Source organism: Miscanthus floridulus, chromosome 11 (genome assembly GCF_019320115.1).
Source record: "Miscanthus floridulus cultivar M001 chromosome 11, ASM1932011v1, whole genome shotgun sequence".
Classification (NCBI taxonomy): domain Eukaryota; kingdom Viridiplantae; phylum Streptophyta; class Magnoliopsida; order Poales; family Poaceae; genus Miscanthus; species Miscanthus floridulus.
The window spans coordinates 31,747,823-31,819,911 of NC_089590.1; the positions used below are offsets into that span (position 1 = coordinate 31,747,823).

General features: G+C 43.6%; 1 protein-coding gene across 1 annotated transcript; it reads left to right on the forward strand.

The window, feature by feature from the left end:
- Positions 1 to 6,333: 6,333 nt before the first annotated feature.
- Positions 6,334 to 7,486, forward strand: LOC136494565 (uncharacterized). Its single transcript, XM_066490716.1, has 2 exons — positions 6,334 to 6,628; positions 6,702 to 7,486. Exons 1-2 carry the CDS (start codon positions 6,467 to 6,469, stop codon positions 7,395 to 7,397), a joined length of 858 nt encoding a protein of 285 aa, XP_066346813.1. The 5' UTR covers positions 6,334 to 6,466; the 3' UTR covers positions 7,398 to 7,486.
- Positions 7,487 to 72,089: the final 64,603 nt, after the last annotated feature.

The following is a 72,089-nucleotide window of genomic DNA, read 5'->3' on the forward strand; positions in this document are numbered from 1 at the left end:
TGGTCCAAGTTTAAGTGGTGGCTCATTTTCATATGTTTGACCTAACATCTCCATCACCACTTAACATGACATGGTTGAGTTTAAACCTATTGCTTAATTGGTGATAATCACCTAGGGTGTTATAGCTTTCCCCCCTTAAAGGAATCACGTCCCGAGATTCAAGACAAAAGACTTTTATGGAAGGGAGACATGTTACCAGTTTCCAATATCAGCGATAGCTTTAGGATACATAGCTTCAAGCATAAGAGAGGCTAATTTGATCAAGACAATTTTAGGCTAATTTGATCAAGACAATTTTCTGATACTCACTCTTCACAGTGGCTCTTGTCCGAAGAATTTCCTTCGTTAACTCCCATAAAGCATTTGTTACGTTGGGAGGAGTCCAAGATAGCACTGTCCTGCATACTTCATCCTCGATGTACGAAGAGTGATACAAGCGTAGACTAAATACTTGTAACATCTACTTCCCAACTGGATATAGCACAGACCATATGGACTTTGCAATAGACCATAGCCTATTGACGGATATTCCTTACAACGGTGCTATATTTGTTCACAAGGTTTGAAAAGCAGTTCTCTACTAAAGTGGCTCGAGCACAACTTTTCGTAAAGGATGTGATCATAGATGGGGTAAACATTCTTTGAGGGTATGAGAAGCTAGTTAACCAATATCCAAACTGGTTGTAGCGGTGCAATCACTCAGATGTCAACTGATGGAAAGCTACATAATGTTCCATGTGTGCAGCGCTCTTTCTCTGATAACAATATTGTATGGTCTGAGTCTGCTGAGTGAGTGGTAAACGTAATAGCTGACTCTGTTGGCTCAACGTTCTCGATGATCATTCCTTAGGGAGCCTTTGGATCCAAGTTGCAATAGTGATCTGGGTTGAATCTGATGCAACCTCTTGGGTAAAAATACATATAAGGTACCAAAGGCATGTTAGCATTGGAGAACCATTGACGTAGAAGGATGTTAGCGAGGCTTGGAGGACAACACAAGTTGCAAGTAATCACAAAACTAGGGACTAGTTCACTACCAAGCAGGTTGAGTACAATTTGCCTTCGTGGTGCAGTTGCACAGCAAGTTGGGTTGACTTGCATCGTAGCAAAACCAGCCTTCTTAAACTATATTTGATGTCGAGGCTTCCATTCTGAGGCCAATCAATATCTCAAAAACCATAATCCAAAAATCTATGGTTTGACACCTTTCCAATTACTTTCGAATTGCAAGGGCACAATTTGGCTTCTAGAACACCTTGACTGCTCACGCATTGCTGATCTAAGAGGGCAAAAGCAAGGCACATAGGGGTGCAATTAGTCTTCTCAAGGGTATGGAGGGTTGTCTAACAGCAATACACCTACAAGTTGTAATTTCTTGGCATGAATGACAAACACAACCGTCTAATGCAAATGATGATCGCAGTCACAGTGAAATTGCAGATTCTGTACCCTTTTATTTTCTATTCATATCTCACAAACTAGTGCTCCAATATGCACAAATTTTGGTGGGCATGTAGATCCATGGGTCTTCTAACTACTCACCAAAATTCAACTCAACCGGACACCGTTTGACAATCCAAACAATTCATCTATCAAAACTGCTCTGTTCTGAAATGACAGCAAACCGAGCCAACAAGATATCTCTCAAATCCGATGTTTTACTCAACCAATACTCAAACCAACTTAGGACATTGAAGGGTCCTAAGCAAAGAATGAGATCACCAAGTTTGGGGTCAATCCAACTTTGTTTGAGTCACTAATCGCCGGCTTGAAGATAACCGGTTTAGTGCCACAAAATCTGGATAGATTTCATGTTCTCCCTTTTCTTTGCTTCACACGTTGAGGTGTGTGTTTTGCACTCTCTAACCTTCCTCATAGCAGCAGCAGCCTTTCCCTAGCTGAGGATGGAGGCTAGAGTTTTCCTCACATGCTTCTCTGGTAACACTTCAACCATCGTTCTGGACACCAACTTGACTATGCACAAGCATTGGACTTGTGGGCTGTTTTCACAGGGCACAAAGCATTATTCCACCTGTAGGGCATTCCTACATAGAGAAGGAACTATTTCTGAATATTCTCTGGCACTTGGTCCAATAGAACCTTGAACAAATCCATTTGTGGTACCTAGAGGCACAATGATGCTGATCGAAACTAGGCACATGCTTTCTCTAGTTCTTCACTTAGCTGATACAACATCTTGCATTGCTGAATGTCCTTGCTGTTTCTTTGCTTAGCATTGTTCTGTGAGATCTGGCCTTCATAGTTACCAAAGAGTCATTACCTGACTGGAGACTAACTTTCCTACTGGTAACTAATTAGTTGTCTCTCAACACTAAAAAGGTTCCAAATCTTCACTCTTGACAATAAGAATTGTGGTCGAAGTATAAACAAATGGTCGCCAGTGAAGTCAGTAGAAAGGGGTCACACCGAAGAAGGTCGATTGATATTATTGCACCTAAAGATCAAGGCTAAGATAGAAAGCCCATAAGCACCAGGTGATCGATTATAGGACATAATATCTTGGTTCGTTTATCATCCGACTGATAACTTGTCCAACTTAAGTGTTGTGTGCATTTCTGATCCAACAGAAATGACATAAGTTGCTCATTAGATGACCAATGTCATTACAGGGACCGTCAAGTAGAGTCACTTGTATACTACCTCTTGCAGTCTGTTAGGTTCATGTCAGTGACCTGTTCTTCAAAGTTTATCCTTTGGATGACTTCAGAAGGGAGTCCTATTGCATCTGGTTCAACATACTGTTGATGCAAAAGTGATCTGCAAACACAAAGGGCTAATACCCGAATCGATATCCAAAGCGTGCCAGTCGATTTGACCTGCTAATCGACAAGGATGAAGACACGAACACTTTGGTCCTGATAACAGCGATACGCCCGGAAGTCACGGCCAAGAGGTGCTCACACGGAACTCGAGAATCGCCGAAGGTCGCACTGAAGCGATGCAGCTCGCCGAATCAATGAGAACTCGTAAAAAGGAAAAATATGCAAATTGACGAAGTCGCCGAAAAGTAAGTAGATGCAAATAGGAGTAAAAAGTTGGTTTTGATATTGATTGATATTGTCTATTACATTGCCCCTTACTCCATATTTATACCCTGATCTAAAGAGACACAACCAAACACAACTAGGACACCAATCCCATATCTAAGGAAACACGTGACTCTTACACGAATCATAACCTAACAAATATAGAAAAGGAAATCAACTCCTATCTATTTCCCTGTCCGCCTCAATTACGATGGAAATCTCACTGTCCTCCTTCCCATCGGCATATTCCCTGCTTCATCAGCAGTAGTCTTCAAGTCTTCCTTCATCGGCATACTCCCTGTTTCATCGGCAGTAGTCTTTAAGTCTTCCTTCATCGGCATACTCCCTGTTTCATCGGCAGTAGTCGTCAAGTCTTCCTTCATCGGCATACTCCCTGTCTCATCGGCAGTAGTCTTCAAGCCTCCTTTCATCGGCATCGACAACAACTCCTCCAACCTCATCGGCAACGCCCGAGTCCAAATCAACCTTTCCATCGATCATCACCAACTATCGGCAACCATTTTTACAAACTGGCTTTCATTGGCTATCAAAGTATTCAATAACTTTCCCCTTGCCGATTGGTCCACTCCGATTATTTTGACACGTGCAAAAAATGGTGTCAACACATGCCCCCCAATTTCGGAGTATAAAACCATTAATGCTCCGAAATTTACTCCAGATAACGCTTGCCTTTGCCCAATTCCCGTAACTCATTCCCCAAGCCAAAACTTGATTTGTTATCAAATCCAATCAAATCTAATCTTGATCCACGCACTTCAGTAAATATCGCACAATCGCCAACCATTCTTGCCTTGATTGAGATACCAAAACAACAACCCATCGGCAAGATCTTAACATGATAATGCTGCCATTTTAAGAATTAAAATATCATGTATCAATATCCCTTCCAAGTCATGATTACTTGTTATCAACTCATCTGTACAATCCCCTGATTATCGCGCGAATAGTTACCATATCCCCCTGCACCGCCTTGACCTATATGCGCGCGTCATAGAGATAAGTCCAAAATACCCTTATTCTGGCCGGCTTATAAATAGATTTCTCCGGAACCCTCATTCTCTATCTTCAGCCTCCAATCCTTGGCATTCTCTCTCTCCGGCGGCGACTCCGACGAACAACCGCGCGACCTCAACCAACAAGAACCCTTCTCCGGCGCTAACTTCAAGTTCTCGGCTCGTATCTCCACCTTCCTCAAGACAATGGCCATCAACTTCGACGTCCCCGCGGTTCGCTCCACTTCCACTACCTTTTACTTTGATCTTTTTGCAAATTTATTCAGTTGGTGATTTTTCCTTTCTTCTGTCTTCTGGATTCCATAACCTTAGGAACTGCGCAACAAATTAATTATCCCAACCGATCAGCCACACGTCCAATGCCTTGGACCAATGGGCAACCCAGATCCAACCGATCTGATCAACGCAGAGGTTAACAGAATCCCCTTTAGAGCCCAAAATTTCTCTCTGAACTTGTGGAAAGACACATTCCGATCTTGGCCCAAAACCACCAAAGGGTGGAAAGATTGGTATTTGAGGGTTAATAGATCGATGCAAGTATACTGGGCAGAACGAAAGTTAGACCAATGTATCAGGCTCTCTATTGCCGATATGCAGAAAAATGAATCAATGATAATTGCAGCTGCTTATTTCTGGTCAGATACGACCAATACTTTTATGTTTGGACATGGCCCAGCTACCCCTACCCTTGCCGATGTCCACATGCTTACTGGCTTGGACATCTCAACTGCCGATGAAGGCTCCATCTATGGTAGAAAGCCTGAATATAGAGTGAATACCCGTAACATCGGCGGTTGGACAGGATATATTCAAGAATACCAGAAAACCGGGACACCTAGCCAGAGGGAACATGCCACATTCCTGAATATGTGGTTAGAAAAATTTATCTTCTGTGGTCGATCAGTAGGACCAACCAACGCCTTCCTCCCTGCAGCTGAACTTCTGGCTAATGGCGTAAGGTTTCCTCTTGGCCGATACCTTCTGAGCTCCACTTATCATCTTCTTCACCAAGTGTCTCAGAAACTTCTGCTTGGCGAACCCATCGGCAACCTGGGAGGCCCGTGGTGGTTCATCAACATGTGGCTGAATGCCCATATGCACAAACGTTTGCAATGGGACTTTTTTGCTCAACAATTCCCATGAGAAATTGCCGAAGATTATGTGCTCGGGGATGATGAATCGGCAACACGCTCACCCCTCAATTTTGGTGAAGCCATAATTGTCCTTCCTGGAACAGAAGCCAACGAAGACCAAATCGGCAGATTCTTTCAAAGCTTCTATAATGGTCTTTCTCGTGATCATAGGGCCTGGGTGCCTTATATCGACGAAGAAAACAGATTCCCCCTTCTTTTCAACTTTGCCGATGACACTCTGAATCAAGATAATGAGCTCATGATGGCTATCATCACTCCCAGGGCAATTCCAGTAAACACATTCGGCAGCGGGGAAAACACCAACATTACATATGAATTTTACAACCCATCGGCAGTATCCCGCCAATTGGCTTTTGGGCAACTGCCAATCAAACTCTGCTTTGCCGATGTGATCAAACCTAGGGAAACAATCACCTGCGGAACAGACTGGAACAAGGTAGTACAACTTTCTCCTGATGCCGATACCACAGATGTTGATATATCCACCTGGACACCAATATCTTTCATCACCGAGTCATACAAGCAATGGTGGCGCGAGTGGAAAGAGCAACTGTTCGCGACTTCTGCTCACACATATCGGCACATGATCGATTCTGAATATGCCATCCCTGACGACGCGGTAAGTTTCTTTGAACTCCCTTCTGCTTTTCCTTTCATTTATCAATAACTGACTCCCTTGTAACAGGTTAACCACCCAGCACCATCGGTGAGCAAAAGTGGGAAACCCTTCAACCTCCGGCCTATTTCCCCAACATCGCCGATCGGCTACAACGCTCCCACCTTAGCCGCTTTGACCCACCAGAAGATTCGTACCAAGACCATCACTTCTAAGTCCAAATTGGCTATATCCAGGGCTACTCCATCGGCCACTGCTACAACCTTGGTCAAAGCCTTTAAGGTAACAACCTTGTTTATTTTCACTTATGCCAATCACAAACTATATTAACCTTAATCATCAGGGGGTAAGAGCTGCTACTGGATCATCATTGGCAATTCCGCCAATATCAAGCACCACTCCTTCAGAGGTAGCTTCTTGACTTTACATTTTATCTGTTAAATATCATATCTCACACTTGTTTTACAGCAACAATTGGGTACATCGGCAAACGTACCAGATGCCCAAGCTTCACAACCAACAAGTGTCGATGCCCCCCAGCCGATCGTTGCCGATGTCCAAGCAAAGCGCAAAGCTTCAACAGATACTGAAGCACAGCCAAAACGACAAAGGTCTATGCCGATCCCTACATCTGCCCCAATGTCATCGGTCATCATACCTCAAGAGCCTACCACCGATGAAGTCACAGAGGATATCCCATCGGCAAGCTCAGCCGATCCACACGACATACTCCAGGTTGCTTCCTCCAGTCAAGCACAGGAAATTGCCTTGAAACAGGTAAACCGATCAACCTATCTGATTTTACAATACTCATACTTACCCCTGATTGATCTCCTTGTCTTTCTTTCAGGAACAAGATTCCCCGAACAGCCTATTTTCCTTTGCCATTGACATTTCTGACGACGATGGAGAGGAAACAAGTTCTTCCCTTGCACTGGGAACAATATCGGCAGAAACTAAATCCAAGTTGGAAACCCTCCTGAACTTGCTACAGCAAAGTACCGCCCAACTGGTAGATGACTCGGACCCCGCAAAGGCAATCTTCAAAACAATTCGTGGCCAGGTCCCTGCCGATGTTGAAGAAATACTCTTCCCAGCAGCTCACTTAGAAAGCCGTCAACTGCAATATCAACGGGCTGCTCAGCGCATTGCCGATAGAGCAGCTCAAGCTCAACTTAAAGGAGAGATGCTACAACTGAAACAAATCGCTGATGAGAAGCACAAGGGCATCGTCAACTTGCAGACTTCGGGTGCTGCACTTAAGCAGAAAATCTTGGATCTATCGGCAAGGAAGGCAGCTCTATTGGCTGAATTGAAAGAAATTGATGCAGCCTTAACTCATGCTCAACAAGAAGAAAGCCAGCTACCCAATGCCGTCAAAGCCCTTCAGCAAGAAAGAGATATCCAAGCTCGCAAAGCTTTAGCCATGAAGAAGAAACTCAAGCCTGTGGAGGGTGCTGCCGATGACGATATCAAAGAAATGGAAGAAGCCGACCAGATTCGCCTGCGTGCGATATTAGCTATCCAATCCTTGCTGAACGTGTAATCTTATTTATTGTATCGGCACTTTATGAGACATTGATACCCTTGCATAATTCTTAGCCGATAGTACTGTTATCGGCACTTATACTTTTATGCATCTGTCCAGATACTAGGGTAATATTTCTTTAAATATTTTCCATTTAACGCTCTGGGAAACACAACCCCTTCGAGGGTTTCTAAAATATATGCATTACCAGGAATAGACTGATTTATCCGATATGGACCTTCCCAATTAGGAGACCACTTTCCAAACTTTGAACTTTTAGTCCCAATCGGTAAAATCAATTTCCAGACCAGATCTCCATCGGCAAACTCTTTTACTTTCACCTTCTTGTCATACCATCTAGCTACTCTTTTCTTATTTTCTTCAATACTAACTAAAGCCCTTAACCGATGACCCGCCACATCTTCCAACTCATCTTTCATAAGAGTATTATACTCATCGGCTGTCAGCTGATTTTGAGAACGTATTCGTCTAGAGCCAACCTTAATTTCCCAAGGCAACACTGCATCGTGTCCATATACTAACTGATAAGGCGTTACTTTGGTTGCACCATGGCATGACATCCGATATGACCACAAGGCTTCATTTAATACTGTATGCCACCTCCTAGGATTTTCTTCAATTTTGCGCTTAATGAGTTTGATGATCCCTTTGTTAGAAGCCTCAGCTTGACCATTAGCTTGAGCATAATATGGAGAAGAATTTAAAATTTTAATTCCCATACCTACAGCAAACTCATCAAATTCTCCTGATGTAAACATAGTACCCTGATCGGTAGTGATAGTCTGAGGAATACCAAATCGGTAAACAATATGCTCTTTCACAAAATCAATCATATTGACCGATGTCACCTTCTTTAAAGGAATTGCCTCAACCCACTTTGTGAAATAATCAGTAGCAACCAGAATAAATTTATGTCCTTTACTCGATGGCGGATAGATCTGACCAATGAGATCAATAGCCCATCCCCGGAATGGCCATGGTTTGATTATAGGATTCATAGCCGATGCAGGCGCTCTTTGAATATTACCAAACTTTTGACACCCCTGGCATCCCTTAAAATATTTAAAACAATCTTCAAGAATAGTCGGCCAATAGTACCCATTCCTTCTGATCATCCATTTCATCTTGAAAGCCGATTGATGTGCCCCACATACTCCTTCATGAATTTCACCCATCAAGCTTTTCGATTCATCATTGCTAACACATCTGAGTAAAACTCCATCTATAGTTCGATAATATAATTCATCATCGAGGAGCACATATTTGGTAGCTTGGAACCTTATACGTCTCTCGACCTTTCTACATGGATCCTTTAAATAATCGACAATCTCTTTCCTCCAGTCATCGGTATCAACTGCCGATGTTAGCACTTCCTGAATAGGCTGATACCCTGAAGCATGCTGAGCTAGTCGATTAGCTTCCTCATTATGCAATCGAGAGATATGTTCAAGACGAAAATCTCTAAATCCTTTCAACAATTGCAAACATCTTTCATAATACGGAATCAAAGCTTCACTTCGGCATTCATAAATTCCATCTAATTGATTTATAACTAGCACAGAATCGCCAAAGATTTCAACAACATCGGCACGTATCTCCTTCAACAATTCTAACCCCTTTATCAAGGCTTGGTATTCAGCTTGATTATTTGTCGCTGTAGCAACAATCGGCAATGAAAACTCATACTTCTTTCCTTGAGGTGAAATTAACACAATGCCGATACCTGCTCCTTCACCACATGTGGACCCATCGAAGAAAAGTGTCCAGGGAGCAATCCCCAAAGAATCCACCGTATTACAATGCTGAGTGACAAAATCAGCCATCACTTGCCCTTTAACTGCCTTAGTTGATTTGTAGCGTAGCTCAAATTCTGATAATGCTAAAATCCATTTGCCGATTCTACCACTTAATATCGGCATCGACAGCATATACTTGACCACATCGTCTTTGCATATGACCATACACTCGGCAGATAACAAATAATGCCTTAATTTGACACAAGAAAAGTATAAGCACAGACACAATTTCTCGATAGCCGAATACCTCGTCTCAGCATCCACTAATCTTCTGCTCAAATAATAAACAACACGCTCCTTCCCTTCAAATTCTTGAATAAGAGCTGAACCGATAACTGTATCATCAGCTGACAAATACAACCTGAAAGGCTTCCCATGTTGAGGTGGAACTAGCACTGGAGGATTTGATAAATATTTCTTAATTTCATCAAGGGCTAATTGCTGTTCAACTCCCCATACAAATTCCTGATCAGCTTTTAATTTAAGTAGTGGGCTGAAAGCCTTGATCTTACCCGACAGATTAGATATGAATCTTCTAATGAAATTAATCTTACCGATCAAAGATTGCAATTCAGTCTTATTGGCAGGAGCAATCACCTTGTTAATTGCATCAATAGACTTCCCACTGATTTCAATGCCCCGTTGATGCACCATAAAACCCAAGAATTGTCCTGCCGATACACCGAATGCACATTTATTAGGATTCATCTTCAATCCATGCCTCCTTGTGCACTCCAGTATCTTTCGCAGATCGGCTAAATGTGCTGTGATATCTCCAGACTTAATCACTACATCATCAATGTAGATCTCCACTAATGTGCCGATGTATTCATGAAAAATAAAGTTCATAGCCCTTTGATAAGTAGCACCGGCATTTTTCAAACCAAACGTCATGACTATCCACTCGAACAACCCCACATGTCCTGGACATCTGAAAGCAGTCTTGGGAATATCCTCCTCAGCCATGAATATTTGATTGTAACCTGCATTACCATCCATGAAGCTAATAATTTGATGTCCAGCCGCAGCATCAATCAATAAATCAGCAATCGGCATTGGATAGCCATCCATCGGTGTGGCTTTGTTGAGATTCCTAAAATCAATACAAACACGAAGTTTTCCATTTTTCTTATAAACAGGAACCACATTAGAGATCCACTCTGCGTATCGACATTGCCGAATAAACTTTGCTTCAATTAATTTAGTTATTTCGGCCTTAATGTCAGGAAGTACATTAGGGTTACATCGGCGCGCTGGCTGCTGATGTGGCTGAAATCCAGATTTGATAGGTAACCGATGTTCAACTATCGATCGGTCTAATCCAGGCATCTCAGTATAATCCCAAGCAAAACAATCTTTATATTCTTTTAACAAATCTGTTATTCGCTGCTTACACTTGGAATCTAACTTAGCACTAATAAAAGTAGGTCTTGACCTATTACCATCACCGATATCTACTTCTACTAAATCATCTGCCGATGTGAACCCTTGACCTAATTTTCCATCATCGGCAAACCTATCCATTAAAACCCCTCTTCAGAACCGACTGCTTGGATCGGTGGAATTTCATAATCAGCAACTCTAAGGAACTCTTTTTCCCAAGCTTCTCCTGATATGCATTTAGTTCGCTCGTAAGTGTCTGATTCTGCCGATGCAATGATATAAGAAGAATCACCAGGGACAACCTCAATCTTATCCCCAATCCACTGTACGAGGCATTGATGCATTGTAGAAGGAACACAACAATTAGCATGAATCCAATCCCTCCCTAGAAGTAGATTATATGCACCCCTGCCATTGATAACAAAGAACGTCGTTGGCAAGGTTTTGCTGCCGATGGTCAATTCAACGCACACCGCCCCTTTAGCCGGTGACACATTGCCTTCAAAATCTTTCAACATCATATCGGTTTTGGTCAAGTCTTGATCTCCCCTTACCAAGTTTCCGATACATCACGTAAGGCATAATATTAATCGCAGCCCCTCCATCAATAAGTACCTTAGACACAGGCTGCCCATCAACTCTGCCCTTTACAAATAAAGCCTTAAGATGCTGTCTCTCGTCATCGGTAGGTTTCTCAAAAACAGCCATCATTGGATCTAGTGTTAGCTGAGCTACTTGATCAGAGAGAACAACTTCTTCCTCATCATCAGATAGTGCCAGAAACTCCATCGGCAAGCATGAATACCATATTAACATCTGCCGATGGACCCTTATTTTTGTGTTTCACCTGCCACTGCTGATGACCAGGCCTTTTATTGGAGGAATTTTCCTCCTGGTATAAATCCTCCTGACGCTCACGTTGCATCCTCCTTCTCTGCGTCTTTGTCAAACCCTCTGGGCACCATCGAGGAAACTTGGTTCTCCAAACCGGCTGATAACAAGTCCTAGTTGGTTCTACACGACGTATATTAGGGTCCCTGTAGAATATTTCCTCATCGGGAACTCTTGCGTTTGCCATCTCCTCAAGTTCCTCTTGATTCCTTGGAAAATATCCAGTGCGTTTACCAAGCCTCTCATGTACACTAAGTCTGCCCCCCAGCCGATCAGGCACTGATGCTCTGCCTCTGATCGGCTCGTTGATAGACAAACCCTGATTACCATGTTGAAACCTCCTTTCTGAACGATTGACTCCGTAATAACCATTACACTCAGGGCAATTTTCAACAGTTGGCAATTTAATACCTTCTTCCCAGCAATGGATGAAGAACGGACATCTCCAATGATCTTTATGTCGATTCCACTCTTCCTGACGTCTCATTTCTTGCTGTTGCCGATATCGGTCATTACGTTGATGCCAACCCTCCTGCTGCCTTCGATGAGTAATCACAATGCCAGGTCGAGGAGGTTTTTTGGAACTACTGCTTTCTCCTAGCAAACCCTTACTTTTTGCATCATCGGTAGTTATCCGATGTTGGGGGTCTACTGACGCGTTTTTCTCAGCAGCCTCTGACGTCAATACCTTGGTCTTTCCTTTGGCATCCAACATATTTGCTGGAAAAGGGTGTTGATCAATTTTCATCGGCTTCTGGGTCTTGGAAGTACCAAACTTAATTCTCCCAGATTCAATAGCCGATTGTAACTGTTGCCTGAATACCTTGCACTCATTTGTACTGTGTGAAGTTGCATTGTGCCATTTGCAGTACAAAATCTTCTTCAACTCTTCTGCCGATGGGATCACGTGATTAGGTGACAGCTTAATTTGGCCCTCTTGAAGCAGAAGATCAAATATTTTATCGGCCTTGGTGATATCAAAGGTAAACTTTTCTGGCTCTTTTTGACCAAAGGGACATGATATCGGCTTTTTATTCTTAACCCACTCAGCTAAGCCGATAACTGGTTCTTCATCAGAGTCAGAATCTCCTACTTCTTCAACAAATGATACCTTTTTACTCCAGTTCTTTTTAGGTTCAAAAACCCTAGTATCTTGATCAGAGATCCTTTGCACAAGATGACTGAGGCTTTCAAATTCCTGAGAAGCATATCTGTCCTTAAGATGTGGCAATAACCCCTGGAAAGCTAAATCGGCAAGCTGCCGATCATCCAGCACCAGGCTGTAGCACTTATTTTTTACATCTCGTAGCCTTTGTACAAAGTTCTCTACCGATTCGTCATTACGCTGTCTCAATTTTACTAAATCGGTAAGCTTCTTTTCATGGATTCCAGCAAAGAAATACTTATGGAATTGTTTTTCTAGATCAACCCAAGTAATAATAGAATTTGGTGGTAATGAAATGAACCATGTAAATGCTGATCCAGACAAAGATGATGAAAATAATCGAACTCTTAATTCATCTCTGTTAGCTGCCTCTCCACATTGAATAATGAAGCGATTGACATGTTCCATTGTTGATGTATCATCTTGCCCAGAGAATTTAGTGAAATCTGGTACCTTGTACCGATTTGGGAGAGGAATTAAATCGTATGCAGGAGGGTATGGAGTCCGATAAGAATAAGTATTGACCTTGGGCTTTATCCCAAACTGATCCTTCATAATCTCTGCTATCTTATCAGCCCAAAAAGCATCAGCCTCCTGCTGACGAACTGGTTGAATTTCTACAGGAGGTGCCTGCTGACATCCCTCCACATATCTTTGTGGCCCACGATCTCCAGCAATCGGCATATTTGCCGTTACTTGTGGTCCATTGACCTGTTGGAAAGGATTCATCGGCTGGGCTGCCGATGCTTGATTCTGGAAACCAGCTTGTATATGACCTTGTTGAATCCCTGCAACCTGCTGATTTCGCTGAACTGTATGTTGAACAGGTAACTGTCCTGACCAATCATTATTAGAACTCATCGGTACAAAACCTACCGATGGCTGGTAATTTGCTGATATTGTTGGATAATTATAACTGGTTTGAGGCATGAACTGAACCCCAGTTTGACTCAAAGCAGGGGCTTTCTGCTGCATCGGCAGTACGCTCGCCGATGGACTTGAATTGAATGTTTGAATCATAGGCATCTGGAAACCTCCTGGAGTTGGTTGTACAGAAGTAGTCGCGGCATATTGAGGCACTTGAGCCATCGGCGAAACGGCCGATGATATAGGCGCTCTTCCTGCTGCATCAAATACTTGAGGTAATCTAGGATTGAAAGCAGATGACTCTGGAGGCATGCCATATCCCCACCAATTAGTAGGAATCTGGTTATTCTGAGACACAGGGCCTGACATGGCTGATGCCGATAGATCTGTATTAAGCTGAATTCGCCCTCCTGGTAGTACCTGATCTGATTGTATCGGTGTAGATTGAATATTAGGTGAACCTGCCAATACTGGAGGGGAAGTAGCTTCTGTACCCACAACGGCCGAAGGAGCCGATGGAGTTTTGACAGATGCCGGCTCTGGTTGATGATAGGCAGGCCCAACGTAATGTGGTGCCGCTTGTCCTTCTTTGAGAGTTCGAACCACAGCATTATGAACAGTATTGGACAGCACATTGGAATGATTAATCAAAGCATGATTTACTGCAGAATTAACCATCTCTTGAAGTTTACCAGGATTGGAGTCAAAGGTAACCTGCCGAGGCAACGGCAAATCTTGCTTCTGGATGACTTGTCCACTCTTGTTCAAGCTAAACGATCTCAGACAAAGCTGCTTGTATTCTTCTACAGCCTTTTCCATAGCCTGCCTCTGTTCTTCCTTGAGATCTTCTTCTGATACTGCGATAATGTTCCCTGGATCGATCTCGGAGTTGAACATATTGATTGATTTGTCCCACCGGGCGTGCCAAAAGATGTGTTGATGCAAAAGTGATCTGCAAACACAAAGGGCTAATACCCGAATCGATATCCAAAGCGTGCCAGTCGATTTGACCTGCTAATCGACAAGGATGAAGACACGAACACTTTGGTCCTGACAACAGCGATACGCCCGGAAGTCACGGCCAAGAGGTGCTCACACGGAACTCGAGAATCGCCGAAGGTCGCACTGAAGCGATGCAGCTCGCCGAATCAATGAGAACTCGTAAAAAGGAAAAATATGCAAATTGACGAAGTCGCCGAAAAGTAAGTAGATGCAAATAGGAGTAAAAAGTTGGTTTTGATATTGATTGATATTGTCTATTACATTGCCCCTTACTCCATATTTATACCCTGATCTAAAGAGACACAACCAAACACAACTAGGACACCAATCCCATATCTAAGGAAACACGTGACTCTTACACGAATCATAACCTAACAAATATAGAAAAGGAAATCAACTCCTATCTATTTCCCTGTCCGCCTCAATTACGATGGAAATCTCACTGTCCTCCTTCCCATCGGCATATTCCCTGCTTCATCGGCAGTAGTCTTCAAGTCTTCCTTCATCGGCATACTCCCTGTTTCATCGGCAGTAGTCTTTAAGTCTTCCTTCATCGGCATACTCCCTGTTTCATCGGCAGTAGTCGTCAAGTCTTCCTTCATCGGCATACTCCCTGTCTCATCGGCAGTAGTCTTCAAGCCTCCTTTCATCGGCATCGACAACAACTCCTCCAACCTCATCGGCAACGCCCGAGTCCAAATCAACCTTTCCATCGATCATCACCAACTATCGGCAACCATTTTTACAAACTGGCTTTCATTGGCTATCAAAGTATTCAATAACTTTCCCCTTGCCGATTGGTCCACTCCGATTATTTTGACACGTGCAAAAAACGGTGTCAACACATACCGATCTTCTGACACGATAAGGAGAGGTAACCAAGGAGGAGCTCATGTGAAAATAACACATTGGTGCAGTTCTGCAATGGATCATGACTAGAAACCTCGATACCAGCGCGTGCCGAGTAGCACAACCTTGTGTGTGCACCCACAGGAGGCTCTCAGTTTCGTTGCGGCACCGTAGATCACTAATCGTGGCACCATTACTGAACATACAACCCATAAGAAATCTCAAATGGCATAAATTGGGTCGCATAGGAGCAAGCACTATGTGAAGGAGGGACAGCAAACAAAGGTAGTCACAAGGTTAGGAGTCAACAAGGAGGCGATCTCAAGATCAAAACACAGCGCAAGAGAACATAGCCTAATTGCCGAAGACAACTGAGCAGGGGCATCTTGCCTAATTTCCATATACACCTTGTGTTCACCAAAGTGATTACTAGGTAAAGATTAACATGAGATTTGGTCTTCCCTAGCAGCAACATGAGATCAAGACTGATAAACATCCAGAGACTTGAAAGGGTTGGAGACAAAACAAACAAGATTCAAGGGACAGAGCCAAGGCACTGACTAAGGATTCAGTTGATAAAACAATGACATGATCTATGAGGAAAAGGTTCCAAAGCTAGGGTAGATAGCGATTATCGTTGCACCAGCTCATCAGTAGAGGAAAGAGCAATAAGGCTCGACAAAGATTTTTGAGTAGAGTACACCCCCATAGGAGTGAGACAACCATGACACATGCAATATTCAAGGGAACTAAGCTTGGGCTAAAGGTCAAGCAAAAGGCATGGATAAAGGTCCTCGTAGCGCAATATTCAAGGGCTAGCAACCATGTGAATAGGCTCAGGCTCCTAAGAGAGAACTTAATTGGAGACGACAACCATGAGATTACCAAAACTTGGACGTTGTTCTAGGATAGCGCTCTTCAACACTCATATGATTTCCGAGGACAAAAGGAGTGACAGCTATGGCACTACCTAGATTACGAGCATCCACACCTACATCATGGTCTTAAGCAAGGCTTTCAAAATACTCAATCTAATTAGCTTAAGCAACTATTACTAAGCACAAAGCTCACACCTAACAAGTAGTCACCTACAACAACATTGCTACACATATCATGCAAAACATGGTGGTAAAGTATTGTTATCATTTATTTCCTTTGGAAGCAAACATATAAGGCGAAGCTAATCACACACTATCTTCAAGCACAGCTATTTAAGCGGCATGGAACAAGGCATTTAATCTAGCTTCACACAGGGAAGATAGTAACCACACATGGACCACAAGTTACTTAGTATTAGAGCAAAGTGAGGGAAGCATATTTATGCACAAGCACAATCATGATGCATGCTCGTCCTATTTGTCCTCACAAAATTGCCAGCCTAAGGTGGCAATCATGTTCTATGTCAGTGGCATAACACGTACTCTCTCGACATATAGCTAGTCGTCAGCTACATTCAATCTACACATTCGTGGTTAGTATACCTGCAGGCAAATTCATTGCAGCCCATCCCCACAAGAGATAAATAAGCACACAATGAAAGTGGTAAACTAAGATACTCTCCATATATACATCCCCAGATATATATACTTCGGTATCCATAGCTACCTAACAGATATACCCACAATTAAGTACCTTCATATATACATGTGTGTAACATGTAAAAATTCCAGTAACCATAGCTAACTCTCCCCTAGACCGATAGTTGGATGGTCATGCTCTCACAACTCACACTTACCTGGGCGTAGAGGCAATTGATCCATACATTACCATTCAAGTGAACGGCATCCATACAATAGCACGCCGTATGGACGACGAAAGTAAAAATTGCAAGAAGTAAACCCCCACAGTTAGTACTTAGATAGCGACCTAATAGTCCTTAACTGGGCATAAAGGCGGATGTTGCTAGCATAGTTTTGCAAATAAGTTTTGACAAATTTGCCTATAGCTGAAGTTTTAGTTAAAATAGACTTTTTAAAACCAAAACTTGGCTTTTAAAACTATGTACCTAACAGTATTATGCTTAATCTTGCTCTGATACCAGCTATAACAGAACCACCCAATTTATACAAGATCAAGTACGGTTGTCCCTGCTAACACGTTGACACACGCATACTTTCACTTATATACACCCAGTAGTCCACCGAGTGTCACGCAGGACCTCGGTAAATCAACATCACAACCAAGATTGTGTGATTAAGCAAATACACATTGCATACGTAGAGTTGCAGCGAAGAATAATATTACAAATAGGTTTATAAATAATAGTATAAGTTTAGGTTTCAAAATCGATTAGTGAAAACAACATAGCTTTCAAATGATTACATTAATATAAGTTTCAAATACATTACTAGCATAAGTGACGTCCTTAGGTAAAAACATATAGATGAGATATAACATAGAGTCACCGAGCCCACTGGCAGTTAGCCATCATCTTCAGCAGGCCAAGAACTTCACCTACAACATGGTGGGATAAACCCTGAGTACTTGAATGTACTCAGCTAGACTTACCCGTCATAAACCAGAAATAAAATTTGACTCCAAGGAGTATGCAAGGCTTTATAAGTGGAGGTAGCTTGACAACATTTTGCATAAAAAGTGATTAACTCAATTATACAATTATAATTCTGTCATCAAGTTAATTATAACTATCCATCTCTAGATTAGCAACTATCCTATGCCAAACATGTGGTATATCATTTTAGAGCATACAATAGTAACTATAGTAGGTATTGTAATTCCATATTCATTCAAACCATCATGTTCTATAACACAGTTACTATGATGTTGGGACTAGCCAAGTTTCTCACTATCCAGGAGAGATGGTGATTTGAATCGATTTCAACCAGCTGAGAATTTATTCCTAACACAAACCCAAGCAGACCCGATCAATGGTCACCTTAGGTCACCTTTGGTACAACTCAGGTCCACATTTCGCGGGTTTGTACCATGCCGCACAATCGGGGACACCAAATGCTAGGACGTTCAGGCCTAGCCTGCCCTTGGGCTCAGTCTGATCGCCCCCGCAAGGAGCGCACAATAGAACAGGGCCCAACCTGAGTTGAGCTACTCGGCTTCGCAGTCAGAATGAGTTATCCAGCTAGCTAAGTGATAGGCATGCGTTCAATCTTGTTAGAAGCACCAACAATGGTACGGTCCTTAATCGGCACAGATGGAATCACATGAGTCAACCCACACATAGACTCCGCCCGACCTTGATTTCCTTTTACCCCATGGTTATATTCCACGATAGCAAATATAGCCAACCATGCTTTGGTATCCACCTATATCTCATAGGTGACAGGAAATCACCCAACTTCTACCGGTCTAAGCATGGCTAAGCATATATTCGATCCGAGACCTACATAGGGATAAAGGTGTATATCTCTGGACAAGGAATTTATATGCATCAAGTGGTTCTATTCAACTCTTATAACATAATGCATCAATCATAAAAACTTAAGTAATATTTTGTAAAATACTGGGAGACTTAGAATGCTTCGGGGCTTGCCTAGGATCCAACACAAGTCAGTTCAGTTAGCTTGCATCGACTTGGTGACATCTCCGGTCCTAGCACTTGCTTAGTCCTTCCATCTTCAAGATAGATCCACCAAACCCAATCTTTGAGTTCAGCTCCACATCACATCCTTCACGTGGTTCATCTAGTGTACCTAAATGAGATGCAAGATGCATGTGTATGAATGTGATGAATGGTAACACAAGATGCATCACATAAGCATTCAAGACAAACACAAGATTATGCAAGACATAGACACCAATAGCTATTTAACTAACATCACACCACTAACTATAGAGAGCAAGCACATCAAGCATGACACAAGTTTAACAAGGTCACAAGTATCATAACTTGACCATCAACAAGGGCATAAGCCACACTTAGCAACACATGGAGTAAACAAACACAACTAGCATATGTCTATTTCTGGACTAGAAACAACAGCTTCATGTTTGGATCATAACTAGAGTTATACAAATCCAATAGCCATGCAACAAGACATTCTGAAAATCTTATGAAATTTTCTACAATTCATCTTTAATCATCTTAGCATGATTCTCAAGTTAACTAAGTCATATATACCCATTTATAGAAACTGGTCCACAATTGATAGAGAGCAGCCATTTCTGAAACCCAACTTTAAACAGGCATAACTCACAAAATATTTGGCCAAATGCCAGGAAAATTTAACACAAGATGTTTAAGTGAGTTATCTACAACTTTCTTATTATCATCTAGGTGTGATTCAAATCCTAACTAGATCAAACACTAGCATCTTTTAGATCTACTCTGAATACAATCAAAACCTGACAGAAGACTTAAAAGTCTGTAACTCCTAAACCATAAGGCCTACGGTCTTACAATTTGAACACAAGAAATATTATGAAATTTTATACAACTTTTGTATTCACTACAACCATAGCAAACATCATTTACACCACGAAAATAATTGCACAAGCAAAACTGTAAATGCAGCCCAACAGCAGTGGTACAGAAAACTGATAGGAACTTTAGAGAAGCATAACTGGAGTTCTAGACCTCCAACAAACATGAACCATAACTTTTTGAAAAGCTTAATAAAAGTACTACAACTCATGTATTATCATAAAGTCATGATTCATAACTTAACTAAGCCAATTAATTCAAACATGCAGGACTATTTAGAATAGGAGCAAAGCAACACAGGGAATTTGTTATTTTTATAACTCTTAACTATCAAGCCTAAACTCCTGAAATTTTTACCAGACATCAAACATCAACAGAGTAACACTCCATAAACATTTCACATTTATTTGAGCAACACAACTTTAGTTATGAAAAAGACAAGACATAACTAGTATTAAGAACCTAACTGCATAGATCTATTTTTACAACAAAATATTTAAACATGTAATATTATAGATCTACTACATAGACAATTTCACAAGGATTCCAAAAAGTCCCCATTTGTTATTTTAGGATTTTTCTACTAATTAATACAAATTTTCAAAGTTCATCATTCAAATCTGTAAAAATCAAAAGAAAAGGAATGTAAATTTGCATTGGGGTCCCTGCAGAAAACATTAATTAAACTACAGCGAAGAGGTCCTCAGGAGCACTATTCAAATGAGTCACATATTTCGCACTTAACCCCCTGCTATTGATCAAATTGTTGCTCTTGGTCCCTGCTCGCAGTTGAGAACAGAGGAGGCCGGGATTCGTGATTTTGGCCCGAGGGATGGCATCCTGGTGGTGAGGAAATGATGGGGAAATGGTGGGGGAGCACCATGGGGCTAGCGCTCACACGTAGGGCTGCTTCGCTCGGCCCGAGGTGGCCCATAGTGGCCTGGCCATGGAGACAAGCGACTGCTACGACTGTTGCTCCAGCGGCGGTGCTTTCCGGCGCCTTGCTGGGAAGGCGCTCGCGGCTTTCCCGCTGCTAGGCGCGGCTGTAGGAGGCTTTAGCCCGGCCAATGGTGTCCTGTGGTGCCTAGTCCACAAGCATCGGCGTCCAGACGGTAGTGACGGTGGACACGGTAGTGGCGGCAATGAGCGCAGAGCCGGGCATAGGGAGGCCGAGGGACAAGAGAAAACAGCGGAGGAGCTTTGCTTTGGCGGCTGGTAGGGCGGAGGAGGATTGGGAAGGGAGCGGCAGCGGGACAAGGCTCGTTGGCCATGGCGACCTGAGATAGGGATGGAGCGAGAGGGAGGAGTAGAAGGGAGAGCGCAGGGACAGGGCTCTCTGAAACGTCGAGCGTGGGTGAGGTGGCGGTCATGGGAGCAAGCGAGGGTGAGGTGGCGAGCGCGGGGCGAGCTAGAACGCCACGCGGCATCGCGCGCCTGTGGTCGGTCGGCCATTTAGCTGTTCAACTGATTCAAAATTCTAATACCACCGCAAAAATACAAGTTGAAATTCCATTTTCCTCCCATCATATCTCCTAAACCGATCGATTATTTGTTCCACCGATTACACCGTTGTGTAGAGCTATAAGAGTACTCTAACTTTCCTTAAAGGAGTTTTTCCCAAATTTGAAATGGTTTGCAAACTAAAATTCGCCAAATATGGGTACATTGAAACTGAAAACTAGAAGTTCATCATCTACACTTAGCCAAATTTCAGGGTTCCAAAAATAGTAGTTTGTTGATTCTTGTGAGCTCCATTTGACCTAGCTAGGCACTGAATTAGCTCTTGAGCATCAAACAAATTTGGTTCTATTCAACTTAAACTTTAACTTTTATTTAAGGTGTAACTCCATGCAAGCACTATAAGCAATTGGTCAACATAGGTCAAAGTAGCATCACGTTAAAGCTTAAATTTGAGTTTTAGACCGATTGATGAATTTTCTTGATCTCTGCACAACACGAACCCTTCACGACTTTTGTTGTAGAGTTCAATTAGAGTCATTTGGGCAAGGTATCAAGGTTTGGTTGATGACCTATAATTCCATTCACTTAATAAGGCAATTCTAGCAAGGACATAACTTGTCATTTCATGTGACTTCTTGATTCCAAACTTCATGAAACTTTTCCATTGATCAATATAGATGGATGTTGATGCGAGACACATGAAACAAGTACATCCAACATTACTCAAGCATACTTTTTAGAAAGGGCAGCATGTAAGCAATGGTGCATGGTCCAAGTTTAAGTGGTGGCTCATTTTCATATGTTTGACCTAACATCTCTATCACCACTTAACATGCCATGGTTGAGTTTAAACCTATTGCTTAATTGGTGACAATCACCCGGGGTGTTACACCCACGTCCTTCGAATCGATGTCCACGGGCTTCACACCACTAGATCCTCCTCTGGGCTCCATACCTCACATGGTGAAGAGTACATGAGGTAAACCTGCTCTAATACCTCTTGTGGGATCTCTAGTTAGCCTAGAGGGGGGTGAATTGGCCTGTTAAAACAAAACTTGTACAATTGTCAAATTCGACCCGCAGCACTGTTGCTCTAAGCCCGCGGTACTGCTAGGCTAGAATAGCGGCACTGCCGCACCTGCAGACAACTTCAAAGCATAGTTCAAAAACTATGTATGGAAACTTAGATCAAAGAAATTACTAAGCTTCTTGCCGGTATGAAGATCACAGATTGACAGCTAGAAGAGGTAGTAATGTCACACACAAGTAGATCAGACACAAACCCTAGAAAACACCTCAACACAATATGAAATGCAAGTGAAGTAAATCAAGCATAAAATGACATGATGATTTATTCCGTGGTTCAGCTCGCCACTAAGGCATGCCTAAGTCCATGTTGTTGAGGTTAGCCACCAAGGCTTAAGGCTTTGCAATCTTTTCTCATTCTCAAGTCAAGAGACTTAACTCTTGAGATGAGGGGTGAGTTTACTAGCTTTAAGAGATGGTTACAAACCTCCTAGGTTGCCACACAAGTTGGCAAGCTCCACAGGCAATGATCTAACTGGCTAGGAGCCAAGCTCTAAGAGTAACAAACACAACTACCAGCCAAAATGTGAACCAAGTGCTCTTTAGAGATGGGGAAATAGTGGATCTGCTCTATAATCGAGTTTGGGACCTTTTTCTCTCAAGGATTGATGGGGAAATCAAAGAGGAGAGCTTGGGAGTTCAAGGTCACCAATGGAGAAGAGAGAGAGAGTGGGCACAAGTCCATTCTTGTTGGTCTAAATGAGCTAGGCAAGGAAGAAGACCGTTGAGAGGGAAGAGAGAAGAGGTATAAATATCTCCCCTGGTCCCAACAAGTAGATAAGTCGTGGTAGTGTCACAGCCTATCTGTGGCATAGTCGCGCCTCTAGTGCGGCACTACCGCACCAAGCCAGACAACAAAGGTGCAAGGAGGTTATGAGCTGGCTGTCCTGGATGAGCTTTGAGGATGCTTTTGTGTAAGATTGAGCACTTGGTTGCACATATTGACTTAAGCATTATGTCCCCCTTTATAGTACGACTTTTCCTATACTCCAATTCAAAATATAAAATGAAATAAACCTCCTTTTGAGCTTGATGCCATTACCTTTTGTAATTGGGGACTTCTCCATTATGTACATCAACCTCTCTTATGATTCTCCTGCTTGTCATCTTGATAAATCTCATTAATTCTCTAATTGCGTGGTCATTATCACCAAAACCCACATTTAGGGCTTGATTGCATTTTCACCACATCATGGTAAGGTATGGCATGATGCTACTATGCTGGCTGTGGTGGCCCTATAGGAATGATCATGGTTCACTAGCCATCCTGTGCAACATGGTCTCCATTGTGGCCTTTGTCATTGACTCCTGTTCTCCTAGGGGCATCGTACCGGAGTTGGTAGCTGCCCCAGGTCATCGAGTGTCTGGTTAGTCTTGTGGAGTTGGTGGTCATGATCTCGGGCTCTAGGGTCATGGCTCCCATTGACTTGGATGGCCTCTAAGTCAAGGCCTCTGTCATGGATCCCATCCCATAGTGGGTAGGATCGTACGTATATCTTGTCGGACCGTATTTGGATGGCAGGTCATCGTACTGGCCATCACCATTGGGCGGTGTTATCTTGTCTATGCTGTGTAGCTTAGAGATAGCGTCTGACCAAACTGAGGTGACTACTATCCCCTCAGTCCTTGCAGGGTCAGTGCGGCGTGGCCACTCTTGTTAGAGCAGGCGCACTTGGCTAGGCTCGACCTCTCTCCATTCCTCCTAGGGATCAATACGGCAAAGAGGTCATGAACCCTTGTGTAGCATGTGGCTAAGGCAGAAGGGGAGGGGTCATGGTTGACCCATCCTTGGTGCCTAGCCTAGCCCGCTTGGCTTAGATGGGCCTTGGTTGTTCAGGCTTTTGCTAATTGGTGTATGGTGGGGCGCTCGGCCTGTAACTAATCGATGCCTTGAGACACCCAGGGATCAAAACCCCAACAGGAGCCCCCGAGCATTTTGGCAATAATGAAGTGATCGTGAAAGTGCTGAGATGAGTATATGTTGAGTGTAGGTTCATAGTCATGGTTTGTTCAAAATTCGTTGCTCAACCCCTTGTGGGCTAGTGCATTCAATGCGGTAGGTGGCTGTTATGTTCCCCCTTATCAGGACGCTCTTACGATGTGGTACGCGACTACTGAGCCTTGCCATGTCGGTGTGCTGCATGACACATGTGGGACCAAGTGGTCTCATTGATGCTATACTAGCCCTGCCTTTGGGAGGGTCTCGATTTCTTCAACCTTATGCGGGCATCTGACATTGGCTGTGACCTCCCGTGGTTCACCACATGGCGTAGGGGTTTTCTGGCTGCTCAATCTGCCCTTGGTCTTATAAATCGAGGACCTTCCTACCATTTGAACTTCTTGAAACCATGTCTATGAATTCACTTTTAGCCCTTTTACGAAGCCAAGTTTGAGAGAGGAAAGGAGAGAAGAGGGAATTTTGAAGGGAATAATGAGGCTCTAGTCGCTCGACCCACCGGGGATTGTTTGTGGTGTCTAGAATTTGATGCTACCCCTTCCAACAATTGGTGCTACGAGGATTCTTGCGAGTAGCAGAGGATGAGATGCCATGGAGGCTAGCTCCATGATCATGTAGCCTAGGTTTTACCCGTGCCTAAGTGACTCAGGTACCCGTGATGGCCATTGATCAAGGGAAGGTTCGGCCCTCTACCATGGGCCATCAGCGTGTGCAAGCAGCGAGTTGGTTCTCCAGAGAGAATGTTCATCGCTCCTTGACCACCAAATGATGGATCTAGGGCATCATTCATCACTGTGCCCAGGCATGGCATCATGATAACGTGGCGAAATGTTGCCATGCTAGGGGCCGTTTAGCGCTTCTCTCCTCCCTACGCGCTTCAGTTTTGGGGTCATGATGCTGCGAGGAGGTCTTTAAGGTGCTCTTTTCCACCTTGTCTAGCCATGCTCGTAGATCGTGCCCCTAATGGCATCATCCCTGAGGTGGCGTTGGGCTTTTCCCTTTCTTGCCTTGGTGGCTTGGCCACACATGTAATGCCTGTACCCATGGGATTTAATTTTTGAACATTGTATCCCTTCCTTAGGCTCATGTCAAGCCCCTAGTCCATGAGGTCTTATTGCGAGGCTTTATTACTGAGGTTAGGACTTTCGTGCGGGTTGTCGACCTTCCTTCCAATGAAATGGAGAGGTCATCCTCAGCTCAAAAGCCCTCACCTCGTTTGTGCTTTGACTTCATTGGGCTAAAGTCTCCCCGTTTACCAATAGGTTATGACCTCATTCTCGAGAATCAGCGTGATCGTGGGGTGTTTCCCTCTAGCCAAAAGTGGTCACTCAGGCTCGAGCGAGCCCAAACCATGTGCTTTTGGACCGTGGTTGCTTATTTTACATGGATATTGTCGTTGCCTTGTAAAGAAGGCATCGTCGCAACCTGAATAACCATCCATGAGGGGTCGCTAACCTTTGCTAGTCTGTTGGCTTTAGGTTGTGGATCTAGGATCCTAGTAGGAGCTCATCATAGGGACTTAGCTCCATTTCTTTCAGGATCCCTGGTGACCTTAGGAGGTCACGGCGGCCTATTTTTAGGCAATTTTGGTTTCGCCCCACGCAGGGAGAGGCATGTCCACCGTAACCACATGGTCAAAGTGGTGCGCCTCATCGGGGTCAATGGGTAATTTGAGCGGGACTCGATATCCTCCCCAATCAACATGGAGTTTGGCTATGAATCATCAAGAGACATCCCATAAATCATCGGCTATCAAACCCATCGGTCCCCAATTGCCTCCGCAACAGTCAGAGGGTAAGATGCCTCCCCCCAGAGGGAGTCTACCCAGGCGACTTCAAAGCAGACAACTTGAACACAGAGAGAAATGGTCATGTGGCTCCACACCACCGATTAGAGCCATAGGGGGCCATCTTCTCCCGGCCCTATCCCTTTATGGCATCGATCCCTTCTAAGGACTGACCAAAGAGAATGATTCCTAGATACGATGCGGGGTCATGGATGTGGTGGGTCACTCTATAGGCGGTCCTAAGGGCTTACGGTACCTTGGGTCATGGCATGACTTAATGGCAACTGCTCGCACACAAAGCAAGGACAAATTGCATATAGTAGGAAATTAAAGAGACGGACAAGAGGGGTGCAGGTCTTATGTGCGCTCTGCCCGTTGCTTCTTCGTTCCTTGTCCTTCGTCTCATTCCGCTCGGACTCTTCCTATCTATGATCTTTTTGTAAAAAGGTTAGTTTGCAAATTTGTGATGATAGGGGGTCTATGTATGTTTGGGAAGTGAGATTAAGGATAGAATCTTCCTATCTATATATGATGTCGAGGAAGAATTCTACCGCATCTTCGTATCTTACCCTTATTATAGGTTTAGCTTGGATCCACTTGGTCAACTTGTCGATTGTCACCATAAGGTGGGTGTAGCCCATGGGTGCCTTCCTGAAGGGTCTGAGCAGGTCAAGCCCCTAGGACTTGAAGGGCCACATTAGTGGGATGGTTTGCAACTCTTGTGTGGGTAAGTGTGTCTGCCGTGCGTAGAACTAGCATCCCTTGCAGCTTTGTACGATTTGTTGCGCATCCGTGTCCACTATGAGCTAGTAAAACCTTGTCAAAAGACCTTTCCAACCAGCATTCTGGGAGCCGCAGATCCCCGCTTGGGCCTCTCATAGGAGTCGCTACCCCTCCTCTTGTGAGATGCATCTCTAGAGAATTCCTGAGGTGCTATGCTTATAGAGGATGTTTCCAATGACCATATAAGATTTGTAGTGCCTTGCTAGGCACCATGCTTTTGTTGGGTCATCAGGTAAATTCCCCCACGCTAAGTATTCTATGAAGGGTGTGGTCTAGTCCGATATGGAATCTGCCACATCTCGATCGATTGCCATCAAGTTGGGAGGGCCTGCGGCCTCAGGGTCACGGTGGTGTTCGACTAGCAGGGCGGGCTCTGCCTTGCTAGCCACGCCTGTCGTTTGGTCGTGCGGTTGAAGAGCTCGCATTGACAGTTTGTGTGTGTCATTAATGAACACTCCTGGGGGGATAGGTCCCTGATTTGATGCGATCTTGGCCAAGGAGTCGGCGGCGAGGTTATCCCGTCTGAGGATGTGGTGGAGTTCTAGCCCATCGAATCTTTCTTCGAGCTTTTGGACCTCATCGCAATAAGCCACCATCTTGCCATCACAACATGAGGCTTCTTTCATGACCTAGCTGATGACCAGCTCTGAGTCTCCTCTGATGAAACACTTATCATGTTGATCAATTGTAACAATCTATACTCATGCGAGGGGTAAGGTCACTGTGAGTGTTGGATCTAAAGTGGTGTAGCTCATGGAGTACTTAAGGACCGTTCATGGGATAGTGAGTCTAATTTAACCACCCATATAGACCCACTACTACACTCGAACCTTTCATAGCCACATCATAACCCCATCACAGCCGCATTTTGGCCTCGGCGGTAAGCTATCGACAGTGATGGTCATAGCCTTCACCTTCGGCATCTGGGACTAACTACGGTGTACACTAACACCGCTGTATTGGCTTATGATACATTCATGATTAGGTCCTTACTTCCATCACATTAGAGCTTGACCCAGCTGTGGATGTACACTAACACCGCTGCATTAGCAAATGATCTGCCTGTGTCGATGCTATCAAAACCAATGTGTGGGCACATCAACCACCTGTGTAGTGGTCACTAGCACCATTGCCTTGTACTTCGACTCGACTGTCAGTGATGCGGGTTCACTATCGCTTCGATGGTTGAGATGCCTGTGTAGAGGTTAACACCACCATTGCTTCAATGTATGATCCGTCAATACAAAGGTCATGGTCACCGTCGCCTTGCACCATGATTCACCTTTAATGATCATTTAGTCGGTGTCGGGTTACTAAAGGATTCAATGGTGATATACTTTTGATCACTGACGCATCATACATCTAGCGACGGCGGTGATAACAAAACAATGAACAGCGCTTACATCCAACGGTGATAGAATTTCATCCGTTTTCACAATACCTACTAATTTAGCTAGGTCCTTAATATCTTCATGAACATAAAGCATATAGATATAATATCATTACATCCATAAATCATGTTCACAAACAAGAGTACTTTTTTACAATAACAATGGACGCTACCATAACATCTTTCTCAACTGATGTCCTAACACAAGTGGTACATAGAGCATAATAAAGGTACTGATCTATATAGACTTACATCACTAAACGATGTCATTGTGCTCCTTCTATGTGGCACTCCTGCTTGCAAGGCAAAATGAATATAATTAGTGCATCCTTTGGATTGGTAGCCAATGCACCATGGAACCCCTCTTATTCATCTCTTATCCATAACCTAAACAAAGCAGCAGAATTAATAATATTCAACATACCATTCCTTTAGTTAACAAGCCAAAATTGGCCTATACATCAATAGAATGAAAACAACTCCCTGCCTGAACAAAGACTGTCGTGACGACGAAATGCAGGAAATGCACTTTTATTGCTCTGCTAATGACTCCATGAACAAGGGAACATAAGGAAGATAGTAAGGCCTATTCATATGGAAACGCCCACTTGATCTACAAAGGTGGATGACATGGGCATGGATGACATGAACCGTTCTACGGTCCATGTCATATGCAATCAAATCAATGTTCTATCCTTCCCAATAAGGAAAATGAAATTCTATTCTAGGTGAACTATAATCACTCTGTACTCCTCATCACAAAGCTCAGAACTAACTTTAATATTCATGTGTCCAAATAGTTCCTCTATGTCCACAACATGCTTCAAACTCCAGTTATCGGTACCATAGTCTTCAAGTATCTACACTAAAAGTCAAGACCTATTGTGAAAATCAGCACAACACACACACAGATGACCCTGAGCTTGATGGATGGACATTTCATAACCACCTGGTTTATGAATTGTCCTCCATGTCTTTCCCTCCATATCCATAGTAACTATCGAAGAGCACTCAAGCATGTGCATAAAACCATTAAGAAAAACACCTTGATTTTGAACATAGAACAATACTATCATCGCCCCATTCAGATTGCTTAAAGATCCATGCTGTAGTTTTAGATGAGTAGATCTCCACACCTACGCATGCACCCTCCACCTCAATAAATTCAATCACATGGAAGTGCAAGGACGTTGGGTCAAAACCTAAACAAGCCTAACCAATAGAACAGATGCTATGCAGCAGTACATGCCATTTGTGGGTCGCCGGATTGCAGACAACATAGCGATGTAATCCATCGGGCCTAGCACACCAGCAATGGATGAGGCCGCTACAACAATTTGAGACTAGGACTTTTTGAAGGGGGAAGGGCAAGAAGGACAAGGAGGGTTGTTCACCAGTGATGCTGGTGAAGTGGTGATTGCCCTTCCACTAGCTATCATAGAAGAAGTCAACGATAGTCTATGAAAGCTTCTTACGTTGATAGGAGTCAGAGATGACGCGCTTCTAGGAGCAATAGACACACTTGTAGTAGCACAAGGATCGGGCGAGAGGTAGAGGAAGATGTTGGCAAGCACATCATCTGAGAGGTTGTCCACTGTGTTCCTCATGTTGGGGGCCTCCTTCATCTGGAAGGACACCACCAACCAAAGAGATGAGGCTGCCCTACCATGGAATTGCATCAATAAACATTAGTAAGGAATGAGTTTCGAGGAGAAGGGACGGCGATGCAAGTAAGGCCTTATTACACTTGCCTTTGGATCTAGCAGCGATGAGCACGAGTGGCAACGCCGGTGATAGTAGTAGCTCATTTACCAGTGGATCTATGTGGGCAATCCAGCGATGTGCACTGGCGTGGAGCAAGAGCTGAGTAGTGCTGATGAGCAGGAGTAGCGATGATGAACAACAGCAATGAGGAAAAGAAAACTATGTGTGTGGGGGGGGAGGGAGGGTGGTGGTGGGGTGGGGGTGCAAGGGGGGTTAGGGGGTGATGTTGGAGTAGGGGTTGCTTGCTCTCTGTGTAACTTTTATGGCATGCGGGAATCGAACTTTCATTAGTTCCGTGCAGGAGGGTTCAAATGCGGGATTGGAAATTTTGCAACTAAGCGACGGTGAATGCACAGTACCATCACCGGCGGCTCGATCCTATTACCACCCGAAGACCTCTGTATGATACGGTGATGAACACTAAGGCACATAATCTTAATGTTTGGCATTGAAACAAAGCGAAACTAGGCACTTAGAAAATTAAGAAAAGCACAATTCTAGTACTCAGATTGAAAGGAAGCCAACTTGAGTTCGATGGTGAATAATAAGGCACATAGATTTAAATTGAAAGAAAGCCAAAGCATGCACTTAGAAAACATAAGGAAAGCACAATGCCAGTACTCTCAGATTGAAAGGAATCCAACTTGAGTTCCATACATTCATACCGAATAAGTAGGTGGACACTACCAAGCTAACAAGCATGCCGAAAGCTAAAATGCAGATACTAATTAGGCTGACACTATGCGAAAGTTAAAAGGCCTTCATATGTACATCATTGGTTGCATAATTAATCATTCTTCATCTAGGTCCTAGTCGACCTCCATGCGATTGTTGTGAATCTCCATAAGATTCTGCAGATCATTGTCGACCTCCATGGGATTGTTGTCAATCTCCATGTCATCCTGAGCCTTGACCACTACAACCCTATCCACATCCATTGGTATACTTTCATTTAGCTCATCAACTTTGTTCACAAAGCACTTATTCGGTGAACCAATACTAAGGACAATAAGGCTCACAAGCTGCACTCCATGGATATACAAGGCCACAAGCTCCAAAATGAGAAGATGCATTTTCATCTGTAGATCCAACAAAATTACTATAGCTAGGTTGGAGGTGAAGGAGCAAAGAGCATGAGAGAGCAATACAAAGGAATATAGAATCTGTTGAAGGAGTGTTGGTATAAATTAACGCACATAGAATAATCCACAAGTGCATGGATATTATACCGATGTAGCACTTCACAGGGAGTATCCCAGTTTTATATCAAACTCAAGGAAATGTGTGTGAGAATAACCAAATCTAACTTGACCCAACTTCACAATCAAGGCTAGATAATAGGAGTATAAAGGAGATCACTAATGTCTTATAGTTCTAACTTCGGTAAGCTTTGTCTTCTATTATTCAATTTTGGGGATATTACTAAAGAAAACACATGTAGAGTATGTTCCCTATAGTAACAAGGTCCTGCTAGGCCTACAAATGGGAGGTGGACTACAAAGGATTCAATGAGGCTATAAGAGTCACCCTCGCGAGCTACCACCAATTTGGAAAGTAGGGTACATCCATGAGTAACCGAGTCTAAGCACCACGTTTACACTACGAATACTACTTTAACCCAGTAGCTACAAGGATTAAAGTACTCAAAAGAGAGTCACAAACCTAAAGAACAATATGAACAAGATGCTTACTTGAATTAGATGTTGATTACCAGAGAATCTCAAAAGCAAGCTCAAGAAGAACTTGATTCTGCTAGGGTACAAGCCCTAGAGAGAGCACCGACAGGCCAGCACTTCCTCCAAACTCTTCCCTCTCACTCTATCTCTCTATTTCTAATACAAGACTAGATCCTATTGAGAACTAATATTCTCATGATTGCTAGCTCTAATCCTGGTGGAAATATGAATTAGGGTTTCTGGCCTTTAGGCTCTTAGGATCATATGCCTCATACCCTAGAGGAGGGGGGTACAGGAAGGTATATATAGGGGCCTTCAAGCATCCTGGACCCTTGGATCAACCTGACTTAAAAGGACGATGTAGATGCAAACCCTAAGGTGGTGGAGAACCAACGTAGCAACGGGAGGCCGACATGAGGGGCCCATAGGCCGGCCGGCCCCACATGTTAGTGGCTCAAGGTCTACTTCAGTGATTCGCCTTCTAGAGTCTTCCCACGTAGATACCATTGCAGATAAACGTGATTTCCTTTGACAAATAGGTCCTCCTTAGTGGTTTTTCTAATTAAATCTTGCTAACAACATAGATTCACCAAAGCTTGTGGAAATTATTAGTTTAAACCCCTTCTATGTTGGTGATTCATTTTAGTTATTTATGCAAGGTATATAGATGGTTTGTGATGAAGGTTAACTACCATCAACAAACTCCCCCACACTTAGGCTTTTACTCGTCCTCGATAAAAGGATGGATTACTTAAGACAACCTTAGGACTAGACATCAACATAAAACTATTCCCCATCATACATGCCTTGCAGGATTCAAAGTGTCTACCATGAAACTTTGGGTAGTTGAAGAACATAATAGCTTGAAATAGATCACCATCTTCCTTTAGTCAAGTCAATTAGAGAAACATTTTAGGATTTTGAAAACAAAACATAGCTTACCTTCTCCTTTTGTGGTACTCTCAAATCACTCTTTATATGTAGTATTTTTGGATCCTCACCAAGGCATTGATGACTTTGCCTTCTTTTTGCCTACTTCTAAAAATTTATGTGGAGGTCAGGTAGGAATAAATATGAGAGCATTTTTGTATTGCATATATTGTAAAGTTGTTGGTGCTTCTTAGCGTAAGCAGAAAAGTCTACAAGCGCATGGAAGTACCGCTATAGCACTTCACCTGAATGTATTCAGGGTATCATATTTTCCCAAAGGAATGGTAGTGTAAGTAGTCTCTTGGCTAGTTTACCTAGGTGAACAAGATGAAGGATAACTTGGGTAGTGAGGTTCTTCTAAGGGTAGAAACCTTAAGTGAGGATAACTTTGCTACTATAGACTAACTTTGGGCACTAGATTGCAACTGGTCTACCAGTCGATGCCAGCCTATAGCTCTACGCCGTATCCAAACATGGGGGATTACAAAGGACAGACATGGCTGTCACCACTTGCCGCCTACCGCTCAACTATGGGATACGAGGCAAATGAAGGTAACGTGTATCTTAGACACCACATCTATGCTAACTGCTACTACTCTAGCATTGGCCAGGAACTTCCATCTTTATCAGGAGTCCTCTGCTAGAGCACCCATCATGAGGATGGACGACGAACCCACAAGTAAGTAGTAACAATGATAACTTTTACTTAAAGGATCAAAACTGAAAGATGAACACGAACTTCTTACTCCAAGTAATAACATGAACATAGAGGTACAAGTGTAGAGGGGGCCAACAAGTCCAGCACTCCATCCACCCAAGGTACAAGGCTCGCCGAGTACAAAAGGTAGAGGCCACCGCTACTCCGCTATTCCTCTAACTCCTTCCCTCTCTCACTCCCTAACTAGTCTAGCTAGAAGCTAATGGAATGAGTGTAGCCCTTCTTCTTCTTCTCCAAATGTGTATGATCTCCCTTGAATGTGAGGAGGGGGTCCTTTTTATAGCTTGGAGATGGTCGATTGCTCATGTATTTTAGGTAAGTACCACATGCAACCGCCTCCCCCAGCATTGAATGCACTGCTTGAGCAAGGTGGGGTCAAGCGGAGCTAGGGGCGATGCGCCTGCACCATGGGTGTGGCCGCACCCTGGGCTAGCCCACTCACCACTGCCTTGCTCTGGTGGGTTGCTGGCTAGGCCTGGAGGACTCCCACACTGGTATTCTGGCCTAGTTCTGAGGTTTGGTTGGGCATTGCTTCTGTTTTGCTTGAATGTGCCTTCTTGATTGCGCATTTCAGTGTATTTTCACATATTGTCCTGCAAAACACGTATATACCAAAACTCATGGAAAATGTGAGTTGTAAACCTTAGTTCTAAGTTTTGGCATTCATATTTGCTTTATTTTGTTTAAATGTTGGCAGTAGAAATGTGAGTTAAGCATCGCCAACAAGCTCCCCCACACTTAGTCCTTTGCTCGTCCTCGAGTAAAGTTCTATGGACTAAGTGGGTTCATCTTCTTGATTTGAAATCTACATACAGGTTATTCTGAGCTTCACCTGAACATGTGAACTTCCAAGTATCTACCAAAATATCTTGGGCAATTGAAAATAGAATAGCTTGGAATCAAATCTTCTTACTCTATCCCTATTTAGAAACTTGGGTTTTTGTATGATTTTGAAAACATAAAGATAGCTTTTGTTCCTTGAATGATTCTCTCAGGTCACTCAAAATTTGTAAGTGGTTCCTCACCAAGGCATATTTTGAAGTTTTGCCTTCTCTTTTGATCATCCTACTTCTAATAAGCTTATATGGAGCTTGGGTAGGGATGAAAATTGTGAGGCACACTTACCTTGCATATGTTGTAAAGTCAAATTCTGGACCGCACCAGAGGGAAGCATTATACTCTTAGATCAAAACAGTGCAAGTGTGTGGAATTTTTGGTGGAATTATACTCCTCTATTAGATATGATCTCTTTTTCTAGCTTTTTGTTTTGAGACATGGCTAGCTTCTTCTCATGAGCCTTCATGTGCTCATCATTTTTTTTCTTATTCTTTTGGATACTTTTGGGACCTTCATTGTGTCCTTTTTTCTATACTTTGGGACCTTCATGTATCCCATTCTTTTTGCATAGCCTTGCTGTCTCTTTCTAGAAATATGCTAGAGAGATCATATTTAGAGCATGGAGTAATTATTTTGGTGGTGATGGAAAATTTGTTTTAGCGTGTCCACAGTGTAGGAATAGCTCTTTATTGTGGTGTGTACGTGAGTTTTGATCTTGGGAGCATGAAACATCTCTCAACAGGGGTCACAAAAACTTGATCAAACTCAACACAAAGTAAGAGACATATATGGAAGGTTTTTGTCATGAATGATCATATATGGCCTTGGTAGGTATTTGAATGTCATTCAAGGAACATGTTATTTGAATTTTGATTTGTAAAATAAATCCCAAGTACTTTGCAAGAATGAGTAAGTGTCATGTCATCCTACTATATCACATTCGTCAATTACTTAGATAAAATAGGTTCCCTATTGATAAGTGTTCACAAGTCTTTAGGAATTTTAGCACGGAATAAAAAGAATGCAAACTTCTTAATCATAGGAAGACATGGAGATGGAACATATTCTTTTTACCATGTTTTTAAATTTTATTTTAGTTTTTAAGCTTCTATTCAAATAAGAAATGAGAAAGAGAGTTGCACAGACCGAATTTGAATTTGACCATCTTTTGTGCAACCAAGTCAGAGGTGAGTGTGGTTCCTCCCCCACACTTGTTTTCTTTCCTATTTTTATTATGATAACAAAAAGAAAACAAGTGCAAAAAAATATTTCTAATAATAAAGGCTTTATTCAATAATAAAAAGTAGGCACATTACATGATGGAATTCAAACATTATAGGAATGAAAAACTTAAAAGGAAATGATGCACCTAAATTATTGCTTGCAGGAGTGGCCTAGTAGGGTTCGTCTAAAGCATCTACTACCCCTGCAGCCTTAGCCACTTTTGCTAATTTCTGGTCGATCTTGAAACACAAGATGTTGATGTCATCGACCAGATCTCTGATTTTGAGGAGGTTATTGGTTAAGCTATCATTAAGGCTCCAAAAAAGATCTCGCAGGCTATCATTCTTGGTGCTAAGAGAGGCAATGGAAGGACCCTTGGAAGGTGTGTCCTTCTCATCACTACTCTCGTATTGCCCTGTGGGTCTTTTGATTGACGGTAGCTTCCCAAACCTTTTAATACTAAGGGGCGCACCCGAGGATTCTGACTCCTTCCCTAATGGGGTCGGCTTGCTTTCCGACTTTTTAGCCAGCTTGCGCATGAGAGCCTTGTTGTACCCTCCTTTGGGTTTGTGCACTCCTACCATGGTAAAGGAGAGACTAGGCCTACCAGTTTGAAAGGATGAACTAGCGTGAGAGACTGTATTGCCCAAAGCCATTACAATAGAGCACTTGCTAGGTTCGCTAACGTCGGGTGCCTTTCGCTTGAGGCCAATGGCGCCAGTGGTAGGTCATGTTGGTGTCGTATTCTTCTCCTTGGTGCCACCTTGGGACACCTTGGAACGCGCCGTGGTCTTGAGGCTTGAGCCACCGCTCATGGCATAGCCCGGTGGTGCCATGATAGCGAGGAGCGCTTCAGTGGTGAGCCGTGCTTCTTCCCTCACAAAGGAGCTCTTGGGCACTAAGTCAATGGACAACGGTACTCCTTCGAGGTTGTAGGTGGAGCAAGAGCCTTTGTACAAGGTGAGAGAGTGGCTAGCCATTGCTGAGCTTCTAGGAACTTGAGTGCTAGTGGATGGAGAGGAGAAAGTTTGTAGCTTGGTGTGAGGAGAGGAGAGACTATGGAGTGGTTCTTATAGGTGCTCGGGCCTCTACCATAATGGAAATGAATCAAGCACCGCCATGGCAGCGATGCACCGAGGATCAAGAAGATGCATGAGAAGATTAGGAGCCGGCAGAACCATGGGTGGTGCGGCCGCACAGAACCAGGGGCGGTGCGGCCGCACCATGGGTGCACCCGCACCCCTAGGTGCACATGCAAATGTGAGGATCCTAGTGATGCTGGTGTTAGATTATGATTCAACAGTATCATAACATGATAGAGCAAAGATGCACTAGATCAAGTTGAATCAAGAATATTCAAATTTAAAATTTTCACATGATCTTGTAATTAAGTGTGGAACATCATGTGATAAACATGTATCAAGCAAGATTGAGCAAGAATCATGGTTTGTCTAGTGAGGGCATAAAAGTCATTTTACCATGATGACTTGCTTAAGAAGATAAAGCAATTTTTTTTATTTTAAGTAAATGAAAGAATATGTTAGTATAATTAATTTTTAAATTTTCATAAGTTTTGAATAAATTTATCAAAAGCAACTAAATCTATTCTATTTATTTCTAAGTTAGTGTTATAAGAGGGCTCTAGGAAAACTTTTAGATGTTGACCATTAACTTTGAAAATGTTACCGTCATCGTCCAGGATGGAGATCGCGTCGTGTGGTGAAGTGTTGATAACGGTGTATGGTCCTTTCCATTTGCTTCTTAGTTTTCCTTCACCGAAGAGTTTGACTCGGGAGTTGAACAGAAGAACCTTATCTCCCTCCTTGAATTCTTTGTATTGGATTCGGTGATCATGCCATCTCTTAGTTCTTTCCTTTTAGAGCTTGGCACTATGGTACACCTTGTCTCTCTGAAAGGTCCTAATGGCTAGAGGGGGCTGAATAGCCTATTAAAAATTTCTACAACAACACTTAGCAAACCGGTTAGACAATTATGAGGCAAAGCAAGTGTTGCGCTAGTCTACTCAAATTGCAAGCCACCTACTACAATTCTAGTTTCTATAGTCTCTATCCACACAATGGCTATGTCACTACACTAAGTTAGTGTGCTCATAAAGGCTAACTAAAGAGCCACACTAACCAAACTAACAAGCTCTCACAACTAGCTACACTAAAGAGCTTGACAACTAGTTTGCGGTAATGTAAAGAGAGAGAGAGAGCAAGATGGTTATATCACCGAGTTGAGGAATCAACCAATCAATCACAAGAGTTAATACCAATGAAGGCCAATCACCTCAGAATCAAATGATGACACAATGATTTTTTACCGAGATTCACTTTCTTGCCAGCAAGCTACTCCTCGTTGTGGTGACTCACTCACTTGGAGGCTCATGCGCTAATTGGCATCACACGCCAAACCCTCAATAGGGTGTCACACAACCAACACAAGATGAGGATCACACAAGCCACGAGCAATTTACTAGAGTATCTTTTGGCTCTCTGCTGGGGAAAGGTCAAGAACCCCTCACAATCACCATGATCGGAGCCAGAGACAATCAACAATCTCCACTCGACGATCTTCACTGCTCCAAGCCATCTAGGTGGCGGCAACCACCAAGAGTAACAAACAAATACTACAGTGAAACACGAATACCAAGTGCCTCTAGATGTAAACACTCAAGCAATACACTTGGATTCTCTCCCAATTTCACAAAGATGATGAATCAATGATGGAGATGAGTGGGAGGGCTTTAGCTAAGCTCACAAGGTTGCTATGTCAATGCAAATAGCCAAGAGACTGAGCTAGAGCTAGCCAAATGATATTTATAGACACCCCCAAACAATGGAGCCGTTGGCTCAATTATTGGGCAAACTATGGGACGACCGGACACGCTAGTCGTGTGCACCGGACGTGTCCGGTTGCTGCGTCTGGTTGTAGCCTGACTGCCACAAGTCCCTTTCAAGTTGTTTACCCATTCACGTCCAATGGCTATCCGCTCAACAGCGACTGGATGCGTCTAGTCTGCTCGACCGGATGTAGGAGGGGCAGCGTTCGGTCAAGTGTAGAGAGCTCCTAGAGCCACTCAACTATGACCGAATGTAGGAGGGGTAGCGTCCTATCGAGTCCAGAGAGCTCCTAGAGCTACTCAACTATGACCGGACGCACCTCTGCGCCTGGTACTCTCTAGACCAACACCCACGCCCCATGTCACCACGACGGGATGCTAAACAGTGATTGCTCAGCGTCCAGTCACTGCTATGAGCCAGAGCCCGGTCACCTCGACAACTCTGCCCACGCCTAGCCAGAATAACGGACACATCTGGTAGAGATATCGGATGCATCCGGTCATGTTGGGAATACTGGACCCGTTCAGTCCTCATGTTGCACGTGTTCGGTCACCCCGTGACTAGCGCTTTCAACTCCTTTTTTTCACCAATTTCTTCTCCTTTGCAAATGTGCCAACACAACCAAGTGTACAACACCTTGTGCACGTGTGTTAGCTTTTCACAAACATTTTCCAAGGAGTTAATCACTCCACTATATCCTAAATGCATATGCAATGAGTTAGAGCATCCAGTGGCACTTTGATAGCCACATTTCGATATGAGTTTCACCCCTCTTAATAGTATGGCTATCGATCCTAAATGTGATCACACTCACTAAGTGTCTCGATCACCAAAATGAAAAAGCTCCTATCAAGTATCACCTTTGCCTTGAGCTTTTTGTTTTTCTCTTTCTTCTTTTCCATGTCCAAGCATTTTATCATCAACATGCCATCATCATGTCATGATCTTCATTTGCTTCACCACTTGGAGTAGTGCTACCTATCTTATAATAACTTTGATAAACTAGGTTAGCACTTAGGGTTTCATCTATTCACCAAAACCAAACTAGAGCTTTCAATCTCCCCCTTTTCAGTAATTGATGACAACCCTTACACAAAGATATGAATTAAAATTTAATTGAATCCATGTTGCTTGCCCAAGCATATTTACCATATGTAAAAGGATATGGACAAGTTTCATGAACCCCATATGGTAGCAATTGCTCCCCCTACATATATGCTAAGAGTTTGGATTGTAGCTTGCACATATGTTTAGATAGGAAATATAGGAGACAATATCTACCAAATGATGCTAAGGTTCAAGAGATGGACCTTTGAAGCGTGATACCAATTGGAGTGCACCAGTATACCATCCTTAGCACCATTAGTAACTAGACATACACAAAAACTAGAATACCCCATGAGATCAACATTAGAAGTAAGGGTCTAGTTTCCATAAAATGAACGTAAGTCTAGTTTCTTAACCTATGCATGCTACTTTTTCATTTCATCATTCAATCCTATAACTAGCATATACCATGCAAGCATAGATATTGAAATTTAAAACTTGTGCTATGCAAGCAAACATATGAAATGCACATTCAAATGCATCCACCAAGTTTATGAGCTTGCTCCCCCTACTTGTGTGCTTAAAATTTAATTGATCCCCTTCCTTTGTCATATCTCTCCCCCTATGTCAATTTCTCCCCTTTGTTATCTTCTCACTATCTTTGTACACTATTTCTCCCCCTTTGTCATCAATGACCATAAAGGTTCAAAATATAGATAGGTTGAGATTATCAATGTCAATCAATGGGGTGAGGATCATTTTCCCAAATTTGGTTTAATCTAGAACATTTGCCAAAGATATTTAACTTGGTTTGATCCAAGGACAAGCTTCTTCACACCTCCAAATAAGGATTATCTTGTACCATGTTGAGTTAAATACTTAGAGCTCATTTTCTAGATCAAACATTAGGTTTACAAGCCCACAAACATGTCATATGCTACCACTAGACCAAAATAAGCATAGAAGCAATAGTGGTACCGTACAAACATCAAAATCATTTGATTTTCATGAATGAGCCTATTAAATGTGGAAAATGACTAGATGCACTAATCATGTCCTTAGCAAGGATGTATGCCATGCCAATCAACTTTTACCTTGGATTACTTGAAGGAGAGGCATGTCATATAAGTGGGGAGATGCATCAACACATATTTGAGAAATCTAATATGTTCAACTCATTCCTTAGCTTGCAAAACCTTTTCTCATCCAATGGCTTGATGAATATATCAGCAAGTTGATCTTCTATGCCTACACTCTCAATGCAAATGTCCCCTTTTTGTTGGTGATCTCTTATGAAATGGTGGTAGACATCAATATGCTTTGTTCTTGCATGTTGAACCAGATTGTTGGTTAACTTGATTGCACTCTCATTGTAACATAGCAATGGTACTTTCTTGAACTTGATTCCAAAGTCATTCAAGGTGGCCTTCATCCAAAGTATTTATGCACAACAACTACTAGTGGATATGTATTCGACTTCGGCGGTTGATAATGCAACACTATTTTGCTTCTTTGATGCCCATGAAACAAGTGATCTTCCCAACAATTGACATGTGCCCAAGGTGCTCTTCCTTTCAACCTTGCATCCCGCATAATCTGAGTTGGAGTAACCAACTAGCTCAAACTTTGCTCCTTTGGGATACCACAAACCAATATTTTGTCTATGCTTCAAGTACCTTAATATTCCCTTTGTAGCCTTCAAATGACTTCTCTAGTGAGGCTTGAAATTTTGCACACATGTATACACTAAACATGACATCTGGCCTTGATGCGGTCATAGAGTAGGCTTCCAATCATAGACCGATACAATTTTTGATCCACCATATTTCCACTTGCATCACTATCCAAGTTGCCATTTGTTCCCATTGGTGTACTAATGGCTTTGCTATCAATCATGCCAAACTTCTTGAGCATGTCTTTGATGTACTTGCCTTGACTCACAAATGTACCATTCTTCAATTGCTTCATTTAAAGACCAAGGAAGTAACTTAACTCTCCAATCATGGACATTTCAAACTCATTAGCCATCATCTTTCCAAACTCTTCACAAAAGTCTTGATTGGTTGATCCAAATATGATGTCATCAACATAGATTTGCAACACAAATAAGTCTTTGCCAATCTTTTTGGTGAAAAGAGTGGTGTCAACCTTTCCCATCATGAACCCTTTAGAGAGTAGGAAGTCCCTCAATCTCTCATACCATGCCCTAGGTGCTTGCTTCAAGCCATACAATGCCTTCTTCAACTTGTACACATGGTCAGGCTTCTTGTCATCTTCAAAACTAGGAGGTTGCTCAACATATACTTGTTCATTGATATAACCATTGAGAAATGCACTCTTAACATCCATTTGATAAAGCTTGATGTTGTGGGCACAAGCATAGGCTAATAAGATTCTAATTGCTTCCAATCTAGCAACCGGGGCATATGTTTCTCCAAAGTCAAGACTTTCAACTTGTGTATATCCTTGTGCTACCAATCTTGCTTTGTTCCTTACTACTATCCCATCTTGATCTTGCTTGTTTCTAAAGACCCATTTGGTTCCATTCACATTGTGTCCCTTTGGTCTCTCTACCAATTCCCATACTTGATTTCTTGTGAAGTTATTCAATTCTTCATGCATAGCATTCTCCCAATCAACATCTTTCAATGCTTCATTATCTTCTTTAGTTCAATGGATGACACAAATGAAAAATGCTCACAAAATGAAGCTAATCTTGATCTAGTTTGCACACCTCTTGAAATATCACCAATGATAGTGTCCAATGGATGATCCCTTGCAATATTTGTTGCTTGGAGGATTGGAACTTGATTGCTTGCACTTGCTTGATCATTGGATTGATATGATGCACTAGCCACTTGATCTTGTTCATTATCATGAGAGCCACTTGTACTAGATTGATTTGTATCATCTTGCACATTTGAATTAGAGAGCACTTGCACTTGATCATCTTCATCATCATTCACTTGCCTAGGCCTCAATTTACCAACATCCATGTTCTTCATGGCATTTGAAAGTTGAATGCCTCTAACATCTTCCAAGTTCTCATTCTCTTCCTGTGAACCCTTGGTTTCATCAAATTCAACATTATGAACTTCCTCAAGAGTACCACTATTCAAATTCCAAACTCTATATGCTTTGCTAGTAGTTGAGTATCCAAGTAGGAATTCTTCAACACATTTCTTGTCAAACTTACCCAATCTAGTGCCTTTCTTCAAGATATAGCATTTGCAACCAAAGACCCAAAAATATGCAATGTTGGGCTTTCTACCATTCAAGAGCTCATATGGTGTCTTCTCTTTCAATGGGTGACAATAAAGGCGGTTACTACAATAGCAAGCCATGTTGATAGCTTCGGCCCAAAAAGATTGACTCACATTGTACTCACTAAGCATAGACCTTGCCATATCAATGAGTGTTCTATTCTTCCTCTCAACAAGGCCATTTGATTGTGGAGTGTACTTGGCTAAGAATTGATGTCTAATTCCAAATTCATCGCATAGCTCATCAATTCTAGTGTTCTTGAACTCACTACCAATGTCACTTCTTACTCTCTTGATGGTTGTTTCAAACCCATTGTGAATGCCCTTGATAAATGGTTTGAATGTTGCAAATGCATCACTCTTGTCCACTAGAAAGAATACCCATGTGTATCTAGTGTAATTATCCACTATCACAAATCCATATTTGTTTTCACCGATGCTAGTGTATTGTGTTGGCCCAAACAAATCCATGTGCAATAACTCAAATGCTTTACTAGTGCTCATCATGCTTTTGTTAGGATGGGTGTTTCCAACTTGTTTTCTGGCTTGACAAGAGCTACAAAGCTTATCTTTCTCAAACACTACATCTTTCAAGCCTCTAACCAAGTCATGCTTAACCAATCTATTCAATTGTTTCATTCCAACATGACCAAGTCTTCTATGCCATAACCAACCCATGCTAGACTTAGAGAACAAACATGTAGATAACTGAGCTTCACTAGCATTGAAATCAACCAAGTATAGATTCTCATATCTAAAGCCTTTGAAGATCAAGTTAGAGCCATCTACACTTATGATCTCTACATCATCTACCCCAAATATGCATTTGAATCCAAGATCACACAATTGAGCCACGGATAGCAAATTGAAGTTCCAGCTCTCTACTAGCAACACATTGGAAATACTCATCTCATTAGATATTGCAATCTTACTAATCCCCTTTACCTTGCCTTTGCCATTATCACCAAATATAATACTATCATAACCATCATTGCCATTGGTGTTGATTGAGTTGAACATTCTTGCATCACCAGTCATGTGTTGAGTGAACCCACTATCAAGAACCCAATGCCTTCCTCTAGCTTTGTAATTGACCTACAAAAGAAGATCAATTCTTTTTAGGTACCCAAACTTGTTTGGGTCCTTGAAGGTTAGTCACTAAGCTCTTTGGTACCCAAATGGCTTTCTTCTTTGAGCCCATCCATGCTGCACCAATGAACTTAGCCTTTACACCATTTGCACCCTTGGTAAGCATATAGAAAGAATTAAGCTTAATGGAGGATACATTAGCATTCTTGCTCTTGTTCTTGCACTCATGCCCTTTATGACCAACTTGCTTGCAACTTGTGCAAAACCGACCATTGTTCTTCACAAAACTAGTCTTATGAGAAGCAAAGGCCACCTTGCCTTTCTTGGGGGTATAGCCTAATCCCTCTTTGTAGAGAGAAGCTCTTTGGCTACCCAAGCACATAAGCAAGCGGTCCTCACCACCATAGGCCTTAGCCAAGGTGTGAGTGAGCTCATTGACCTCCTTCTTGAGGGTCTCATTCTCAACCATTAGTGAGGCATCACAAGTGAAACTATCACTACTAGATGAGGTGGAAGTAGAAATGCTACAAGAAAGGTTAGTGGGAGCAACAATGATAGGCTTATGGAATGATTCATCAATTATATCACAAGTTAAACCTACATCACATGTCTCAATATGATTCTTCTCATTTTGCTCATTAAGCAAAGAGGAATGTGCTTTTTCAAGCTTCATATGAGCCTTGCCAAGCTTCTCATGGGCTTCCCCTAGCCACTCATGAGATGCATTGAGCTCATCAAAGGCTTGCTTAAGGGCTTTTAATTCCTTACGTAAGCTTTTGCATTCCCTTCTCTTAATGTCAAAGTGTTCTTTGGCATCATCTAGCATGTCAAGTAGTTCATCCTTAGTTGGTTCATCATCATCAATATCACTTTCATTTTCATTTTCATTATCATGTTCCTCATCACTTCCATCATCACAAATTTGTACCTTAGTGGCCTTAATAGCAATGCTTGCAAGTGCTTCTCATTAATAGCAATGCTTGCAAGTGCCTTCTTCTTGGTGGTCTTGTCATCATCACTATCATCATCATCACTTGAGGAAGCATCACTATCCCAAGTGACCACATATGAACCACCCTTTTTCTTCTTCTTGAAGATCATCTTGTCTTTCTTCTCTTTCTTTTCCTTCTTGTCCTTCTTCTTATTCTTCTTGCCATCATCATTGTCACTATTGTATGGGCATTGAGCAACAAGATGATCCTTTCTGCCACACTTGAAGCACCTCCTTGTTTCATCCTTGTTCCTTGATGATGACTTCTTCCTTCTTGTACGATAGCCCTTCTTCACCATGAATTTGCCAAATCTCTTCACAAAGAGAGCCATCTTCTCATCATCTAACTCATCAAAGCTTGAGTCTTCATCTTCACTTGATGATTCTTGCTTTGCCTTGCCCTTAGATGATGTGGCCTTGAATGCCACACTCTTCTTCTTCTCATCCTTCTTCTCATATTTCTTCTCCTTCTTTTCTTCCTTCTCATCATCTCTATATGTATCATCAGTCATTATATCTCCCAACACTTGGTTTGGTGTCATGGTGTCCAAACCACTCCTTAGTAGAATAGTGACCAATGTGCCAAATCTTGAAGGTAAGCATCTCAAGAACTTGTGGGAGAAGTCCTTGTCCTTCACTATCAACAAAATATGGTCGGCAGTCTACCTAGGGGTATGCCCAAGGTAGTAGATTATCGGCAGACAGATGCGCAAGCTATGAACAAGATGGTGATGCAAGATAGACACGAGGTTTTATCTAGGTTCGGCCGCCGTGAAGGCATAATACCTATGTCCTGCGTCTGATTGTATTGCTGTATGTAAATGAGATGATCTTTGAGAGGGGTCCCCTGCTCGCCTTATATAGTCTAGGGAGTAGGGTTACAGACCTAGAAACTAATCCCAACCAGTTACAATTGCCATAGGTGGCCGAATAAGGATTCCTATTCTAACCAACCAGGATCTTGCTTGATCTCCAAGTCTGCCTTGATTCCTTGCGTGGGACTCCGAGCAGATCAGCTAGGCCACGCGTCGTCTTCTAGTGGATCGGACCCCCTGGTCCGGGCCGGCCCAAACCTAGCCATAAGGGTATAGGGGTTAATACCCCCACAGCTAGTCCCCGAGCACCATGTATTATGTTGCGACACACTGTTTGATCTTCTTCGGCTAATGCGGTCTGTCTTCATGTCATCTCCAACTGGTTGAAACATTGACCAAGCAAATATACCAGTATTCTAGTTAGCACACAGAGCAGTAGACCACGATTATAGCCGAAGATTCCGGTTGTCCAAAGAATGCATGGTGCTCTAAAGAAAAAAGAAAAAGATTTCTTTCCTGATCAAGTGTGCCCACTTGTATTTCTAAAAAGAAATGTAAGTGGCCCTTGTACAGTAGTAGTTATGGCCAACAATCAGAGCACAGGGGTCGATAAAATAAGCACATTCACTGCAAGGTGAAGTGTGCCCACTTAGTCCCCGAGCCTGGTAGTAGGTGAGATAGACACGTGGTGCCAGGGTCTAAAAAGAATTCCCAGTTAAGTTTAGAATCCAATCGTCGTACAAGCAATACGAGCTGCATCGGCAGGTGCATCATACCAATGTAGTCCCTGAGCTTGCTAGAAGGCAAGGTATCAGCCTTGTAGCAAGGTCTAAGTGAGAAAAAATAAATGCCTCTCAATTGTATGTGAGTACAAATCACATGTAGCCGAGGAGAGCGGTCTCCGAGCAATAGTCGGAGAGTGGTCGGGGCAGTCCCCGAGCACAGCATGGGGAAAACAACAAATCCCCAAGAATAACCATAGTTGGGGTAGTCCCCGAGCACAAAGGTAGTCGGGACAGTCCCCGAGCACGAGGGCGGTCGAGACAGTCCTGAGCACGAGAGTGGTCAGAACAGTCCTCAAGCACGATGGTGGTCGGGACAGTCCCCGAGCATAAGGATAGTCATGATAGTCCCCGAGCACAAGGGTAGTCACGACAGTCCCCGAGCACGAGGGTGGTCGGGACAGTCCCCAAGCACAAAAAGTGTGGCAAAAAACCATATGCCACTTTTACTATTATTTTATGTATTTATTTATTTATTTGTTCTGACAAGTCCGGTCTGACACGTCTGGTCAAAAAAGTAGACGGGTATAGCACGTCATACTGCCTTTTTGTCTTGTCAAGCAAACAGTTGCGTGGCACCTGCCAGTAGGTGCGTCAGCGTGGGCCCTCCCACACTGGCAATAAAGAGGCGCATATATTGGCATAGATCTCGAGGCTGAGTAATACTACAAACGTGAAAACAACTGTCTACGGCGCGTGCGCACGTCCCCCAAGAATCCTAGGCAGACAAAACGACATAACTCTTGGGTTAAATATGGTATATGATAGGTCAGTTACTATTTACTAAACCCCATTGCCATTGAAGACCTCATCACCATGGGGGTACTCCACAATAAGGAGCTCGTAGGATGCCATGCGCCGGAGGACGAGAAGTACCCTGATCCACAACCAGGTGAGATCATGGTATTCGAGGATTTCTTTAAATGGGGATTTGGAGTTCTGGTGCATCCGTTTCTTCAGGGGCTCTGTCTTTACTATGAGATTGGGATTTGCAATCTGCATCCCAACTCAATCCTCCTTGTCGTCACTTTTATTCATCTATGCGAAGTGTATGGCGGCTTCCAGCCCCATTTTGATTTTTTCCGCCATCTTTTCTGTCTGTAGAAGAAAGGAAGCGGTGGTTTAAAGATAGCCGGGGGTGTATACCTCAACCTCCATGATGGCATGAAAGCCCAATACCTACACTGCCCATGGTACACATCGCTCGATGACTAGTACAAAAAATGGTTCTACATTCACGAAGAGCCAAACACAATCACGCTATGTGACGTGGGCTACATTCTAGAGAAGAAGACGAGCTGGTCGGAGAAGCCCGAGCATCTGGGATAGATCCCAGAAATATTTGGAATGATCCCATGGAAAAAACTAGATGGTCCGAGCGTAGTCGGGAGTTTCATCAGCCGATGGGTCTAGCCCTACCAGAGGAGGGTACAACCTGGCTATGAGTATCAAGGGAGCGCATACCCAATGAGGACAAGGCAGAGGGTGCTTGACAAAATCGAAGTCAAAGCTAGAATTGGCGAGCTATTTAACTTAGCCGATCCAAATTATGCCAGATTGAGCGACATCGAGCATGCTTTCAAGCTTGCCCGACCTCCCCCAAAGGTAACTCATCTTGTCGCATAACTATAGTCTTATATTGTGGTAGGGTAAGTGGAAACTTACTGTGTTCACTCCCTTTTGTTACCTAGGTTAATGGTTGGTATAGGGCGACAGTGTTTGTGTCGCCACCCCATAGAGTGGAGTGGCCACAAGGAGCTAATCCCACCACCTAGACCAGCATCGAGATTGAGGACGAGGACATCGACTGGGCGAAGCTCGGAGCTAGAGAGGAGGCAGTGGCCAAAGCTATTGGTAAGTGGCCAGCTGCCCCCAAATAGTTGAAGAAGAGATCAGTAACCACCCTGCTCACCGGGGGAGCGCTAAATATCAATGAGCCCAAGGAGGACTTGGAGGAGAACCCAGCCAGCAAGCATTGGTAGGTGATTTTTGTTTGGCCGGACGATGGCATAGAGGAGGGAGAAGATGCAGACACCTTTCAACTTGTCCCTTGAAAAAGGAGGAAGCAACTGGAGTCGATGGAGCAAGGTGGGTCCTTCGTGCCTATGGGACCCACATCGTCGATGGCGGTGAAGGATGCAGCTGGGTCGACCTTAGGAGTACCTGGGCAAGGAACGCGACCAGCGATGGGAGCGACAACTCAACCGAGCACGCCACCGACCACTGCAACATGAAGGACAAGTGGCGGAGGGGTCAAGCACCAAGGCCCAATGATAGTGCTGGATGTAGAGGGAGACCAGGAGTCATCCACACAGCACGTGGAGCAAGTACGGCCGAAGAGACGCGCCTTCTCCACATTATTCCGTGCTTCCAACATGCAAGTATTTGTAACCTTGATATAAGTTAGCAATTTGCATTTAATATGATTGCTTTCTAAACTTATCTCGGATGTACTAGCTCAACATCCACAGAAAGTCAGGACCAGCTAACCGGAAGTGGCATGGTGCCACCAATAAGTATAGAGCAGACTACCCAGTAGCCAACCACCGAGGAAGCCATAGTAGAAGATCCGTCGGGGCCTCAGCAAGCGAGCAGTTAGACAATAGTCCCTGAGTAGGTGGTCGAGGGACCAGCCAAGCCGGGCACGAGTGCTCCAAGCGCTAAACCTACTGAGGGCAACACCTCAGTGTCGAGGGTAATAGACCAGACTAAGGAGCAGTGGCCAGAGGTGATAGCACAGACCACATTTACTGATGCTACAGCTCATGGGAAGGCTATGGTGATCATAGATGCTACTGATGCTAGGCCAGCACCAGGATCCAAAGAAGAGCCTGAAGAGGATGAGGTGGAGGAGGTCCTGGGCCATCCACAAGGCAAGCAACAACATGATTATGTGTCGCGTTGGCAGAACGACCAATGGGTTATCCATGAGGAGATCTCAGAGGTCAAAGAAACCAAGAAAGTTGAACGGGTGGCGAAGCGGCTTGTTATGGAAGTGCAGGTAAGCTTCGCTTCACCCCCTAGTCTTGCGGTCTAGTCGTAGTTGCCTTACTTAGCTATCTGCACATAGGACTTAATGAAGACCACAAGGTACCGCAAGAAATGCTTTGACTAGATCAAGGGGATCGTCGCAAACAACAAGGAGCTGACGACGGAGGTGGACCACTTGCGCTAGTGACTTGAAGCCACCAATCATGAAAAGACGGTGCAAGATTCCTAGAACCAGAACCTAGTCATCCAGCTGTTGCGTTGTTGGTAGTAACAGCTGTAGTGTAGGCTTAGAAGCTAAAGTGATCCATCTCTGAGAGGAGAATAGTCGTGTGGTCGGGGAGTGTGATCACCTAAATGAGGACAACAGAAAACTGGTGCAAGACCAGTCGCAGCTCTGGGACCACATGACCAAGATGGCAGAGGAGCTGAAAGGTAAGTTGTCCAACTGCCTTTGCTCATTTTTGTTGCCTACCATAGTTTGGCGTGGTCTTGCGGTCTTAACAGCGTGTGTGGTTTGCAGTTATAAAAATCAATGCAAAGAAGCATCTAGAGGCCATGATGAAAGACCGTGACGGCTGGAAGGTGCAATGCCATGAGATCACCAAGGATCGTGACACCTGGAAAAGCTGGTGCCAGGAGGTGGCAAAGGGCATTTTGCCGGTCCTTAACCTCATCGATCCGATGCTAGTAGAAGATGTGCTAAGGACGCCACAGCTGGGGTTGATCGAGAGATGCCAAAGGGCATGGGGATGGTTCTAGGGGTTCATGAAGGAGGCGGGAGAGTGCGTAGGCACACATGTGCTAAGCATGGTACATGCTCACTACCCCCTGATCGATCTCAAGTGCCTAGAGGCTGGATACCTAAAGGAGGTAGATCTAGACAAGGTCGAGGAGCTATGAATGACCCAGCTAGACTTGTTGGCAAAAATAATTGGCGATATTAACCTGTGTGGAGGTGCGACACCACCTGTACAAGGAATGTCGTCAACAAGTCAGCTGGGAGCACCGTCATCTTCAAGCCAACTGGTGAAGCCTATGGTCTCGACTAGCCAGGCATCGGTGGGGCCATCTTCTTCAGCTCGATCAATGCCAGAGTCCTTGAGACCCGAGCATGATGTCAGGCCCAGCGAGAAGCAGGCGCCGCATGCCCCGACTAGCCAATAGTGTAGGCTATAGTTGTAGAAGAAGATGTAGTTGAGTTATTGTAAACTTGGACCATTTCAGGCAAGCTTGTAATAACGTACTTGTATATCAACATAAGCTTGTTTGTTTTGTAGAAAATGTGTTTAAGCTCAGATATCGTGTTGATGTAACTAAGTTAGAACATGTTGGCGTTCTATTTAGTTGTACCAGTTTAGTCAACACATCATCCTAAAAGGTTTGTATGGACCTGGTTTGTCTTGCGGTTAGAGTGTGAGGTGCGTAGCTTGTGCACACGTAGAAACACACAAGTCAAACCAGAGAGCACTTACCGATCGCCCATAGCATAGAGAGCAGATCCCATGCACGCTTTGGGAGGAACCGGAGATAGGGCCTGCTTCGAGAACCCAAGAAGGAATGGTGGTCGGTTTTAACTGGTAGAGTTAGAATAACAATAGACTTCGAAGTGACACATTAGAGTGGTCGGAGAAATCATAATAGCTTTATTGAAATAAATCAAAAGTACAAGAGGGGTACATATCTTAGTAGCTAATCATAGAAACGCCTAAGCTTGTTGATGTGCTAGGAATTGGGTACGTTTATGTCGTCTAGGTGAGCTAACCTATAAGATGTAGGGTGTGTAACCTCCTTGATCATGAAGGGTCCTTCCCATGGGGTTGCGAGTTTGTGGACACCAGCCTAATTTGTCTTCCACTTCAGGACTAGGTCCCTGACCACGAAGAACCGCTCCTTAATGTTCTTGTTGTAGTACCTACACAAAACAGCAAGGTATTTTGCTGTACGTATGCAAGAATCAAGCCGCTTCTCTTCTGCACTATTCACTTCTAGCTCCCGCACTTCATTGGCCTTGTCTTCGTCGAAGTTTTCTACCTGTGCTGATCTGAAGGCTATATCTGCTAGGAGCACTACCTTAGCGCCATAAACCATAAAGTATGGTGATACGCCGGTATTGCGACTGGGCTGGGTTCTGAGACCCCAGACCACGGCTGGTAACTCTTTGAGCCATCTTCTAGGAGCTTTGTCATTCTCTCTGTACATCCTCTTCTTAAGTGCATCTAGGATCAAACCATTTGCCCACTTGACCTGTCCATTAGCTCTAGGGTGTGCCACTGAGACATATTTTACTACTATGCTCCTTTCATCGCAGAAGTCCCAAAAAGCGTTCCCAGTGAACTGAGTACCCAGATCAGTGATGATGCTGTTGGGTATGCCAAAGCGGTGGATGACCTAGTCGAGGAACATGACAGCCTTTTCTAAAGATGCCTTGACCAGGGGCATGTACTCTATCCACTTGGAGAATTTGTCGATCAGCATAAAGACGCATGTAAATTTTCTAGGGGCCAGTTTGAAAGGCCCAATCATATCCAGTCCCCAACATGCGAAGGGCCAAGAGGCTGGTATAGTCTGAATCTCATGTGCTGGTACGTGGATTCTCTTGGTAAAAAACTAACAACCTTCACAATGGTGGACTAGCTTCTCTGCATCGGCTATGGCTGACGGCCAATAGAACCCTGTTCGAAAAGCCTTGCCGACCAGCGTTCTTGAGGCCGCATGGTTGCCATAGGAGCTAGAGTGGATTTTGTCTAGGAGATGTTCACCATCCTCCTGGGTTATACACTTCATCAAGATTTCCTCCTTCGGGTTCTTGCGCCACAATTTGCCATCGACAAGCAGATACTTCTTACTGCGACGCATCAGGCATTCGTTTTCTGTCCAATCGGTGTAACTGCTATCATCTGTCAGGTATTTGATGAAAGGTACTCTCTAGTTAGGCTCCTTAGTGGTCGGAGGTGGTTTGGTGGTGTTTGACGGTAGAACTGTAGCCACCAATGGCTGGTCTGGAGGCTTGTCGACTGTGGGATCTTCTTCTTTGATGGAGGGCGTGAGCAGGTCTTGAACAAATATGCCATGTGGGACTTTGTCTTGGGATGATCCTAACTTTGACAGCGCATCTGCTGCTTGATTTTTGTCCTAGACCACATGTGTGTACTCGATGCCATAGAACTTGCCTTCCAGCTTTCTGATCGCTTTGCGGTATGCATCCATCTTTTTGCTGGTCGTATCCTAGTCCTTGTTGAGTTGGTTGATGACCAGAGTCGAGTCTCCATAGACATAGAGACGCTTGACACTGAGCTTGACCGCAATGCACAGACCGTGTAGGCATGCTTCATACTCGGCGGCGTTATTAGATGCTGGGAAATAAATCCTGAGGACATATCGGAGCTGCTCCTTGGATGGTGATATGAAAAGGACTCCTGCTCCTACACTATCGATGTTGAGAGAGTCGTCGAAGTACATCTTCCAATACTCGATAGGCCCCTAAGAGGTAGGTTGTAACACCCCAAATTTTGCACTTTTAGAAATAGAGTAAAAATGATTTATTTTGTAGTTTTGTGCTCATAAAAACATAGGTAAAAGAAATTTTTCTTTAAATTAAAATCCAACATAAGGATAACAACATGTTTGTGCATACATGCCATTGCATTGATACTTTTGTGATGAGTGGTTAGGAAAATAAATTCAAATCTCAATATTTAAAATATTGCTTTCAAGTAGTGGTTTAAAAAGAATTTGAAAATTTGCAAAAACAAAAGATGCCTTGTTTTTAAAATCTAAAGGCTTGGAAAAGGTTTTAAGACACGTTAGGACGATGCCTCTCTTTCCGGGAATCTTTCCGACCTTTTTCGGGATTAAATTCATATTTCTTGGAGTTTTATCTTTTTCCTTGATCAATGCAAAAGTCTTTTTCGGGAGCTAAACCACTTTGGTTGTGTTCCTTATTCTTCCATCTATCCCCAGGAATTTTTCTAGTATTTTTCGGAGCTCAGAGATATTTTTCGGAGCCTAAATAGTAATTCCCAATTTTCTGTAATTATTTTAATTCCGAAAATCAATATTTACTAAAATATCTCGGATTTCCAAAATATCCAAACCCTACGTATATATATATGCCGGCGTAGCCCTCGATGCGAGGATTCCAGAAGTACAGCCCGTTTTTCGAGCCGCCAAACGTAGCCCCGCAGATCGGACGCCGAAGTTCTCCATAGCTAGGTTTCCGGCGAACCTTCGGCGAGCTTTTCCGGCCACCTCGGACGTCTCCGGCGAAAACCACCACCACCACGAGGTTGCTCTCTTCGTCCTCTACGCCGTCGTGCCTTCCGTTTCTCGAATCCATGTCCGTTTGATGCTTTCCCTAACTTCGTTTTCTATTTTCCGGCGAGCTCCACCATGGTCCCCGACGTGTTCTGGGTGCCCGGCCATCTTCCGGCGCCGGCCGCTGCCCACGCTGCCATGCCGCGCTCCTACGGCCGTCGGCCGCCTGCCCCTAGGGCCGCGCGCCCCACGGCCAGCCTCCCTGCTGTGTCTGAGAGCAGCAAGCGCCGCCGCCCATGGCCGGTTGGCCACCGCCACTGGTGCGGGCCGAGCGGGCCCAGCCATCCCGCGCTGCCGTGGACCTGCGCTGCCCCTGTCCCGGCGCTGCGCCGCTGGCCGGCCAGCAAGCCCCAGCCGAGCCCCTCCCTGCCCAGCGCGTGTGCAGCAACAGCAGTTTCCCCATGGCTGCGTACGTGAAGATCACAAGGTACAAGATGATGTATTTACAGTGTTGCCACCGATCGTTAACCCTTTACCGTTTCATCGTCTTAACTCCGTTTCGAGCAATTCTAGTTGCGTTAGCTTTGTAATTTTGTGCTCTATGCAGTAGTAGTAAAGTTTATCAAGTCAATTAATTATGAATTTATTAATCTAATACTAATTGCATTAATAATTAGTTAGTGGTTTTCCAATTAAAAACAATCAGTTTAATTTCGTTCTTGTTCTTTTACGACCGTGCTGATCATGAGGTACACATTAGTAGGAAAATTTATCGTGTTTCACATCTTTGAATTTTATAAGTAAATATTAATTGATTTGTGCTTATGCAATTGAGTTTTTAATTAAAAGTAACATAGGCATATACTTCGGTCATTTATAAATTATTGTAAATCTAATTAATGTTACCCTTAATCTCTCTTGATTTATAAGTGATTTAGTTTAATCCTGAAACATAAGTGCTTTCGTTTAGTTATTATATGTTCTTTATCTTTTCGTGTTAAATGTTTAAATGACTTAAAGCATATGTATAATCCTTCATAATTATAAAATATGACTTATGCCAACACTAATGCCTTTTTAATTATGACTTGCTTAGATCAATTATGAGACATAATATAAATGCTCTATCAGTTGCTCTCACATGTTTTATATTTCTAAAGTAAAGTTTAAATACTTTATATAATATGAGATATGTTGATTAATAAAAGATGATTAATTAGTGACATAAACATGTATGTCTTTAAATTGTAATTTGCCAAGTTTAAATGTGACATATATATTTTGAATATATACTCTCACTTATTATTATATCTTTGTAAGTCAAAATTTAATTTGCATAAATGATATCAAAATAACTATAATTAAGATATGATTAATTTATCTAAGTTTTCTAAATCTAATAACTCAAGTATAAAATGACTTAACTCAATTTTAGATATTCCCCTGAGATATCTTATACATGTTTTATGATCATTAAAATAGATAAAGCATATAGTTTTCTTTCCAACGCAAATCCTTCGATAGATGTTTCTGTTTTACCGTAGCTCCAATTAGTGTGCCTTTCGCGTGTGTGTGATCGTAGCAATGCGTAGATTAGATTTTGAATCTTTTCATTGATTGGTGTATTGTTCTAATCTAGTATGTTTGCTATGCATGCTTGTTCGGATGCTTGTGTGGTGCTTTTCGGTCTTGTCCAGTCGGTGAGTTTTGCGTTGGTGATCTATAAGAAGTTGGAGATCAAGAAGAAGAAGAAGAAAACGTTGAAGATTAAAGCTTACCGAAGGATCGGTGTTTAAGGCAAGTATAGCTTGGGTTTTCTTTCTGTGACCATGATCTTGAAACTTGATTAATGAATATGCTACAAACATAAAAGATGACTTGTTAGCAACAACAGGAGGGTTAAATTCCCTCTCCATAAGGTCTCATTTGTAAGTGATCATCCAGGACTTACAGTACAGCTGTGAGGGCTATATGGCTCTAGCTCTAGTTGCTTGGGAGACCTTTTCTAGCAGGCTTAGAGGATACTACGAGTTGGGTATAGGACAGCCTCTGTCCTGTTGTGCCTTGCTATGGAAGCAGCCTTTTAATGGAAGGGGGGTTCCTATATCCGATGACCCTGCGGCCCTTCCCGGTTAGACGAACTTCTGAGTAGCTTTATATGATTTCCGATGTTTGGACCTTGCAAACCCGTACATTTGGAAATCATGACTCACAGTGAAAGTGTACACCTCTGCGTAGAGTCTAATAAACTGATATATCAGCCGTGCTCACGGTCACGAGCGGCCAAGGGATTCTTACGCCAAAGATGAGCACTTGTTAAATCATGCTTAACTAAGTTATTTTGAGCTATTTATTATTCAATTACACTTGATCATGTGGTTATGGATTACAATACCTTGTTGCTATATTTGTTGAGTTCGACATGGACTCACTCTTGCAATTTCCCCCACACCTCAGGCCGGATAATAGTTTGTCAGAGACTTGAGAAGTTAGGCTTGTGATCAACCAGTCAGTTGGATCCAGGGGAGTGAAGTCTGCACCCGGAGATCAGAGTTGTCTATCCGTTGATTGCTTTTTAAGGTTATCTCTTTTGCTAAGTTCGCTATATATTAAGCATTGTGAATTGATACTGCCCCTTCATTTGTAGCTATATGTGAGGTTTGATTACCAGGGCTCACATATGGTGTGCATTCGGCTTTGTCCTTAAAACCGGGTGTTACATAGGTGTGCTTAAGTCTATCCACTCGACGATGAAATCGACAAGTGCCTGAGACTTGATTGTAGTACAGCTTGCAAATTCCAAGGAGAAAGGGCATAGCTCCATTGCCCATTTGACGATGCGCCCATTTGCATCCTCATTGCGAATTATGTCCCCCAGAGGGTACTCGGTCATGACCACCACACGATATCCGTCGAAGTAGTGTTTCAACTTTTGGGATGCAATTAGTATGGCATAGATCAGTTTTTGAATCTATGGGTACCTGGTCTTGGATTCACTGAGCACCTCACTAATGAAATAAATTGGTCGTTGTACCTTGTAGACATGGTCGGGCTCGTCACACTCGACCACCATGGCAGTGCAGACCACTCAATTAGTTGCCACAATGTAAAGCAGGAGGGTTTTGTCTTCTCTGGGAGCAGTGAGGACCGGAGGTGATGTAAGGAATTGTTTCAGCTGTGTAAAGGCAGCGTCCACTTCCTCCGACCACTCAAACTTCTCGGATGCTTTGAGCAGCTAGAAAAACAGTAGTCCTTTTTCGCCTAATCTAGATATGAAATGACTGAGGGCAGCCATGCATCTGGTAAGCTTCTAAACATCCTTCACCTTTTTGGGCGGCTTCATGTCCAAGACAGCTTTTACTTTCTCTGGGTTAGGGCGTATGCTGTCGTGACTGAGGATGTTGCCGAGTAGTATACCAGATGGAACACCAAAGATGCACTTCTTTGGGTTTAATTTCCATTGGAATGTGTTAAGGGCTGCAAAGGTACGTTCTAGGTTGTCGACAAGAGTGTATGCTTCCTTGGTTTTAACAACTACATCATCAACATAAGCCTCGATGAGGTTGTCTTTTATCTCGTCTTTAAGGCAGGCCTATATGGCACGTTGGTAGGTAGCCCTAGCGTTCTTGAGCCCGAACGACATGGTCATGTAGTAGTAGGCACCGAAGGGCGTGATGAAGGATGTCTTGATCTGGTCGTCCTTTTTGAGAGCGATCTGGTGATACCCAGAGTAGCAATCGAGAAAGGAAAGCAGCTCACAATCGGCAGTTGAATCTACGAACCTGTCTATGCGAGGTAAGCTGAAGGGGTCTTTAGGGCAGTGTTTGTTGAGATCAGTGTAATCAACGCACATTCTCCATTCCTTATTCTTTTTACGTACAAGAACTGGGTTGGCTAACCACTCCGGATGATACACTTCTTTGATAAATCCGGCCGCTAAAAGTCATGTAACTTCTACCCTAATAGCCTCCTTTTTCTCGTGAGCGAACCGTCATAGCTTCTGCTTGATGGATTTGGCCTTGCCATCGACATTTAAGGAGTGCTCAATCAAGTTCCGAGGTACACCGGGCATGTCAGCGGGTTTCCATGCGAACGCACTCATGTTGCTCCTTAAGAACCTGACGAGCGTGTCTTCCTATTTAGGATCCAGGTTGGCCCCAATAAGGGCCATTTTGCTGGGATCACCGTCGACCAACTAGATCTCTTTGTGCTCTTTGGACTTGATGTTCTTGCGTGGGGCCTCGAGCTCTAGGATCTCTAGGTGGTCAGCTGGGGTCTGCTTGGTGTCGAGCATGGTCTTGGCCATGCGAATAGAGAGGTCATGAGCCTCTGCTATTTTGAAGCTGTCATCCTCGCAGGTGTAAGCTACGTATATGTTGCCCCTAAGAGTTAGAACCCCCTTCTCAGTAGGCATCTTGAGCACCAAATACCTATAGTGAGGTATGGCCATGAACTTGGTGAGCGCTGGTCGGCCAAGGATAGCATGGTAGGTGCCTTCAAAGTCGGCGACCATGAAGTTGACGTAGTCGGTGCGGAAGTGGTCTGGAGTACCAAATTGCACAGGTAGCGTGATCTACTTGAGAGGTGTGGGGCTCTGTCTGGGGAGAACACCCTAGAACTGTGCCTCATATGGCTTGAGATTAGCCTGGGTTATCTTCAGGGCTAGCAAACTATTCTTGAATAGTATATCGATGGAACTATCATCGTCAATCAGCACTCTATCAAACTGAACCTTGTTGATACAAGGATCGAGAACCAGAGGAAAATGCCCTGGCTCAGGTATTGTAGCCCATTGGTCCTTTCTGCTGAAGGAGATCTCGCGATGAGACCAAGGAGGGAGTCATGGATCGGTGACGAGGTTGTCGGCATTGGCCACATTCAAGCAAGCACGGGCGAGCAGCTTATGCTCTTGTTTGGTCTCGATAGACACTCTGCCCCTAATGATGGTGTGGACACGGTCAGTTGGCTTGACATACTTGTGATAGGGATCTGCGTCTTCATCATCGTTGTCCTCGTTACGCTGCTCCCCTGTGTCGTTAGGCTTGTCGGATTTATCCAGAGCCTATTGGCGTGTGTAGATGGATTTGAGAACATGGCAATTCTCCATGGTATGGTTTGACTTGGGATGGAGCTGGTAGGGTCCTTTCAATGCTTTGGTGTAGTCTTCTTCATAGTTGCAATGTTCGCCACCTTTTTTAATGATGTTGACTTCGCCGTCATCTTCCCGAGCACGCTTGCCCCTGTAATCATTATGGCGATTATGCCGCTGATTACACTGGTCGTGGTGGTCGTAAAAATCATTGCACTGGTTGCGGTGATTAGAATTGTCATTCCAACCATGGTTGCCGTGGTAGTCATCGTGGTGTGGGGGGTGGTCGGAGCATGGAACCCTTGCTACTTCTTTGATGATTATCTTTTTAGCATCATCGATGTCCGCATATTTTTTAGCAGTAGCTAGGAGCGCTATGACCGATTCAGGTCTTTTGTGGAGGAGCTTGTCCCTTAGGGCATTGTGGAAGCAGAGACTAGTGATGAAAGCTTCGATTGCCTCATTGTCGGAGATTGATGGGACCTTTTTGTGGAGGAGCTTGTCCCTTAGGGCATCGTGGAAGCAGAGACTAGTGATGAAAGCTTCGATTGCCTCATTGTCAGAGATTGATGGGACCTTGATGCGCATCTCTAAGAAGCGTCAGACGTACTCATGCTACGGCTCATCTTTGTGATCCCGAATCCGCTGCAGATCATATTTGTTGCCGGGTTGTTCGCAAGTAGCAATGAAGTTGTCGATGAATGCTTGCTTGAGCTCTTGCCACGAATCAAAGTAGTTTGCCGGCAAGCTAGCCAGCCATTGGTGGCCTGCATGGCTGACGGCGACTAGGAAGTAATTAGACATGATGTGCTCATCAGCCATGGCTGATCTGCACACGGTTTTGTAGTGCATGACCCATAACTCGGGGTTCTCCTTACCATCGTACTTCTGGAGTTTTTCGAGCTTGAAGTTTTTTGGCCACATGACTTGGCGAAGGTGAGGAGTAAACTGCTTCAAACCTAGAGGGCCATGGGTAGTATCATATTCCATACGGTGATAGCTTTCGTGGGATGCACGATCGTTGGCTCTTTGGTTAATGCGATCGCGCAGATCGCGTTCTCCGAGGGAATGGCGGAGATCGTTATTGCCATCACAGTGATCCCGATTGCCACCCTGGTTGACCCCACGACTGCGGTTATCATGGCGATTATCGCGGTTGTCTCATCGATTATCATCCTGGTTGTTGCGGTGGTTGTCATCCCGGTAGTCACGGCGGTTGTCGTCCCGACCACCATCATGACCACCGTTTTCGCCTTAACGGTTGTCTGGTGGGTCGTTGTTGCGTGAGCCATGTTGGTTGGGTGACTGTGGGTGACTTGAGTACTGGCGATTGCAGCTTGATTTGACTGAGATAGATGGAGCCCAGGCTTGGTTTGCAATCTCTACGGTCTGGGCTATAGTAGCCGTCAGGTAGGCTTGTACATCATCACGAATTGCCTGGATTTCCAGGGTATTGGGTAGTCATTGCATTGTCGCCATAGCAACAGCTATGTTGGCGCTTGGAGTCCTAAAGACCTGCTTTTCCCCTACCCTATCAAAGGCATTGTTGAGATCATGTGGCTGGAACCTTATGCATCGTGCCTCCTCTTCTACCTCGGCTTCGGCTTGTCTACGATTAAATTGGTCAATATTGCGTGCTTCGTGTGCTAGCCTTTCTTGTTTTGTTTCACCAACTGCCGGTGGTTCATCATTACTGATGACATTGATCAAGTCTCCACGCCTTGGTGGGAAGGATGGGAATCATGGGAACCCCGGGGAGTGGTCTAGGATATCCAGATCATATTCAACTTCTTCATTGTCACGATGTTGGAGCTCAGTGTGGACGGAGCCAATAGATGCAATGCTGGATGGGGAGCTTGAGCCACCCTCTTGAACCATGTGGACCGATCCTTCTTGATACTCCTTAATCTGAACCATGTTGACGAAGTTGCGTGGCTTTGGCCGAGGTCGATGTATAAAACACAGATCCGAGCAGCGTTATATATTGTACGCGTAGTTGGAAGCAGTGTTTCGTAGGCCGTAGGGCTAAGCCTGGTAATTCTCCATCAAGGCTTCGCACTCGGAGAGCCAGAGACCCATTGTGGGGGCTGGTCAGCAACGAACGGAGCGCTCTTCAGGAGTAGACATGACCATAAGATCCGTATGGAGTTGTGTAGGACAACTGGCACGAGCTAGTCGGGTAGATCTATTGTGGGTAGTGTTTACCTGCTCGGTAGGTTGATTTTGAATCAAATCTACCAGAGCTAGGGTTTCAGCAAGCTTGGTACCGACCTGATTGATGGAGTCAAGTAGGTCGGTGTTGTTGATCTGCCTCCCTTTGTAGCGAGGAAGCGAACGATGGGTTGTCGGTGTGGCTAAAGATGATGCTGGTGTGGCCAGAGCCAGATCCAATGTGGTTGGAGCCATAGCTAATGCTGGTGAAGCAGTGGTCAATGCAGATTGGATCTATGCCTCCTCCGTGGTCATGGCGATGAAGTTGTCAGAGCCAGTGGTCCAGGTGATCTGGCCGATAGTGAACGTAAGGCCGTTTGGTGTAGCCATGGAACCAGGGATGATGACCATCTTGTTCATATGGGGAGCAGTACGCACACCCCCTACCTGGCGCACCACTGTCGACGAAATATGGTTGGTAGTCTACCTAGGGGTATGCCCAAGGTAGTAGATTATCGGTAGACAGGTGTGCAAGCTACGAACGAGATGGTGATGCAAGACAGACATGAGGTTTTATCCAGGTTTGGCCACCGTGAAGGCGTAATACCTACGTCCTGTGTCTGATTGTATTGTTGTATGTAAATAAGATGATCTTTGAGAGGGGTCCCTGCCTGCCTTATATAGTTTGGGGGGTAGGGTTATAGACTAGGAAACTAATCCCAACTAGTTATAATTGCCATAGGTGGCCGGATAAGGATTCCTATTCTAACCAACCAGGATCTTGCTTGATCTCCAAGTCTACCTTGATTCCTTACGCGGGACTCCGAGCAGATCAGTTGGGCCATGCGTCGACTTCTAGTGGATCAAACCCCCTGGTCTGGGCCAGCTCAAACCTAGCCATAAGGGTATAGGGGTTAATACCCCCACATTCACCTCCTCTCCAAGTGCTTTAAGATCATTGACAAGCACTTGAAGACTATGAAACATCTCCAGCACACTCTCATCCTCCTTTATCTTGAAGCTTGCAAACTTCTCCTTGAGAATGTATGCCTTTGCACCCTTCATGGCTTGAGTGCCTTCAAATGATTCCTCCAACTTTTTCCATGCCTCATGAGCTCTCTCAATGTTATTGATTTGCTCAAATATTCTCTCATCCAAAGCATCATGGATGGCACTAAGAGCAATGTCATTGTTTCGGAGTAGCATCTCTTCGGCGGCAGTGGGAGCCTCTTCATCATCAATCTCAATCTTGGTCTCCACCACCTTCTAAACCTTCCTATTGATTGACTTGATATATGTTGTCATCTTAACCTTCCAATGGGGATAGTTTGAGCCATCAAATTACGGTGGCTTCTTGGTGTTGTTGATTTGAGCTATTTTGACACCAAAGGTTGTTAAGCCTCCAATCATGGTGACCATAGCTCTGATACCACTTGAAAGGTCCTAATGGCTAGAGGGGGGTGAAGAGCCTATTAAAAATTTCTACAACAACACTTAGCAAACCGGTTAGACAATTATGAGGCAAAGCAAGTGTTGCGCTAGCCTACTAAAATTGCAAGCCACCTACCATAATTCTAGTTTCTATAGTCTCTATCCACACAATGGCTATGTCACTACACTAAGTTAGTGTGCTCTCAAAGGCTAACTAAAGAGCCACACTAACTAAACTAACAAGCTCTCATGACTAGCTACACTAAAGAGCTTGACAACAAGTTTGCGGTAATATAAAGAGAGAGAGCAAGATGGTTATACCGCCGAGTTGAGGAATGAACCAATCAATCACAAGAGTGAATACCAATGAAGACCAATCACCTCAGAATCAAATGATGACACAATGATTTTTTACCGAGGTTCACTTGCTTGCTAGCAAGCTAGTCCTCGTTGTGGCGATTCACTCACTTGGAGGTTCACGCGCTAATTGGCATCACACACCAAACCCTCAATAGGGTGCTGCACAACCAACACAAGATGAGGATCACATAAGCCATGAGCAATTTACTAGAGTACCTTTTGGCTCTCCACTGGGGAAAGGTCAAGAACCCCTCACAATCACCACAATCAGAGTTGGAGACAATCACCAATCTCCACTTGACGATCCTCGCCGCTCCAAGCCATCTAGGTGGCAGCAACCACCAGTTGTAACAAGCGAATCTCGTAGCGAAACACGAATACCAAGTGCCTCTAGATGCAAACACTCAAGCAATACACTTGGATTCTCTCCCAATCTCACAAATATGATGAATCAATGATGAAGATGAGTGGAAGGGCTTTGGCTAAGCTCACAAGGTTGCTATGTCGATGCAAATCGCCAAGAGGGTGAGCCAGAGCCAGCCAAATGATATTTATAGACACCCCCAAACAATGGAGTCATTGGCTCAATTATTGGGTAGACTGCATGACGACCGGATGCGACAATCATGTGCACTGGTGTGTTTAGTGTGGTGACCGGACGCATCCAATCGCTGCGTCCGGTCGTAGCCTGACCGCCACATGTCCCTTTCAAATTGTTTAGCCATTCGTGCCCAATGGCTATCCACTCAACAGTGACCAAATGCGTCTGGTGTGCCTGACCAGACACAGGAGGGGCAGCGTCCGGTCAAGTCTAGAGGGCTCCCAAAGCTGCTCAACTACGACCGGATGTGTTCAGTGTGGCTGACCGAACGCAGGAGGGGCAGCGTCCGATCAAGTCCAGAGGGCTCCCAAAGCTGCTCAACTGTGACCGAACATGTCTGGTGTGGCTAACTAGATGCACCCCTACGTCTAGTCCTCTCTGGACCAACACCCGCACCCCCATGTCACCATGACTGGACGCTAAATAGTGATTCCTCAGTGTTTGGTCACTACTACAAGCCAGAGTCCGGTCACCTTGGCAACTCTGCCCATGTTTGGCTAGAATACTGGACGTGTTTGGTAGAGATATCAGATGCGTCTGGTCATGTCGGGAATACCAGACGCGTCGGGTCCTCATGTTGGACGCATCTGGTCACCACGTGACCAGCGCTTTCAACTCCTTTTCTTCACCAACTTCTTCTCCTTTGCAAATGTGCCAACACCACCAAGTGTACAAAACCTTGTGCATGTGTGTTAGCTTTTCACAAACATTGTCCAAGGAGTTAATCACTCCACTAGATCCTAAATGCATATGTAATGAGTTAGAGCATTTAGTGGAACTTTGATAGCCGCATTTCGATACGAGTTTCACCCCTCTTAATAGTACAGCTATCAATCCTAAATGTGATCACACTCACTAAGTGTCTCGATCACCAAAACAAAAAAGCTCCTATCAAGTTTCACCTTTACCTTGAGCTTTTTGTTTTTCTCTTTCATCTTTTCCATGTCCAAACATTTTATCATCACCATGCCATCATGTCATGATCTTCATTTGCTTCACCACTTGGAGTAGTGCTACCTATCTCATAATCACTTTGATAAACTAGGTTAGCACTTAGGGTTTCATCTATTCACCAAAACCAAACTAGAGCTTTCACTCTCCATTCTTCTAGCTTAGCTATTTGTTTTTGTCTATTTCTGCTAGCTAGTTTCACATCCATATTCTAGCTTTTGATTGCCCAATGAGCTCGATGCTCAAGCTCAATAGGCAAGTGGCAATTTTTTCCTTAAACTAACTGATATGGTGACATGCCGATGGAGGTTTTGTATGCTATCCTATGTGCCCAGAGCTCATTAGGAAGCTTGTTCTTCCAACCTTTCCCCATCTCATTGACCGTTTTCTGTAAGATGTTTTTGATTTGTTTATTTGAAGTCTCAGTCTGACTGTCGGTTTGAGGATGGTATAGAGTGGCAATATTGTGCTTAGCTCCTAACTCTCTCATGAATGCTCTAAATGTCTTGTCTATGAAGTGAGATCCCCATCGCTTATCACCATCCTTGGTGTTCCAAAGCGAGGGAAGATCACTTCATGAAACATTTTCCTTGCATGCCTGGCATCAATAGCTTAGCAAGATAGTGCTTCCACCCATTTTGATACGTAGTCAACAGCAGTGAGGATGTACTCGCAATCTTGTGACTTTTGGAATGGCCCCATGAAGTCAATGCCCCACACATAAAATATTTCTACTCAAAGGTTGTAGTGTAGGGGCATTGCATTGCGAACATTGATGCTTTCTTGGAATTGGCACTTCTGACACCTTTGGATGAACTCCTTGGTGTCCTCATACATCGTTGGCCAGAAAAATCCACACTGCCAGATTTTGGCTTGTGTGCGAAATACTCCATAATGGCCTCCGTACCATGCTGCATGGCATCTTTCAATGATTTGTAGACCCTCTACTGTTGGCACGCACCTCCTCGGTAGGCCATCCGAACACACACGATACAGATATGGGTCATCCCAAAGGTGACATCGGCTCTCGACTAGCAATTTTCTCCTATTTTTGCTCGGTGGTACATAGCCTGAAACCATGTAAATTGCGATGTTTGCATACCATGGGTTGGAGTCCATCACCTTGAGTAGCATGTCATCGCGTAGGAAGTTGTTATTGGTAGTTCCTACATGTTAGAAGCTTGCATATGTGACAAATGATCTACAACAGTATTCTCTACTTTCTTTTTATCTTTTATTTCATGGTCAAGTTCTTGGAGTAAGAGAATCCATCTTATTAATCTAGGTTTAGCGTCTTTCTTAGTAAATATTTTAGTGATGCATGATTAGTATAAATGATAACTTTTGCACCCACTAAGTAGGACCTAAACTTGTCGATAGCAAAAACGACTGCTAAGAGCTCTTTTTCTATGGTAGCGTAGTTAAGTTGTGCTCCTATCAGCGTTTTGCTAGTGTACGCAATTGCATGATGCTTCTTATCTTTGGTTTGGCCAAGGACCGCACCAACAGCATAGTCACTAGCATCACATATGATCTCGAATGGTAGCGACCAATTGGGTGGTTGGATGATTGGCACTGAGATGAGTGCTTTATTGAGAGTGTGGAAAGCAGTTAAGCACTCATCTATGAACTCAAAAGGTGCATCCTTAGCTAACAGGTTCATGAGGTGTCTAGCGATTTATGAAAATTCTTTGATAAACCGCCTATAGAACCATGCGTGACCTAGGAAGCTACAGATCCCTTTTATGTTCACGGGGGGTGGTAGTTACTCAATGACTTCTATCTTGGCCTTCTCTACCTTGATCCCCCTCTCGGACACAAGGTGCCCAAGAACGATGCCTTCATGGACCATAAAGTGGCACTTTCCCCTGTTAAGTACTAGGTCCTTTTCTTGGCATCTCTGTAAGACTTTGTCTAGATTCTCCAGATAGTGTTTAGAGGTTTTGCCATAGATTAAAAAGTTGTCCATGAACACTTTCATGATTTCTTCTATCATGTCTGAGAAAATAGACATCATGCAACATTGGAATGGCGCAGGCATCAGGGTGGATGGGAATATGATGATATCCTGAGTACCATTGAGGAAATAGAAGAAAGAATGCTTCTCCAATTGCTCTAACATTTCATCAATGAAAGGCTGTGGGAAGTGGTCTTTCTTTGTTGCTGCGTTGAGTTTCCGGTAATCAATGCACATTCTCCACCGCACGATGGTACATTGTGGAATTAACTCATTTTTATTGTTTTCAACGATTGTCATTCCTCCTTTCTTTAGAACCACTTGCACAGGACTAACCCAGTCACTATGTGGTATGGGATAAATAATCCTGACATGAAGAAGTTTGAGGACATCCTTCTTCATGACTTCCCGCATCGCATTATTGAGCCTACGCTGAGGCTCTCGAGATGGTGTACTCGATGGATCTTTCAGAATGCGATGGGTACAGAGAGTTGGGCTAATCCCCTTAAGATCTTGCAAGGAATACCCGAAGACTGACCTATGTTTCTCTAAAATGGCGATGAGTTTGGATGTCTCCTCATTAGAAAGCTTATCGCTAATGATTACAGGAGTTTCTTTGTCGCTATTTAGGAAGGCATAGCGTAAGCTAGCATGTAGGGGTTTTAGCTCAACCGGAGGTCATGCCGGTGCTTCCTCTTGAGGAAGATCTATGATTTCTCCTAAGTCATCCTCTTCTTCTATGAAGAGTTTTGCATCCTTTTCTAAGGATAACTCGAGGGAATAAAAGGGTAAAACCGACATGACTTCCTTGGGCAGGTCAGGATGGGGGAGAGATTCTACCACTAAGTTTTTAGCTCGAGTTATAGGAATGGTAAAAGTGTCTCTCCCCAACTTTACATCCAATGCCCTTGATGAAGAAGGCTCCACGATAAGTTTCTGTAAGGGATGCCCTATCAAGATGTCAAATTCCTAGATTTTGAAGACATGAAAATCAAGGGCTACCTCGATATCCCTATGATGTAGAGTCGTATCGTGGAGAACCCCAAGCCCTTTTAGGCTAGTTCTTGGACTAGACCTAAAGGACTTGACTGTTGGAGCCAGGGATTTTTTACCTAGATAAGTAGATGCAAAATCAATAGATGGGTTATACAGCACATCCACCCAAGTTCCTTGAACTTTGTAATGAATGGTTAAAGAGGGAGTATGAATCTGAATTTCTTCAGAAGAAGATTCCACCTCGTCTGCCCATTCTCTGCTTAAGATAGCAGTCAACTCCTTTATGGATTCCCTAAGAAATTCTTCATCTAAGGGTTCAAGAGGAGTGATAGGAACTAGTGGCCTCTTTTGGCATGAGTACTTTGAGGTGTTTCCGAATTCTTTAAACAAATCATCCTCAAAATACAGAAGGTCCGAAGGTTGGAAACCTTCCCCTAAATCTTCCGATTCAGGCAAGGGTCTCTTTAGGGATGTTGTGGGTTCGGCCTCAGCCGAAGAGACTTCCTCATGGTTCAGCTCGGGTTCTACATGGAAGGGTTCTCATGTGGGAGTGTTCTCTAGAATGCGGTCTAGGAGAGCTTTTCCTTCTGCTGTGGTTTTATGGGTAAATGAACCTCCGGCAGCTATATCGAGCTGTAGGGTAGATTCCTTGCTAAGCCCTAACCAAAAATGTTATAAAAGCACATGGTTGGGTATAGACAAGTCTAGGCTAAATCTTGTTAAAATTGAGAATTTGTCCCAAGCTGCACCTATAGTTTCCTTCTCTCTTTGTTGGAAGTTGAGTATCTCTTGTCGTAGGGCAGTGATTTAGGATATAGGGTAGAATGCTAGATAGAATCTGTTCCTTAATTCTTCCCAATCACCAGCTACCTTCCCTACATTGTGGGTGTACCATTGTTTTGCCCTCTCATCAAGTGACAAAGGAAACAACTTCCACCGAAGTGTTTCTTGTGACATACCTAAAATGGTTAGGCAAGCATAGAGCTGCTCAAACTCTCTTAAGTGATGGTAGGGGTTTTCGTAATCCAACCCCAAGAAGGCTTGTTCCTGGACCATGGCTATAAAGATAGGGCGGAGCTCATAACTTGAAGCCATGATTGGCTTCAAGGATTGTGGTGGTTCAACAAACTTACCCTTGGGAGTAGAAAGGTTTTGAATGGTAGATTGCTCCATTGGTAAAGAGTAAAAAGAAAAGAAAGGTAAAAATAAAGGATACACGGGCAAACTAGGTTTAGAGACTAAAATGACAACCATTCCTTGGCAACGGTGCCATAAATGCTTGTTGGTGCTTCTTAGCGTAAGCAGAAAAGTCCGCAAGTGCACAGAAGTACCATAGTAGCACTTCACCTAGAAGTATTCAAGGTATCGTATTTTCCCAAAGGAACGGTAGTGTAAGTAGTCTCTTAGCTAGTTTACCTAGGTGAACAAGATGAAGGATAACTTGGGTAGTGAGGTTCTTTTAAGGGTAGAAACCTTAAGTGAAGATAAATTTGCTACTATAGACTCACTTTGGGCACTGGATTGCAACTAGTTTGCCAGTCGATGTCGGCCTATAGCTCCATGCCATATCCAAACATGGGGGATTACAAAGGACAGACAAGGCTATCACCACCTACCGCCTACCCCTCAACCATGGGATACGAGGCAAATGAAGGTAACGTGTAGCTTAGACACCATGTGTATGCTGACCGCTACTACTCTAGTGTTGGCCAGGAAACTTCCGTCTTTATCAGGAGTCCTCTACTAGAGCACCCATCACGAGGACGAAGGATGAACCCACAAGTAAGTAGTAATAATGATAACTTTTACTTAAAGAATCAAAACCAAAAGATGAACACGAACTTCTTACTCCAAGTAGTAAGATGAACATAGAGGTACAAGTGTAGAGGGGGCCGACAAGTCTAGCACTCCATCCACCCAAGGTACAAGGCTCGCCGAGTATAGAAGGTAGAGGGCACCACTACTCCACTATTCCTCTAACTCCTTCCCTCTCTCACTCCCTAACTAGTCTAGCTAGAAGCTAATGGAATGAGTGTATCCCTTCTTCTTCTCCAAATGTGTATGATCTCCCTTGAATGTGAGGAGGGGGCTCCTTTTATATCTTGGAGATGGTCGGTTGCTCATGTATTTTAGGTAAGTACCACATGCAACCGCCTCCCCTGCATTGAATGCACCGCCTGTGCAAGGTGGGGCTGAGCAGAGCTAGGGGTGATGCGCTGCACCATGGGTCCGCCCGCACCCTAGGCCAGACTACTCACCACCACCTTGCTCTGGTGGGTTGTTGGCTAGGCCTAGAGGACTCCCACGCTTGTATTATGGCCTAGTTCTGAGGTTTGGTTGGGCTTTGCTTCTGTTTTGCTTGAATGCGCCTTCTTGATTGCGCATTTTAGTGTATTTTCACATATTGTCCTGCAAAACACGTATATACCAAAACTCATGGAAAATGTGAGATGTAAACCCTAGTTCTAAGTTTTGGCATTCATATTTATTTTATTTTGTTTAAATGTTGGTGGTAGAAATGTGAGTTAAGCATCGCCAACAAAAGTCAAAACAAGGATCTAAGGAGAAAAATGTCATACTCTTAGATCAAGATGTGCATGTGTATGGATATATATATGGTGGCTAACCTAATTCTACTATGCTCATTGAAACATGTCTCTCTTGTTTGAAACTTGAAAATATTTTTGCAAGAAGTCATAGGCTATCTTATTCATGTCTCTTTTTTATATAGCAGGCATCGGAGTACCCCTTATTTTAAAAACATCTTGGACACTTGTCCATTTTTTCCACTACTTTTTCTTTCTTTCATGAATAACTTTTGCATAGACCATGCCTCTTCTTCTGTAATTGAAACTTTTTAAGAGAAACATTTACAAGAACTTGGAGCATTTATCCTAATAAACTTATTTTTGTGTCTATTCCCGATGTAAGAGTAGAACATTTTTTGGGTGGATGAAAAACTTGTTGTTGTGTACACCTAGTGTAAGAGCAATAGATATATGTGGAGTGTATGTGATCTTGATCTTGGGAGTATGATAAATTTCTCAACAAGGGTCACAAGGTTTGACCAAATTCAATACAATGACAAGTAGTAGATGTAGATGGTTTTCCTAGTCTATATATTATGTATGGCTCTGGTGGGACATTGCTTTACCACAAAGGAGAGATGTAGCTATTCTTTTAACTTTTAGAAATTAAATTCTCTAATAACGAGACATCAAGAATCAACTTCTCATTATTCTACTATATCTCATTCCACAACAACTTAAGTAACATGGGGTCCCTAATAATAAGTTCCCAACAGTAGTAAAACTTCCAGGAAGAGTGTTATGTGAGTCTATCCTTTAGTCATGACTGAAATAATCTTTCCTCATGTTTTAAAGTTGTTTATTAAAGGATTTTCAATTTGGTTTGAAACAGAAAGTGACATATGTGAAAATAGATCATACGGGCCACAAACCCGATCATGGACAAAGCACGAGGCGAGGCAGCACTGTGATGGGCCTGCCAGCCATGTAGGAGGCCGAGCGGCCTGCTCTAGAGCCCAATTGGGTCCATCTTTGGTCAATGTAGTATTCGGTCCATTGCTTCCCAAATTTCGTGATTTTCATGGTCGGATTTTGTTCTATTATCGCGGTGTGCTTCCCCCACACTTGTTTCCTATTTACCTTTATGCACAACATGTGGAGACAAACACATATACAAAATAGAGAGCAGGTAATAATAACAAGATTCCATTAATTTCATAGGGCACTTTATTACACAATCAAACCTAACCACAAACTAGCTAGCACAAACTTTCAACCACTCTAGCAACTAAGCTAACAAAATGACCTAAACATTGACCTAAACATACCCTAATGATCCACAATCTAACTCTTAGCTCTTGTACTTCTCCTTGTTGACAACATAGCAACTTAAGATAGCAACCTCATATTCTAGGTTCTTGCAATAAACATGCTACTTATCTATCCTAAACTGTAGAGCGTGGGTATAGTCGATGAGGGTTTTGATCTTGTCATGCAGCATGGCAACGGTCGACCATTGGTGCTTCTCGTCATTCTCTAGGATAGAGGGTGGCACCCTCTTCTTCTTCTCCTTCGACGGCATGACCTTGATTTGCTCAGGAGCAGCACGAACACCATCTATGGTCAAGCGAGGCATGACCAACTTGTATTTAGCAAATGTGATGTCTCTAAACTTATTAGTCTTTACCCCGAACAGCATCTTGTTTGCCCTTGGAGGAAGGAGGTTGATCTCCTTTGGGACCTTGATCTTCGGCGCCTCTGGCTGGCATGGCTTGTCTTGAAGAAGTAGATGTGGCGGCCATGGAGCGATCACCGGACGACAAATGGCTTGGGTGAAGTAGGATTGGTTGGAGGGAACAGGAGCTACTTCTCATAGTGGGATGATGCTTAGCGGTATGGCTTCTTCAACTCCGTAGGTGATGATCTCTGTACCGGCCATTGGAACTAGGGAGATGGAGAGCTTTGGTGCTGCTGGAGGTGAAAGGCTTTGATGGAATGGCTATGGAGGCAGGCAGGGGCTCAGTTATATAGGGGGGGGAACTTGCAGTAGGGGTCAAGATCTTATCCTATAGGGTTTCATAATGAAGGAAAAACAAATGCGATGGAAAATTGTGGGATAGCAGAGGGGAAGGTTCTAGAATACATGAGAGAATTGACCAAAGGCGAGGGGACAGATAGGTGGGCCGGCCAGCCAAGAGGTGGGGCTAGCCGGCCCCACATGTCATCTCCTTGTGGGGGTTTTCTCACGGTGGTTTCTAATGCCTAACTAATCCTGAAAAAAGATATTCTCGTGTTATGAAACGTAAAGAGGAGGGTAGTGGTGTAAATCTATGGAAAAAAATAAGAAAATCTACCTCATCCAAATCCTCAGGTGGTTTTTTAGGTTCTAGAAAGACCTTGAGACGATGGCCATTTACCTCGAATAACGTACCTTCATCATTTTGAAGTGTTACCGCTCCATGTGACGAGGTGCTTATAACCTGGAATGGTCCTTCCCATTTACTTCGAAGTTTTCCATGCCCAAATAGTTTAACCTTGGAATTAAAAAATAATACCTTATCTCCTAGGGTGAACTCCATCTTG

Excerpts from the sequence above, each read along its gene's own strand:
- LOC136494565 (XM_066490716.1), top strand. The coding sequence starts at position 6,467 with ATGCCGATCCCTACATCTGCCCCAATGTCATCGGTCATCATACCTCAA. Across the intron at positions 6,629-6,701 it reads AGGAAATTGCCTTGAAACAG|GAACAAGATTCCCCGAACAG; the intron begins GTAAACCGATCA and ends TCTTTCTTTCAG.